The sequence below is a fragment of the Urocitellus parryii genome, chromosome 7, assembly GCF_045843805.1.
Source record: "Urocitellus parryii isolate mUroPar1 chromosome 7, mUroPar1.hap1, whole genome shotgun sequence".
Classification (NCBI taxonomy): Eukaryota; Metazoa; Chordata; class Mammalia; order Rodentia; family Sciuridae; genus Urocitellus; species Urocitellus parryii.
The window spans coordinates 117,052,615-117,124,703 of NC_135537.1; the positions used below are offsets into that span (position 1 = coordinate 117,052,615).

The window sequence follows — 72,089 nt, forward strand, 5'->3', positions numbered from 1 at the left end:
CAAATGCCTTTTTTTTTCAGCCAGGTGTACAGATGTATTTCTCACATCATCTCTCCAGTTTGTGGACTTATAGAGATCACTTTGAACATCATTTAATTAATAGGTAATATATGTATTGTTTTAAATTGTCATTCTTACTGGAAATTATTCTCTACTCTTAGAAAGATCCTGGTGGGTGAACCTAGCACCTTAGTCTTGTCAAAGTGGGTACTTGACACTGAGATGTCACCCCTTCCCCAGGGTACATTCTAAAGAGAAAGCTGCAAATATCCTCAAAAGAAGAATTCATCCCAATACATGCAAAACCTCAGCCTTAATAACACAGACAATGTAAAAAAAGAAAAAAACGGAGCAAGAAACACCTCAAATACTTTAATTCTCCAATAACATCATTCAAAGATATTTTTTCTATCATTCAATAAAGAGGTTGGATAAAAATGTTTACTCATATTGTCTGATTTACAATAAGAAAAGAAAAAATACTTTAAAGGAGAACTAATAACAATACTCTTAAATCTATTTCAGGAAATAGAAAAAGAGGGAGTACTTCCAAATTCATTCTATGAGGCCAATATCACCCTGATTGCAAAACCAGAAAAAGATGCTTCAAAGAAAGAAAATTTCAGATCAATATCTCTAATTAATATAGATGCAAAAATCCTCAATACAATTCTGGCAAATTGGATACTAAAACATCAAAAAGATCATGCTCCATGATCAAGAGGGTTTCATCCCTGGGATGCAAGTCTGGTTCAACATACAGAAATCAATACATGTAATTCACCACATCAATAGACTTAAAGATAAGAACCATTGAACATCTTGGTAGACACAGAAAAAGCATTTGAGAAAATACAGCATCCCTTTATGTTTAAAACACTAGAAAAACTAGGGATAACCAGAACTTACCTCAACATTGTAAAGCTATCTATGCTAAGCCTCAGGACAGTGTAGATTCTAAATGGAGAAAAATTGAAGGCATTCCCTCTAAAATCTGGAACAAGACAGGGATGCCCTCTCTTAACACTTCTATTCAACATAGTTCTTGAAACACTAGCCAGAGCAATTAGACAGATAAAAGAAATTAAAGACATAAATATAGGAAAAGAAGAACTTAAACTAGCACATTTGCTGATGATATGATCCTATACCAAGCAGACCCAAAAAGTTCTACAAAGAAACTTCTAGAACTAGTAAATTAATTCAGCAAAGTGGCCGGATATAAAATCAACACCCATAAATCAAAGGCATTCTTGTATATCAGTAAAAAATTCTCTGAAATGGAAATGAGAAAAATTACTCCATTCACACTATCCTCAAAAAAAAATACTTGGGTACCAACTCAACAAAAGAGGTGAAAGATCTATACAATGAAAACTATAGAACCCTAAAGAGAGAAATAGGAGAAGACCTTAGAAGATGGAAAGATACAACTTGCTCATGAATAGGCAGAATTAATATTATTAAAATGGCCATATCACCAAAAGAACTCTACAGATTCAATGTGATTCCAATCAAAATCCCAGTGGCATTTCTTCTCAGAAATAGAAAAAGCAATTATGAAATTTATCTGGAAAAACAAGAGACCCAGAATAGCTAAAGCAATTCTAAGCAGGAAGAGTGAAACAGGTGGTATAGCTATACCAGATCTTAAACTATACTACAGATCTATAGTAACAAAAACAGTATGGTACTTGTACCAAAACAGGCTGGTAGACCAATACTAAAGAATAAAGGACACAGAGACCAACCCACAAAATTACAACTACCTTATATTAGACAAAGATGCTAAAAGCATGCAATGGAGAAAAGATAGCATCTTCAACAAATGGTGCTTGGAGAACTGGAAATCCATATGCAACAAAATGAAATTGAATCCCTATCTCTCACCATGCACAAAAGTTAACTCAATATGAATGAAGGATCTAGGAATCAAACCAAAGACTCTGCAACTAATAGAAGAAAAAGTAGGCCCTACTCTCCATCACATGGGGTTAGGCTCCAAGTTCCTTAATAAGACACCTATAGCACAAGAATTAAAACTAAGGATCAACAAATGGGATGAATTCAAACTAAAACGTTTTTTTTTCAGCAGGAGAAATAATATGTGAAGTGAATAGGGAGCCTACATTCTGGGAACAAATTTTGACCCCTAACACATCAGATAGAGCTCTAATCTCTAGGATATACAAAGAACACAAAAAGTTAAACAACAACAACAACAAAAACAAATAACCCAAACAACAAATACACCAAGGACCTGAACAGACACTTCTCAGAAGAGGATATACAATCAATCAACAAATACAAGAAAAAATGCTTACCATCTCTATCAATCAGAGAAACGTAAATTAAAACAACCCTAAGATACCATCTCACTCTAGTAAGAATGGCAGAAATTATGAAGTCAAACAACAACAAATGCTGGCAAGGATGTGGGTAAAAAGGTACACTCATACATTGCTGATGGGACTGCAAATTGGTGCAGCCAATTTGGAAAGCAGTATAGAGATTCCTTGGAAAACTAGGAATGGAACCACCATTTGACCCAGCTATTACTCTTCTCAAACTATACTCAAAATACCTAAAAATTGAATACTACAGGGACACAGCCACATCAATGTTTGTAGCAGCACAATTCACAATTGCTAGACTGTGGAGCCAACCTAGATGTCCTTCAATGGATGAATGGATTAAAAAAGGTGGCATTTATACACAGCACTAAAAAATAACAAGATCATGGCCTTTGCAGGGAAATGGATGGCATTAGAGCAGATTAAGCTAAGTGACGTTAGTCAATCCCCAAAAAACAACTGCAAAATTTCTTCTCTGATATAAGGGAGCTGACTCAAAATGGGGTAGGGTGGAAGAGCATGAGAAAAAATTACCTTTAGATAGGGAAGAGAGGTGGGAGGGAAAATGAAGGAGAAGGGAGAAGGAAGGAAATCAGTGTATCAGTGGAAAATATGACTCCATTTACAAATAATATATTTGCTTTATACCAGCATTTCAGGAATGTGTTTCATTTGCAAGTAAGCTATCTGCACTCACTTAATGGTACATAAATAGAGAACAAAGCAAAGTGACAGAGAATAATGGAGCAGGAAGAGACTTAGGTAAAACTCATGGAATCCATCATTCTGCATTTCTAAGTTATTACAGACCTGTTCTGAATATTCCCCAGAGAAGGAGCATCCCAGCACAGATTCCTTTGAACTCTGTGTTTGAGCTTCATGATCTTTTTTGTTGAGTTGTTTTCTCCTGCCTTAGATATACATCACCTGTCGCACTTTCGACTTCCTTTCTCCTATTTTGTCCTCTACTGAGATGGATGCTTTAACTGGCCCTGCTACCTACAATAACTCATGCCAGAGTTCCCCAGATGTGATTTGCAGAACTCTGTTCCTACATGGTATTCTCATGAAAAGCCATCCCCAGGCACTGAGCTTCAGAATGTTGCCTCTGGGAGACACACAGCACATGTGCGCCTCAAATTAAAGGCTCTGAGAAGTCTTGCAGCAAGTAAGCCTAGGTCAATTCTTTAACCCAGTAAATATTGTGACTTTTTATGTAACATAAATTAATAGATTGAGAGTTATTATGATGGGTTGTAAAAATTATTATCATAATTATTTTGCCTGTCTCTCTCTCAAGTTACCCTATGGAAAGTTTAATCCAAGAAATACATTTTGAGAAAGTCAAAGAGATCTGAAACTCCTTCCAAGGGATTTGAGTCCATGGAGTTTCTGCCATCAGAGATTTTTCATATGGACCACGTTGTGGCTTCAATCCTCTTAGCGTTCTCCACACCCCTCTTCAGTTGGGCAGAAAGTGTTTGTTTATTCTTGGTTTTTGGTTGCCCTGGGGACTGAACCAAGGGCCTGGTACATGCTGGGCACATGCTGTACCACAGAGCCACGTCTCAGCCCCTAATAGGAAACCCATTGTGAGCCTCCCATTCTTCCGTTTCCACTAGCCATTCTTGTTTACAACCCATCACAATAACTCTCAATCTATTAATTTATGTTACATAAAAAGTCACAATATTTACAATTATTGATAAGGCTCTGGATAATGTGAAAGGAGACACCCTCTCCCTATGGCCGTTTATAGCCTTCTTCAATAGAAAGTCTTCTAAGAAGGTAGATGTGGGAGCTGGTCTTTGTAGATTCCGTTTCTGATCTACTTTGTTAGCAGTTGTCTACAATTTGGATGCTCTTCCGGGTGGATGAGTATGCCTGCATCACTTTGCTGTGGTGTGGTCTTAACTAATCTATGCATGTTCTTAATGAAATCAAAGATTGTCACATGTTTGTTTTCATGAGCACTATTCTAATGAACTAAACCTACTAATGAGAACATAACCTTACTAATGATCATATTACTCATTGTCATATTTACAAAAATCTTTTTTTGTGGGTGAGGTACTGGGGATTGAACTCAGGGCACTCACTCCACCACTGGGCCACTTCCACAGCCCCATTTTGTATTTTATTTAGAGATTGGGTCTCACTGAGTTGCTTAGCACCTCAATTTTTCTGAGGCTAGTTTTGAACTCATGATCCTCCTGCTTCAGCCTCCCGAGCCACTGGGATTGCAGGCATGCACCACAGAGCCCAGTTTATAAAATCTTATTCACAATGTGAGCAAGACACAAATACCATTAGTGAGCTATAAGCAACTGGGTTTTCTCATTCTTTCCTATTTCCTGAAACACTGCTTTCAAGTGTGACACTTGCTCTGTCTCCTGAAGTGTTTCAAGTGTTGAACAATTCCAGGTGGACTGGGTTCTTCCAGGGCAGCTCTTTTCAGCTAGAATTTCTTTGGGCTGCTGGAGGAGCTCAGCCTTGACTCTTCTCTGTTCATCCCAGAGGGCCTGAGGCTCATCACCTGCTCCTACACCGGCTGGCCCAGGACTAAACCCTTTTTTCTGTAGTTTTCCTTCTGTGCTCAGAAGGAAGAAGAAATACTCTCCTTATTATGTCCTAAAATAAATACTTGTTCAAATAAAATCATCGTCCCTGTAATGTACAGGAAAAGAGGTGGGGGTGTTCATTCCTGATTTTGATCCCATTATATTGGGTGTTGGAGGGGACAGGAAATTGAAGTAGATTAGAAGCATAAGGGCCTTAATGCTGGGGACAGGCAAACCATTTCTTGATTATAAAATATTGGTATTAGTGTAACCTCTACTCTGTGTTCACTCCATTTGCATACTAAATTGCACAAGAGTTCAAATTAATCTGGACCTTACTCTTAGGTCAGATTCCATTTAATTCCCCTTATGATCTATGTGGCCCTATTTATTCCTCTAAATTATCTTGTCTGATCTAATCCATCCCCCTTAATCATTGCTGATTCAGCTCCCATTGTAATCCTCAATGAGAAGAATTAGTGTTTGTGAGTTAGGGCTGGGGGTGGAGGGAGCAATTATCAGGAGAAGAAGGAGCAAAGAAAAATAAGGAATGCCATGGGCTCTGCTAGCAGAGCGTGAGTGTAGAGCAATCCATCTGTCAGAGCTTTTTCCTAAGGGTGCTGAGGGCTAATGGACTATATTTCCTTGTGGAGTATTTTTTACGGATGCTAATGGTCTATTTCTTACTGAGTTTTTTTTTTTTTTTCCGATACACTACACTTAGAAGAAAACATTAAGGAGAACGGCTCTCACAACCCACAATTTACATTTCCTTTCTGCATCATTTGTTGCTCTCTGAGACACTCTTTGCAACACACACACACACACACACACACACACACACACACTTGCACTAAACACTTACCACAGACTAGACCCATCTCTAAGCACTAGTAATTACTTATATAGTTTAATTCTAGAAATAATTTTATCTGTATAGCTAGATAGTTGGTAGACAGGCCAGTTGTTCTGTAAAACATTTTGCCTTTTCCCCCAGGACACATGGTTGGACTACATTTCCCAGCTTCCCTTGCATCTAATTGGGTGTGGCCATGCGCCTGAAGTTCTTCCCAAAGTATTATGGGTTACCTTGTGGCTTGACCCTTAAATTACACAAACCTTAATATCCTTTCTCCTTTTGGCTTAAAAGAAGGATTCTGGGGACTACATGATGGGGAGGGACTGAGAGCCACGAGAGAGAGAGAGATGCTGAGTCCCCAAATTACAGATAGATGAAGTCTATGCTTAAGTACCACCAGGCCAGGAACACCCAGGTTAGACTGTTGTGTGAACAAGACATAAGATTTTATTGAATTATACTACTAAATTTTGGGTTACAGCAGTCAGTCTACCTAACTTCTACAACCACTACTCTATAAAATTGAGACTCCAATAATTTATGTGATTCTCCCTAGGTTGGCTGGCTATTAAATGGCAGAGCTGGAATTCATAGCCAGATCTTCTGACTGAAACCACTACTTTTGCCATCATACCATAGCTGCTTCATAATTGCTTCTGTTGCTTTCAAGGGAGCAAAAAATCTGCTGAAACAAGCAATCATTTTGTATGAGTGCATTTACAGTTCATTGATGCTGTCCTAATTAGGACCTTAATAAGATGGCTCTGGGGAAAAGAAACCTAATGCAGGGAGGTAATCAGGGCCAGATCCTGGACATCATATGAGAAGAGATGCTACAAAGTCACCTTTGAGCAGCCTTAGTTAAGACTGAAAGCCCACAGAGGTTGGCAACAGGAGTAGAAAATGGCTACTACTCATTAGAAAAATGTCAATCAAATGTGACCCCTGGAAGAAAGGCAACTGTGAAAACGTAAGGAAGAACCCATATTGTGTCAGCTTTCCTCACTATAACAAATAACTCTAGACAGTCAGCGTATAAAGAGAAAAGTACACTTTGGCTCACAGTTTTAGAAGTGGTAGTCCATAATCATTTGGTCCTGTTGCTTTGGGCCTGTGGTGAGACAGCACCATGGTGGGACCACATGGCAAAGCAGAACTGCACAACTATGTAGGAGCCTGGAAACAAAAGAGAAGAGGAGCTGGGGGTCACACTATCCCCTTCAAGGGCACAACTCCAATGGCCTAAAGAACTCCTACAAGTCCCTATCCCTTAAATGTTCCATCATTTCCAATACCTTCACCCAGGGGAGCAAGCCATTCACACATGATCCTTTAGGGGTCATGTAAGATACAAACTACAGCACTTGGGAAATCATTATGCACAGGCAACATACCAACCCATGGTGACTCACTTTTCTATTTGAAAATTTTCAATTGTTTCCCAATTGCTGAAGCATTTAAAAACAACAATTAAAGACTCCTTAACTTGCACTCAAGCTCCTCCATAATCCCCACTGTTACCTATGCAGTTTCAACTCTCTTCTTTAAGAATGGCACAGAAGCTGGGGGAGAGGCATATTATGCTCCAGTAATCTGGACTATCTTCATTCTCAGGGCACACCAAGCTCCAGCTCTTTGAAAATGCTGTTTCCTCTGCATAGATCCCCATCCATAGTCCCAGCACCATATGGCTCAGGTCTGTTATCATCTCTGTTTCCTGTCTGGATTTGATGCTGTTCTCTAGACTCCACAGTCCCTTCTACACTCCTACATTGCAGTGTTGATCAGAATGCATTGCATGGTTCATTCTTGCCTCCTACCAGTCTATGCAATGTGTGTATCTTACTTCCCAGAACCAATCATAGCACATGGAACACAGTAGCAGTTCAACAACTATTGTCTGGGTGCATGGAGACATGGTAGAATAAGCAGGATCCTAAAGAAAAGTCATTGATATTATGGTAGACAGAATAATAGGCTCTTCAAAAATGTGAACATTTGATTCCTGGAACTATGTTACATGCTGATCAACCGACTTAAGACAGGTGGATGATCCTGGATTATCCAGACAAGCCCAATGTAATCACAAGGTACTAGAAGACGGAAGAGGGAGGCCAACACTCAATGTCAGGATAATGAAATGTGAGAACAATTTGTTGAGCCACTATCTGTATCAAATATGGAAGAGGGTCACACAGCCAGGAAAGCAGGTAGCCTCTAAGAAGGTGTAAAAGGCAAAAAACGAAAACAAAAAAAAAAGATTCTCATGAAGAGCTTCCAGAAGGAAATATTGACTTGCCAATACCTTGATTTTACCCCAGTGAGATCCATTTCAGACTTCTGACCTCCAAAACTGTAAGATGATATATTTAATAAATAAATATAACTGCAAGATGATGGGCTCATTTTAAGCCACTATTCAGGGTCATTTGTAACACATGCAGTCAAACTAATCTTGGCCCTTTTAAAGGTTCCAAAGGAGACAGCTGCTGTTCATTCGTTCACATTAACTGAACGTCTGTGTGCAAAGAGCTGTATAAGGATCTGGATAGATTCAGGGCTGCATCAGAACAAATCCTGACCTTGAGGTCTGTCTTTCCAAGGAATTGGAGTGGAGGAGGTAGAGCAGTGTTGTCTATCATTAAAAGAGAGTAGTAAAAGAAGTAAGGAGCTGCATAGAAAGGAAAGAGAACTTGAACTTGTTGCTGGAAGGTCTCTCTTGACCAACAGAAGCATAGAGAAACAGTTAAGGAGGCTACTTGTCCCTTCAGTATAAGGTGACTTTGAAGGCAGTCCATTGTGGGCTCTGGATCAGGCTGTCTGAGGAGCCCAGAGCATCTTACATATGGAAAAAAAGCTGTCCTACCAGTGACAAATCTGCAGAAGACAAGGAAATCAGGATTATGGAATTGCTAAAGTCAGAGTCACTCTTATCCAATCCCATTATTCTACAGATGAATTATCAAGGCTAAGATAGAGGAATCTCACCCTCATTTCAAAGGCCATGTCCTTGATTCAATCTCTGTGGTGGCAGTCACCACCAGTGTCATACTTAGTGTGTTTGTGGCTGCCTAATCCCATTGGACTGTCCATTTATCAAAGGCAGAGGCTAAATCTGATCCATTCTTTTACTCCCTTTAGCAGTGACAGTAATCAAAACCTGAACATTTGTTGAATGAATGGATGTAAGATCCTAATAGGAAAAATCAGATAGACTTCCCAAATTGAGGAAAGAGAGAGAAATAGCATTTTTTCCTTAGTAAATATTTATCACACAAAAGAAAGTTCAGTTTTAACAAGTTGATTCAAAGGCATGCTTTTTGTTTATTTCAAAAACCATATTTTCCTATTCTGCAACATTCCTGGAATCCCAAGTTGTGGTCCTCATCCAGTCCCTTACCAGTTGTGTGACCTTGTAGTGGTATGCTGATTGTTGAGAGCTTGCTTTCTTCATTGGGAAAGTGTGGATAATAGAACCTATCTTATCAGATTGTTTGGAGGATGGCAAATAATATTTGCACAGTCCCCCAATGCCTAGCACACAGTAGATGCCCAATAAATGATAAACCTTCAGAACATCCTCCTAGGTTGGGGTTCTACCCTTTGCGCTCAGCTGGGAAGTGCTGACTCCATCAATATAGAGCTGCTCTAACCTGCCAGGTTCCCTCTGGTACATGCTGCAAAAGCAGAAATCTCCATCCACCCTCCTTCTGCTTGAAGCTGCAGCCACCTCTGCTGTCCTGACAAGCTGAGGGAGTGCCCTGATCCTCTTGAAGCCTATGCCTGATAAATGATTCACCCACCCATTATCTGCAGAGATAACCTAAAGTGCAGGAAACTCCTGTCTCTCAGCAGATGACTCCCCTGCATCAATATGTAGTTGAGTCACTAGTGAGGTTGGATTTTGACATAAAATGTTAAACTAAAAGGTCAAACCACTTGTTATCCCAGCAGCCAGAAGGCTGAGGCAGGAAGATCACAAGTTCCAAGCAAGCCTTAGCAACTGCGAGGTGCTATGCAACTCAGTGAGATCCTGTTTCTAAATAAAAATACAAAATAGGGCTGGGGATATGGCTCAATGGTTGAGTGCCCCTGAGTTCAATCCCTGGTACAAAAACAAACAACAACAAAAAAAAACAGCTACAACTGTATATAAAGTATGCTTCTAATCTTATAAAAATGTAAATATATCCAGATACACAGGTTCAAAAGAGAAAAACAGGAAAGAAACAAATATGTAATTATTACCTCACTGTGGTAAAAGTATGCATTTTTTGTGTTCTTATAAATCATTTTTTAATTTTTTGGTTTTTTTTTACTTTATTTATTCATTGTTTTATTTATATATTTATTTTATGTGGTGTTGAGAATCAAACCCAGTGCCTTTTATACATGCCAGGCAAGCGCTCTATCACTGAGCCACAAACCCAGCCCTATGCATGGTTTTTACTGGTTGATTTTGTGCTTATGTATTTTGGAAATGTTTAAAATTTGCATTTTGTTAAATTTACAAAGACAAATGTAAGGAGAATTGCTTGTCTGGCTATTCCTCAGAGAGAAGGCACCATGAAAAACAGTTCAGGCGGCTGCTTTGCTTACTTACAGGCCCAACATCAGTCTCTCCTGGGGCTCACCCTGATTTCTTGCTTGGCTTTTTTTCCATCCTGCCAAATTCACTTTGGCTGTCTTTGCTCCAATTCCACATATCTGTTCACTCATAGTCACCCCCTTAGAACAGTCTCAGGGCTCTTGAACAAGAAGCAGCCATTTCTCCTCATTCACTTCCTCTAATCCCCTCTTCCTCAGGGGGCCTCCAAGGCCTGAGGCCTGAAATGGGAATTGTCTTCCACCCCCTTCCAACTCCATCCCTGATTCCCCCTCATCCCACTTTCGTTTGCGTATCATTCAACTGGATTCTGCCAAAAGTGAGATAAGAATAATGAAAATTAGGACGGTAAGTGGGAAGAGTATAAAAAAAAAAGGAGGAGAGGAAACCTGTAACATTCAAAAGAAGCAGGACTAAATTTGCATAACCTTGGTGTATCTAGGCCACTCTTCCAGCAACTCCAAACTCTCCGAAGGCAACACGAAGAAATTCAAGGGGTTCTCTTTTTTTTTGGCCCCTGTAGTTGGAGGCAGAAGAGTGCGCATCTGAGGGTAAACAGAGTCTTCAAAGAAAAACAGTGTATCCTAAGGCAGGTAATGATTCCCCTTTCCTGTCCCCAGAGCCGCACCTGTGGTAAGCGTATTTGCCTTGGCCTTTCACATTCTCTGACTCATGGGTTTAATTAAACTTTCTGTCTATGTGTCTTTTGATACACTCTTTTTATTAATAATACCAGTTGTGGCTTTAGAACTGACTTGCACACCACCCAGACTAGAGGCCTATTTATAATCTGGAACATCAGGGGCATGATGACCGTGTTAAAGGCCTTACTTATTAAAACAACATTATAAGAGAATCCCTAATTCTGTACAAGGTTTTATTTTTCAGACCTGGGATATTTGTCTCTCTTCTCATTGCTATTTCAGGGAAAAGAGCTGCCAAATGGAGTTTTTCCGTATTGGATTTAAAAGGGGGCAGGGGCTGAAGCTGATCCTTATTTTAACATCGGTGCCAACAGCTGGCCTGAAATAAGTGTTCACAGCCAGATTTTTTAATTCCAGTAACCAGGAGCCCATTATGAAGACTCCTACAAATGTCTCTCCCTGAGGCCTCTGGCCAACTACAGTTGAAAGCTTTGAACTTGTCTGGAGCCAAAAAGATCTGAGATGGCATGGAGACAGACAGGGTGCTGTCTAAGAGCTCAGTGGGCTGAGCTGGTCCAAAGCGGGTCTCTCTCCACAGCTGAACTTGCCAGGGTGCTCCAGTCTAGGGCTGGGGCTGCGTTTCAGAACTGTTGCCTGTTGATTGGACCACACTGCATTTAGGGGGAGGTTGGCCAACTGGTCTACTTGCCTGAAGAGGCCCAGTCCAGACAGAGTCGCTCTCCCTTGGCTGCTCTCTTAAGAACCTCCCCTCCTGGACTTTTGGAAGCAACCCTGGAAGTTTTTTTGCTTCACCCCAAACTCCTCTGTGAATAAACAGGATGCTTGGAAAAGCTCAAGATGGCCAGGGTTGGCTACGTTGGCTATTGACTCTCACTTGGAAAACAGCAGTGGTAGGTTCTCTGAAACTGTTTCCAGAGGCTCTGGATATTGCCCAGACATCTCAGATTGCTGGAGTCAATCACTCTTTCTTTGTATCTCTCTCTGTCTCTCTTTCTCTCTCTGAATTTGAACTGGCTACCGAAGTTCATATTGGTAGAGGTGAGACAGACAAGATGCAATTTGCTTTTTTAAAACCGTACTACTTTTATTTCTTTTTAAATTAATTTTTATTATGCATTACGATTATAATAATAGTGGGATGGGATTCAGTGTGATGTGCTAATACGTGCACATAGCATAATTGAGTCTGTTTTGTTCCTTCCTCCCTTCCCTTTGTCTCCTTCCACTCCTCTTCTGGTCTCTCTTCTATTTTCATGTGGATGTTTCTTATAAGATCTTAAGATCCCTATTCCCAAAGGGATCAGAGAGAAAGGTGAGTTCTGTAAGTGGGAACCTTACTCCCTTTACAGATCTCAAGGCTGCAGGAGGACCCCAAAGAAGAATCCCCTGTTCGTGTTCATGACTGAATTTCCACTGGACAATGTGTTCATGTGTTCCCTATTGTTCCTGCTGAAAGATGCAAACAGTGGACTATCCTACTGAGGAGTGCAGCAGTGCTCCCCTGGAGCTCCGTTAATCCTACACACAAAGGCCTTAACATCAGAGGAGGAGTAGGATAAGGGAAAGCTCAGGCACAGGGAGACAGCCACCAGAGCTCTCCCCGCAGGGAGGGGAATAAAGGTAGTGACTGCCCCAGATAGAGGCCTCCTCCCATGGCTCTTCCACAGCTCGCCTGCCTGGCTAATGCCCAGGCTTAGCTCTGGCCATTTTCACACAAACCCATTCTTTGCTGCTGCCAGAGCTCCTTGAGGGTGATCTAGGGCCACAGGATCCATCCCTCCCCTTCTGTCACCCTCAGAATCTGCTACTTGATCTAGGGCTTGCAGGTACTTTTGCTGGCCCTGCTGGTCCCCACACAGCTGCACCTCCAATCACACCCATTCTTCAGTGTCCTACAGCACCCATGCTGGCTTTGCATGGCCCACTCTGTAGTCCCCAAGCCAGTGCTTCTCAGTCCTCTCTGACAACCTCCTCTATAGCCCAAGCCATGCTGTGGAACTCAGGAGTAAAACATTCCAGTTCAGAAGAGCAAAAAAGACCTGGCAGCAACCACTGCTAGGGCAGCAGCACTACCCAGGGCCAGCCACCGCCCCCTTTCTTGTGCACCTGATGCAGTGTAAACAAAAGAGCCCCCATGATAGTGACAGAGTCCAAATTTAGAAAGCAGAGCATCTGTGCCTACAGTGGCTGCACCTTGGAATCAGTGGCATTTGAGGCAGACAGATTCAAACACACATTGATAACATGGCAATTACTATGCCTAAGGATGACCAACTGATGAGCTTATGACTGCTTTTCTCTTTGTATTCCTGTCCTGGTTTCTGAAAATAGTGACCTTAATCTTAAAATGCACCTGTGTCCTAATCTTGTGTTCAATTTGACATCAATGGATCCCTTCAAACTGGTAACATCTCTATGTCACTTGCAAAGCTTTAAATCTCAGAAGATTATAAAGCTTTTTTCTGTTCTCACAAATCTTCAACTGATTTTTCTTGGAATTTGGGATTTGGAAAAAGGAATTTTGTACACATACTGGGAAGGCAATTTTATAGGGAAAGACTAGACAGGATGTGCTATAGGACCATGGCAAGACCCCACGACTCTGGAGGGGAGATAAGGAGATTATAAGGAATAGTGGGACTGGGGGACAAGGCCCCTGTGTGAACAGGACAGTCTCATCTCCTCCACCCAGCTTTGACTAGAAAATGTATTTGAAGCAGAGCCACCAGCTCAGTTCATGAAGAACTTTTAAAGAACAAAAGAAGATCAACAAGTTATTTTTCAAAGGACAAGTCCTGACCTAGCCAGTATAATCTGTTAGAAAAGGAAAACATTAGAGAATATTGGCATAACTGCTTTCACCAATTAAAGTTAAACTATACATATTTCTTGTCATAAATTTGACTCTTCTGCCTGGGATTTTCGTTGTTGTTTTAGGTATTTGTTTTCTACAGAGGACAATAGCTCTATGGTTATATTGAGCAATTTGTTTTTTTTTTTGCTTAAGGATGATAGACTTGCAAATTGCAGTCTTTTGGCGGGGTGGGTGGTAATGGGGATTGAACCCAGAGCCCTCTGCATCCTCTGCCCTTCTTATTTTTAGATAGTCTCACTAAATTGCCAAGGATTGCCTCAAACTTGCATTTCTCCTGTCTCAGCCTCCCAAGCTGCTGGGATTACAGGCGTTTACTAATGTACCTGGCTAGCCTTTTAATCCTGAAATAAATTCACTCCTTGAAATTATATTTGTTAAAATGTTTACAGGAGAAAAAAAACTATGATTTTGAAATTATAACATAGTCATGAATTGATTTTACCCACAAATTCAGGTGATAATTAACTCACTAAGGTATTATCCACCTAACTATTTTAGGTAATCTCTATAAAAGGACTTTACAAATTTTCTTAAATTTAGGAAATTAGCTAAAGCACATTTTCCATTGTGGAAATGTATTATAAGTACAATAAAGGGACTCTGTAAGAGATGAAATCTGCTAGAATCTCCATTTGTTACGATTTGGCCTTCACCCCTTCCTCCTTTAGGTCTCACGTGGATGAGAAGTTGTGCACCCTGAGGTTGGGATACATAAGCCTGATGCAGATGATGCAAAAGATCTGAAGAAGGACAATCAGGCACATGATGGCAGTGACCCAGTCTCTAGGCCCCCTTTGGAAAAGTGACAGAATCCTGGGGTGATAGCTGCTGTAATAAAGAGAATGGCAGATCCAAATTGCTTCCCTGGGGTTCCTGCTTGAAGTTGGGTTGGGAAAGAACAAAAACAGTCGCATTGTCACTTTGGTTTGGGACAGGTGGAATGAAAAAAGGAGCCACGCCTTTCACTTTGGGGTCAAGAAGAGAGAGCCATATTGTAAAGTGAACTGTGGCTCCCCAAGACCTCCAGGCATAGTGTCCCCCTGCGGCCCATGAGGGAAACATGAGGCACAGGCTTCATAAAAGCCAGAGGTAAAGAGGATGGAGAGAAAAATGAGCATTGCAAGACACTCCAGGGATTCCCACTGTCTGGGTCAGAGGGAGGGAATGGGCAGGACCATGGTTCCAGAAATACAACTCCTAGTAACAAACACAGAAGGACTTCTCTGTGGGGATTTGGTGACCTTTGAAGTTCCAGCGTCATCAACAAGTTTAACACCTGTCAATGTTTAGATAGCGCTAACTCATGTAGAGCTCCATCATTCTAAAAAATGAAAGGGGGTGGGGGAGAACAATTAGTGAATCAGTGAATAGGGATGATAGACTTGCAAATTGCAATCTTTTGGTGGTTACCAAGGGAACAGTTTCCTGACTGGGCTAAAGTCCACCACAGAGACAACCCTCACAAGTCCTGACCAATGAGGGCTGGAGGTAGCAGGTGACCAGAGGAACAAGTGATGGTCAGACTTTTGAGTGAAGGAAGCTATCCCACATCCTCCTCCTCATAGCTGGCCTGCTGGACCAGAGCCTCTGGAAAGTGGGGGCCTCAGGTCTGTCTGACCATCTAACTACATATGTGAGAGAATTACAGATTTCCCCTTAAGAACAAAAGACACCAACGTTGGATTAAGCTGCTATTTCTTAGATTTAAGCTGCAGTTAGTGGGAAGGGATATTTAATGTACAGGAGTCCTTCCTGATCCAAGGGGGATACATTCTAAAACTCTCAAGAGATACCTGGAACCGTATTAGACATTTTTTTCCCTATATATTCCTATGGTAAAGGTTCTTTCTTTCAATAGAATGCCAATTTAATAATTGTTAAAGGGATTGTCAAATTAGGAAATCACAACACGGCATGCACACAGTTAAAATTGTTTAAAACTAGTGGGTGATGAGAAATGGGAAAAGACATTTTTTCCCTATATATTCCTATAGTAAAGTTTAATTTTAAAACTAGGCACATGAGAAATTAGCAATAATAACTCATAACAAAATAGAAGAAGTATAACGATACAATGTAATAAAAGTTATTTGAAACTTATGAATTTTTATTTCCAGAATATTCCATTCAATACTTTTGGATCCCCATTGACCTCAGATAATTGAAACTGTAGAAAGCAAAACCGTGGATGGAGTTTTGCTTTCAACAGTTTATCTAGGTAAGCAATTTTTTGTTTGAGTTTGTTTTAAATTTAAATGTGTTCTATTTTAAAATAATGTCAGACTTACAGAAAAGTTGTGAGTACCCAGTACAAAGAATTCCTGCATACCCTCCACTATGTTCAGCCAGTTTCACTTACCTACATTTGTTTTACCATACCCTGCTTGACCTTTCATCCACATATGTAAAATCTGATCATATCCTACCCCCAAATCCATTCAGTGATTGTTTCATAAAATCAAGGACATTTTCTTATATAGCCAGTGTACAATGAAATAACATAGATACAGTACTATTATCTCATCAACCAACCTGATTCCAATTTCAGCAATTATCTTACTGCTGTTCCTTATAACTGAAAGAGGAGAGAAATCCCCTCAGGTCCAGAACCACACATCACATTCAGCTGCTGTGTCTCTTTCATCTCCTTTAGTCTGAAAGCCTCTCAATACTTCTTCATCTTTCATGACTAACATTTTTGAAGCATACAGACTATTTCTTTTGAAGAATGTCTCTTGATTTGGGTTTAATTGAAGTTTCACAAAGATTATAAGTTCAGGCTCTGCATTTTGGGCAGGAATAGCCTAGAAGTGATGCTATGTTCTTGGCACATCATATCAAGAGGTACAAGCTGTCCATTTGTCCAGCTACTGATGTTTATGTTGACTACTCAAGTAACATGGCATATGCCAGGTTTCTCACCCATAAAATTACTATCTTTCCACTGCTGTAATGGATAAATATCTTCTGGGAAGTTACTTTAATTATATATTTTTGTGTACATACATTTGTGGTGTATATTTTTCCCATTTCTCATCACCCACTAGTTTTAACATCCATTGGTGAGTCTTGCCTGAAACAATTGTAACTGTGTGCTTGCCAAGTTGTGATTTCCTAATTTCATAATCCCTTTAACAATTATTAAATTTGCATTTTATTGTAAGGAAGAACTTTCCCTACTCCTCATTCATTCTTTTATTCATTTGAAAGAACTCATGTATTCTTATCTTATTCTTTGGCTATTGTGATCAACATTAATTTTAATGTTCAAATTGTCCCAGATTTAGCCAGTGGAACCCCTTTCAACTTGGTTACTGTGGGTTGTAACATATCCTACCATTCTTTGAGAAGTTCCTTTCTTTAAACACAGGAAGATATTAGAGCCAGAACCTTAAAATTAACTATTTCCCTACGGAGTCCTAATTCTAAATATTTAGAAACAAAGGACTGAATGTCTAATGCTAGGTATGCTCGGTGTATGTGTGTAAGTGCAGAGAAGTGTTCATCTAAAGTAGAGATATATGGCTAGATTCGCTTACTTTTGTTTATAATCCATTTTTGGTTTCTATATTTGATTTTTATGTATTTTTATTTTGAACATATGAAACATGATTCTAAATGTCAAATTCAAAGGGAAAATCATCTACTTATGAGAATGCCACTCCCCTTGCATCTCTTCTATCCTGTTCCCCAGTCCTTGGCACCCTGTTCCCAACCACCACCATCCATTGTAATAATCTCAATAGTTTCTGGTTTATCCTTCTCAGGTTTTATTTTGCAGAAAAGAACAGACACATGTATATTTTCTCCTTATTTTCTACCTAAAAGATACATACTTATAGATGCTAGTTTTCTTTTTTCACTGAGCAAAATATACACGAAATCACTCCATATCAGTTCAGAGAGATGCTCCTGGTCCTTTTTACAGCCACCTAATACCCCACTGTGTGGATTTATTTAGCACCCTCTGAAGTTTGGGTACACAGTTTACCTCCAACATGTTTCACAAACACCCAGTTCTGCAAAGAATTAGATATTGCCAAATACCAACTGAGATTGTGCCATTTTACGTCCTCCCATCAACACGAGACTGCCAGACTCCCATGGAATGTGCTGTTGTGTTTTCTGTTTTGTTTTGTTTTGTTTTTTTTACTTTTGCCAATTTAAATGAAAAATTATCTCAGTTCACTTTTAATATCTTCATTTCTCTGTGAATGAGGTCAAATGTGTTTTTATATATGTAAACCTAGTGTGTCTTTAGCCTGCTTTTCTATTGTGTACATGCTTTTTTTGAGAGAGAGAATTTTTTAATATTTATTTTTTAGTTTTCAGTAGACACAACATCTTCATTTCATTTTTATGTGGTGCTGAGGATCAAACCCAGCACCCCGCACATGCCAGGCGAGCGCACTACCGCTTGAGCCATATCCCCAGCCCGCGTACATGCTTTTTAAAACCTTTGCTCTCAATTTTATTTTCCCTTCAGTTTGCCAGGAAGAAACCAGAAGTAATACATTTGCTTAACATTTAATTTTTAACACAATAGGATCTTATTCACAATAATTCTTACTTGTTGATAGTCATGTGTTTGTTCACTGTGAAGTTTTGATCAAGCTGCATACTTATGATACACTTCTAAAGCTTATTTTTAAAAGTCTTAGCCAATTTAATTCTGTGCCAGATTACCAGTGTCTTTCCTGCCTAATACCTAAAGGAAAACTCATGATTCCCAGGGACCCCTGACATGGGACTAAGGAAAAAGCAGCCTCTTAGGAAGGCAACCCAGGAGCCCATACTTCCTGGGTAAGCCCACAACACAGCACACACCTGGGTCCCCAAGATCTCACCCAAAATTGGTAGCCCTGGATAACTACAGGGAAGGATTTACCCAATGAACAGACATAAGAATACTGGTTTAAAGTTTTTGCCTGCAAATCCCTTCTTTGTGCCCCAATAGGTGATGGCTATCTGTTCTAATCCTCATTTTCTCCATAATTTCCGGGGGGCAACAGAAAGAAATAGGTGAGATCTAATCATCAGACATTATGAACAGATTCACAAGGAATTGGATTTTTCTAGTTCTGTGAACTAGCCCTTGAAAAGCTATGATTGGGTGAGGTTCTTTCCCTCCTCTCCTCAGCCTCTGCAATCTCTTTTTCATGGGAGAGACTGGTAATTCCAATAAAGCTGCCATGGGGTAGGGGGCACACAAATGGAGGAATCTGTTAAAGTGACTGGTCTACTTGTTGTATCTTTCAGAACAGTCCAGAAAGGAGAGGGAGGTCATGCCACCTGGATGGTGATCACACTGCCACTGGCATGAGGAGGAACCAGCCTCTCACGTGGAACAGTCTGGGGAGTCTCTGAGCAACTGAGTCGGGGAGGAGGTGTGGGACAGGTGGCGATAGTAGCTGTTGGAATGAAGGCTAAACAGCGTTGGTGGAAGTCAGAGATAAACTTCCATCTTCCTCCTTCACTTTCCACAGAACAAGCAGATGAGACAGGCTATTTCAAGGAGTTTCCAAGAATGGCATTTGATAGATATCACGATCTTCCAAGGGAAGCTGGGCACAAGGCATCAGTTTCTGCTCCGGTCCTCAGTCATGGTGCCCTGACACATGCACAGGATTCCACGTCCTAGGTCTTGCACGCTGAGATCACAGTAAACACACACACACTTCCTTTCCTTCACCCTCTCCCACATTGCACAGCATTGGGGGTAGATGCCATTCCAGTTGTGAGAATTGGTGTCCCAAATTCAGACTCTGCAGGCTCACTGGACATCGGTCTGATCCCAGTTTCTGAGGACGTACTGAATTTCCCACATTTGCATGGTACACTTCTGCAGCACAAGCATGTAGGCACCAGAAGAGTGCTTCCTGATCTCCAGATACTGTTTGGTTTCCCTGTTTATGATGGCTCTTCCCTGGGTGGGAGGAGGGAGAGTCAAGGTGATAGCAATAGCACAGCATCCCACTGGGCCTGCTCTCTGTGCTGTGGTCTGCCAGGGTCCCTGGATCCTTTGCAAGTTCCCCAGCGAGAATGAGAAGCAATGTGTGGAATTCAACCCCCCAGTGCTTTCTGCACCAGCCCTGCAGCCAGCTAAGCCCACAGTGCTGATTTCATAAGCACCATGGGCCTCCCTGGAGACCGAAGCATCAGGCCAACGCTGACTGGCCTAACACCATGACATCTTGTTTTGAAATTTGTCCCTCTTTTCTGTCTCTCCAGACCTGAGCTCATGGAACCCCTCAGGCTCGCCCTTCCCTTGCCTTCCTCTCCCTCCTCAGCAGGGCTCCGTCAAGGACCTGGGGCAGAAGCCACTTGGGAGGAACTCAATTTACCTTCTCCATCATTCTGGGTGGCAATTTCCTGCCTCCTGTCATGGGGCTTCAACAAAGTTCACTACTGGGAACACCATGGGCATCAGTGCTCAACAGTCAGGATTGATTCCCTCATATACAAACCAGGTGGCCTTGGGCACCTAACCTCCCCAAGTCTCCATTTCCTCATCTGTAAAATAGGTTTTGAGTAAATTTTAAAGTTTAAAATTTGTGTTAATATTAATTGAGCATCTGGTGCTTGACACATGAAAGATGCATGATGAATCTGAGACCATCTTGGCCCTGTCCCTTCTCATAGGGAAAAAGGAAGAAGGGTCCTCCTCCTTGTTCCTATGTTCTCCCTCTGACCCCCACCCCTCGCCCCACCTCTTTCTGAACTCCACATCTCAGCACTTGGCAATCTTGCCATCTGTCCAAGCTGAGCCTGTATCTGCTCCTAACCCTCTCACCCCCATGCCCCTCTCACCCCCACACCCCTCTCACCCCCATGCCCCTCTCCAATCTTTGCTAGAATCACTCCCTAGTCTGTGTTAGTTCCTGGGTCAGGGGCTTCTTCCTTTATTCACAACCTTCTGCTACCATCATCAGAGTTCATGCATTCGATGAGAGGTCCGGTGAGTCACCTGATCTCACTGTCCCTCAGATACACGGTCACCAGGGCTTTTAACAGTAAGGGCTGCAGCTCTAAGATCTCCAAACCTCTGCCTCCATGCTTCTCACCTCTCACAATCACAAACTGCCCCCAACAACCCCTGGTCCCCCAAACCATCTGACCTATACTCCCTGGGTGCCCCACCCCATCCTCCACCCCCCCCATTCTCAGGGCATTCATCCAGTGTTGGCCACGCAGGGTTTCTCTCCAGGTTCTGGAACTTCTCCACCACCCGCCACTCCCTGCTCTCAGCCCCTGACCACAGAGGGCTCCTGGACAGAGTCCACCAACCCGGCTCAACAAGGCATTTACAGCAGCCTGGCCTCAGGCTTGGCTTGCCCCTCTGTGTCACTCTTCTAGGCCTCTACAGCACGTTCTGTCCCTGGATCCCCACCCCAACACTTTCAGCAAATGTCAAGAAGATCACACTCCATTTATATCTTCACCTGAAAACCACCAGTGATCCACAGGATGCTGCCTCATGGATCATCTCAAAGGAGCGGCCTGTCCCTGTCTCGCCAGTCAGTAGCCTGTTTGTGCTCTGAATCAGCTACCCTTGATGCTAGCAAACAATCTTCCAGTCTAACACCCTTATTTTATTTCTCCCTCTCTGCACATTTGTTTTCTACTAGCTTTAAAAATGTCATAATGTTAGAAGAAGGGGAGGACCACAAACCCAAAGCTCTCCTGCTTAACTACTATTTAGTGGTTTTGCCCCTTTAAAAAAATAAAAGTCATCAGACTAGAGTGAGACATGCATACCTATGTTTATAGCAGCACAATTCACAATAGCCAAACTATGGAACCAGCGGAGGTATCTACCAATGGATAAAGAAAATGTGGTATATACACACAATGGAGATTTATTCAGCCATTAAGAAGAATGAAATTCTGTCATTTGCAAGAAAGTGGATAGAACTTGAGAACACCATGTTAAGCTAAATAAATGAAACTCAGAAAGCCAAGAGCCATATATTGTCTCTCATATGTGGAAGCTAGAGAGGAAAAAGGAACAAAAAACATTGGGTGGGGGAATCTCATGAAAAAAGAGAGATCAGGAGTAGAGGAAAGGGACCACAGGGAGGGAAAGGGGAACTTCTAGGGAGTGATATTGGCCAAATTCCATTGTTATATTGTGTGCATGTAGGAATACATAACAACAAGTGTCCCACCATTTCATACAACCATAATGCACCAATAAAAAAACATGAAAAAAGGAGAATCAAATACCTAAGCAACCAGGAAGTAACACACAGTGGTAAGATTCTCTGCTTCAGTGCTGCACAATTACTATGCTGTGTAATCTTGGGGAGACAGTTTGACTTCTCTGGGCCATAGTTTCTTCATGGTTCAGACAGAGCTAACAGTAACACTTCTCTTATAAAAGACCTTTGTCTTACAAGGACTAAATTAGATAATGTTTAACCCAATGCCTGGCTTATAACATACACTCAATAAGTCTTGGCTATTATACTGTGATGTTTTAAATAAACTCAGTGGCCTATTTTCTATTTTCTCTCGACTTCCATGTGACTTGGGCTCTGACAGCACTCCCTACAGCATCTGGCTTCTTTTAATTGTGTTCATCTGGATCTTATGCACTTTTGCTCTTGTGTTTATTTAGGAACAGTGCAGCCAGAATTTTTAACAGATTTCTGTTTTTGTTTCATTTTCACTTTTACAAAAGGAATATATGCTTATTTTAATGTAAAAATGATGATTTTAAAAATTAGAACCACTCATGATGGTATAACACTGTATTTATGGTTTTTATATATGGTTTTTACTTCTTTTAAATTAATATTATGTATATTTTCTCCTTTCATCATTTTTAAATAACTTTTAGAATATCATTTGAGGGCTGGGGATGTGGCTCAAGCGGTAGCGCGCTCGCCTGGCATGCGTGCGGCCCGGGTTCGATCCTCAGCACCACATACCAACAAGGATGTTGTGTCCACCGAGAACTAAAATAAATAAATAAATAAATTCTCTCTCTCTCTCTTTCTCTCTCTCTCTCTTTAAAAAAAAAAGTTTCAATGCACTCAAATGCATTGATCTTTAAAAAAAAAAAAAGAATATCATTTGAATAGCTATATGATATTCACTTAAGCAACGGGCAAAAATCCCACCACTACTGGGTATTTCATTTTTCCTAACATTTTGCTTTGAAAATATCAGGATATGGTCTACATTAATCATGGCCTTCAGTCTATATTATTTCTTAAGATATTATCCTGAAAACTAATCAGTTCCTTTAAAAGGGTCATAGTTAGTTGTTGGTGTCAGAGCTCTTCCTATTGTGTTAGTCAACTTTCCAACACTATTGATAAAATACCCAAGGTAAACAACTCAACAGGAAGAAAGAATTTGGGCTCATGGTTTCAGAGACTTCAGTTTGCGATTGCTTGACTCTGTTGTTTCTGGACCTGGGATGAGGAAGAAGATCACAGCAGGGAGCACATGGTGGAGGAAAGCTGCTCACCTTACAGCGGTCAGAAGGCCAAGAGAGAGGCAAGTCCAGGGATAAGATATAGTCCCCAAGGTCATGCTTCAAGGACCCACTCCTTTCAACTAGGTTCCATCTCCTAAATTTCCATAATCTCCCAATAGTCCATCAAAGTATAACTTCATCAATGGCTTAATCCACTAATATAATCAGAGCCCTTATGATCTAATAACTTCCCAAAAGCCCTACCTCTGAACATTGTTGCATTGAAAACCAAGACTTCGACATAAGCCTGGGGTGGGCTGCCTTTCAGATTCAAATATAACACCTGTGTGCAGGCAAATTGCTATTGGAACCTTTTTGGTTCACTCACCCACCAGCAAGGTGTGAGCACCCACAGGGCTCTCTTTCTTAGTGGTTTCTGGAACCTTTAGGATGGGTGTTCTCCTCCTCCTCACTACCAACTCTAGAAATCCTCTTTGTGTCATGGGCTGTCACTCTGTCTTGACCTTCACCCAAATACCCACTGTTTCAACTGCATCACTACCACCAATGCTAGGCTCCTCCTATCAAAGTCCATGTGGCTGTAAACACCCCATCTCTGAATTAGGTCCCTTCTCAGTCACTCGATTTGGCTCCCTTGTGCTTCACAGAGAGTGTAACCTCCTCTGGTTGATTTAAAACACAGAATCATGACATTGGGAGAAAATAGAGGGATTATCTAGTCTGATCACCCTCTCAATTCCAGAAAATATTTTTAGTGACTTTTTTTTCATGCTCAGGGTTTATTTTCAAGATCCCTACTCATAAACAAGAAATAATACAGAGATTCTGCTTATCCTTTACTTTGGTAACTTTTTAGTAGAATGAATGTGTAAGTTGTGCTACAAAGTAAATAGAGCACAAGAGAGCCCCAACATTCAGCCAAATATTGTTTTCATATCTAAAAGGATTTTGATTCAGATATAAAATGGATAGGAAAGGCTAGATAGGAATTGACTCAAGATGAACCAAAAGTTTGATAATATACCAGGAACCACCTGATCACCTCCCTCTTAACTTTTGAATTTCTTGGCATAATGGTCATAAAAAGGGTCCCAGCCTGGACATCGGAGCATCAGGCAGCCCATCCCTGGATGTGTTATGGAGCAGACCTCAAACTCAGCCCAAATTTCCATTCTATCATTGGCCTCAGTCAGTTGAGAAGGCAACCTTCCAAATTTCTCTTGGGAAGACAACTTTTCAAATATCTGGGATGCATAATTATCTCTTTTGGATAAATAGTGAGGCTGATCTGGCTACGACACATCTGTCACCACAGTGACTCAACTGATCTTGCTGGATAAGCAGATGTCCCCTTCCTCCTCTTTTCCATGCCTAGTGCATTCCTCCTAGAGCTGCATGCTCTGTTGAAGAGGACACCCTTCCCCAATAGAGGAGGACGGCTCTTTGGTCAAGGACTGCACTCCCCTGCTAGAACCTCCAAAAGAACTCTTGGGAATAAATGGTATTTTTAATTCCTAGGATATTTGGGATAAAGTATAGATACTAAGGGAATAAACGGGTAATATTTGCTAAATATTCTATGTGTTTTTGCTATTTTTAAGTATTTGTTATATTTATGGAAAATTAGCATCTTACAAATTAACCTTTGATAGCAATTTTAAAATGTGTAACAAATTAAATTTCTGATTGCATGTTGAGATTTCACTGACTTTATAAGCACTTTGGAAAACATTTAAGAGATTCAGGTTCACTAAATATAAAGTCAGATAATCAAAGTCCTTAAGAAAGTAAATTTAATGTTTTAAATTAATTTTATCAATTTAATGTATTATGTATTTTATGTAATTTAAATTTATAAAATATACTCTACAACAGTTAAATAAATTTATTAAATTGTTTAAAAAAATGCCCTATTAAAATTTTTAAAACTTGCTAGGCTTGAAGTACTAAGATCATTAAAGACATCAAAAATTCACATTTAGCACACTAGGCTCACCAGATACTCAGATGTGCTGTGCTTGGTGACTACAATTGACAGAGAACTCAGCACTGTGTGAGGCAGCTGCTGGGCCATCAAGAAGTCCCCCCTTTGCCATCAAGAAGTCCAGTTTGGGACTATTGGGAGAAGGTAGAATCTTTAAGAGAATGAGTCTAGCAGAAGGTCTTTAGGTGATTGAGGATGTGCCTTCAAGGGGGTCTGCAAGACCCCAGTCTCTTCCTCTTTCTCTTTTGCTTCTTGACTTATGATATAAGTGAGGTCTACTCTACCACATGCTCCCACCCTGATGCACTGCCTCACTACAGACCCAAATCAACTGGACCAATCAATCATGGACTGGAATCTTCAAAACTGTGACTCAGACTCAACCTCTCTTTATATGTTGGTTACCTCAGGTACTTGATGTAAATGACAGAACATTGACTAGCATGCTCCTTTCCCTTAGGAAAACAGCATCCTCTTTTCTCCAAGCTCAGCTCTCCTAAGTGCCAATCTTTCACTTGTTCCACAACCACTTATTGAGTGCCTGAAATGTTCCAGATGTTATAACAGATACTAGAGAGAAAACAACAAGCAAAATCCAGACCCTGCCCTCCAGTTCTCAGATGAGTGGTGAAAAGAAACAGGAGAGCAGGCATGTCGAAGAGATAATGAGATAAGGGGAGCCTGAGAGCACAGAAGAACCCAGCCTATTCCTGCAGGGTCATGGAAGCTTCCCAGAGAGAGGCCCTGTCTGAAGTCAGGGATGCACTTTGAGGTTGTTCTGGTGAAGAGGTTGGAGGAGAGGGAATGACAACTTAAATGGGCCTAAGGTAGGGGGAGCATGCCTCTTGCTGCAGTGCCTGCAGTTCCATGTCATTGTAGCTTAGATGGAGGTGACAGAGACTGGGAAGGCATTACCTCTCCTTCTCCCTCTAATTGATATTGCAGGGAGACTTAAACGAAAAACCTCTATGAAATCATAAGGAAATTTTTGCACATAGGTGCCTATACATTTAAACTGCATAGCTAGCAGCAAATCGTCACAGAGGTTATTGGCCTTACAAAGATAGGACCTGCCGAAATAGATTGTCCATGATTTTTAAAATGTAGCACTTGAAGTTTATGCAGTACCAATCACAAACTATAACCTCCTTCCAACAGGACATCACAGACTAATGAAAGTGGCCAAAGAACACAAAAATTTTTGAAGCAGCCCCAACGTGGGGCAGGTTCACACGTAGACTGTGATCAGCCAAGTCCTTCATGTCATTGACACATGGATTCTGCTAGATTCCCGCTATCCTGTTCTTGGCCATTTAATATTGAAGTGAAAGCTAGGACTTTTGCAGTAGTCCCTGTTGGATTTCAGCCTAGTCCTCTATACTTTGACAATCATTAAAAATAATGTGCCAGGCACCATGCCAAATGCTTCACAATCTTCTCTCATTTAATCCTCCCGATAGGCCCACAAAGTAAATACTATTATCTTGGTTTTATAGATGAGTAAACTGAGCATCAGAGATAGTCAGAAACTTGCTAAAGATGACTAAGCCAGGATTTGAGCCCAAACTCTATGAATCTATGGCAGCTCCAGGACTTCTGCTCCTCATCCACCCCTGCCTTAGTCAAGAGTCTCTGTGGTTCACACCTGATTCCCAGCTTCCAGTCTTTCCCTTACCTGCTGCCACAAAAATTAATCTAAAAATGTTATCAAATCAAGTCAAACCTCTCAAACTATATTAGTAAGTACCTCCCCTTTAAAAGGCATGTGACTCACCTGTTTAAAATCCCAATGTATGTGTAGTCCACTTTGGGCTCTAAAGTAGGATTTTCCCCATGGCCAGGATCTGTGAGGCAGCAGTCATCAGAGTTTGCCTCTGCAATCAGATTTCCCATGTAGAATTCCCCAGTTTGGTGGTAGTAGATGTTCTGGAAGATAGCAAGGGACCTGCCATGGGCACACTCAGCCGTGTAGAGGCCCAAGGATGGCTCTCGTGCCCTGGCTGCTCTGGGATCATGAATTTCCTGGCCACAGTAACTGCACCCTTCCTCCCCTATGACAGTAGATTCCAGGGAGAAGGCCAGGCCTAGGGATGGGCACTTGGCCCACCCTCTTTCCTACAATGTCTCCAAAAGAATCATGGTGTATGTGGATGAGGGAGCTGATCTTTGAAGAAAGCTTCTCCCAAAGCTTCTCAAGCTGAACTTGAGAAGCTGTCACTGTAAATCCCAGTATGAGCCTGTTGTCAAGAAGCCTTTCAAATTTCCCATCTGATAGTGCCTTGCTCAGTGAGCTTGGACAAATAGGATGTTTTCATGCCTCAGGTTTTTCATCTCCTAAGAGGGAATGATATCTACCAGGAATACCTCAAAACCTTCCTGTAATGGCAACATGCAAAGTAAGATGACAGATTTGAATATTTTCCATTTAATAAAAAGTCCTCTGGCTGCACCCTGAACGTAGTGCCAGCCCACTTCTATGCCACAGAGGAACTTCCATTCCACCTCTCTTTTCTTTAGCCCTCTGCTTCCTTCTTTGCAAGAGAAGAACAGGTGGCTTCACCCGTCAAATTTCTGGGATGCACAGGAGAAGGGAAGATGGTGGGACAGTGGGAAGAGAGGAAAAAAGGGATTAGAGGCAATTGCCAATGAAACTCTCCCCTGGAGAATGACCACAACAGAGCAAAGCCTTCTACATGTCCCTGAAACTGAGCTGTCTTGCTGTGACCTTTAGAATGAACCAGAAAGTGCTTACTTAAAGACTAGAGATATAGTTCAGTGGTACAATGATTGCCTAGCATGCAGGAGGCCTTGGGTTCCATCCCCAACAACAACAACAACAAACCCTACTTAAAGTGTAGGTTTGAGTTTCATCCTTACCTGTCACCCAGAATACTCTGCTCTTGCATCCCCATCGTCTAACACCAAGTTTAAATCTGATAGAGGTTACCAGGAGCTGAGCCAAAACAGACTCACCCTGTCAGGCAGGGAAGACCATGGAAGTTACCTGTGGACTGAATTCATGGCAGGGATGCATGATGGGGGTATTGCCTGGCACAGGTCCTTGATCCAGGCAGATACTCTTATCCAATGAGTTTTTCATCTGAAGGGAAAAAAAACATGAATGCAGTTTTGGAAAGACAATCCCAAAGCCTCCCCAGGACCTGCATTTTCCTTAAAACACCAAGAAGCCAACAGCCAAAAGGAGCAGAATCTGGGATCCTGGCAGCCACGTGCTGAGCACTGGGAAACAAACCAGAGCTTAGGTGAGATGCAGCTGTGCTGCCCACGTTTTGGGAACATTGTCCCCTGCAGACCCTCACAGAGAACACCGAAGAACCCATCCTGCTACAGACATGAGTTGGCTAAGGAACCAACAGTGTCAGGCAAGAGCTGCAGTTTTCAAAAGGACTAGAGGCAGCAAAAGGAAAAGAAACAGGGATTGGGGAAAAAAAGGAAAGGAAGTCTCTCAAGAGCAGAGTGCTGAGGAAGGCATGGGGCAGGAAGGGGACACTAGGCAGGAAAACCCTTGGCCAGGTAACCATATGGTTTGGGTTTCACTGTCTTCCACAAACAAGCATTCAAAGTCTAAATCCATTTCACAGCACGTACTCTTCCATAGCCCACAATGTTGAGGGTCGGCTTCAGGAGTGGATAAATATTTTTCAGGTACCAGTCAAAAGTTTTACATTTCAATTTCTTCCGGAGTGCAATTCTGGAAGAAATGTCTCCATAATCAATTCCAGGGTTCTGAAATAAAACACCAAGATTTCTATGCTTTGGTTCATGAGACCTTCCTGACTCCACTAATAAGTATGACCTTGCATGAAGGGACTGAGGATTTTCCTGGCAGCCTAGAGGTAACCTTGATATTTTATTTTCCAGGGAATGTAGAAAAGCAACCTTGGGGACCTCTACTGGGTTTCAAAGACATTTGCAAACTCGGCATGGAGCAGGCAGGGACACCACAGTACATTTCTCATCATAGCAAGCCGAAGCAGACTGCTCCTGTTTGAGATGATATTCACATCAATAAGGTATAAAATATTCCTCACCATGGCAGAAAAGGCTTTTTAAAAGTTCTGACACCGCTGGACGCCGAGCCGTCGGGAACTTACCATGCCGCGTGGAAGCCGGAGCCGCACTTCTCGCCTGGCGCCCCCAGCCAGCCGGGCCCCTCAGATGAGGGCTGCACCCAGGCCAGCACCAGCAGCTCAGCCACCAGCTGCAGCCCCACCATCTGCAGTTGGGTCTCCTGCTGTAGCACCCCGGCAGCCAGGTCTGATGGCCCAGATGGCAACCACTGCAGCTGGTGTGGCAGTGGGCCCTGCTGTTGGGCACACACTGGGCCATGCCATCACTGGAGGCTTCAGTGGAGGAGAGCCCGCAAAGCCTGATATCACTTACCAGGAGCCTCAGGGAACCCAGCCAGCACAACAGCAGCAGCTTAGTGACCCTTGCTTTTATGAGATAAAACAATTTTTGGAGTATGCCCAGAACCAAGCTGATGTTAAGCTCTGTGAGGGTTTCAATGAGGTGTTGAAGCAGTGCAGAATTGCTAATGGATTAGTCTAATCAAGAAGTTCAAATTGAAGAATTGGAAAATCGGCTCTGATGACCAAGTTACTTTAAAATAAAAATGTAATTGATAGTGAAAGTATGAATATAAAACTGCAATGTAAAGCCTCATTTAATAGCTTCAGTTTTTGTGAATGGCAGCAAATGAGTATTCTAACTGTATGGAAGTTCACAGAGTTAGGACTGGCAAATATGTGGCCTCCTGAAGTCAGCTGTTCTGATGTTCTTTGAGTATTAGAATAAAATGATTTTTCTCCTGAAAAAAAAAAAAAGTTCTGACACCAAGATTTGGAGACTTTCTAAAAATGAATACTAACTAGAAAAAAAAAGGCAGAAATGCAGAACCCATATGGGGTATCTGCCTTCTTTCCAGAATGTTCCTATGTGGTTCATTTCAAATCACCTTTGCAGAAGTTCATTTGTTTAGGGACAGTTTTCTTTATAGCTTGGCACAGTCACAATAGAGATAAAAGAGCTAAGGATATCCTGGAGGGTACCTATTTTCCCATCATACCTTGGCATACAGGGGCACCAGAAGAAATTTGTATGAACAATGAGCTAACTGTAGATTACTGGCACCTTGAGTTGTTAAAGGAATGATTTTCATGACTTTGAATCCTAAAGAAGGCTTGGGCTTCTCTGCCCATTTTTACATTCTCCAGAAATAGTGCTCCCATAGTTTAACCTGACCCCCGACTCCATCTTGTCTTCAGACTTTTCCTCCTAGATCTGTTCCACAGTTTCCCAACCATCCTGACCCTCTGATTTCTGGAGGTTACTTTAGGATCCACTGTGATGGAAAGAGAGTCTTCCTCTTCTCTCTGTGCCAAACACAGCTAACCATGCTTAAACTCAAAGCCAGCGCTTAGGGACAGAAGACAGCATATCACACCAACCTCAGGTGGCCAGGGCAAAAGATGCAGGCTCAGCCAAGGTTGTCCTCATGTATGTGCATCTAACAAGATAAAAGGACCTCCTCTCACCACCCCCATGTATCACTTGCTATGTTTATGTCCTCTTAACCAATATATGATATCCAATTTTACTCTGCAAGGACTGCCCCAGTATAGAAGATGGATGTAGAACACAGAATCTAAAAGCCAGATTTTCTTGCTTTGAGTCTTATGTGGTCTAATTACTGTATGTTCCTGTGTTAAACAAGTTTCTTCTAATTCTCTGTGCCTTGGCTTCCTCATCTGTGAAACATATCCCATAGGTGGTTCTGATGGTTAATGGGTCAGTATATAAAACACTATCTAGAACATGATATTGTCACACAAACGTTAAGTGTCACTATTATTATACCTTGGGAACTTACTCTAATTCTTTATGACACAACAGCATATTTTTTCTGTCCCTTCTCATTCTTCACTGCCACCACCACTTCCTGCTGCTAGCTTTCCCCCTGATGCTGTTCAGTCCATGACAAACCTGGAGAGGTATGTTCCAGGCCAGGTAGACCATGTGTTTGTATTCATTCATCCAGATTTCAGCCACTCACAGAGCATTGCGCTTCAAGAAAATGCTTAGATCCCACGCGTAGGGCTTGTGGTATCTCTCTAGATGAGCCACCCGGGAGCAGGGTAAGATCTCAATCTTCCCTCCACACTGCCACACCTGCAAGAGAAGGAACAATCTCCTGCATAGACTGGGCCCTGCGGTCAATGAATTGCATGGCTTGATGACTCACAAGAAGGCCCCATTTGGGGACCATTTTTTAATGACTCTAAGTTTGGTCTTCCTACCCCAGACTTCTTATTCAAATTGTCCATCCTTAGGAGTCTATCAAACTGCTCCCCCTCTGTTGTCAAACAGTCCTGGAACTGAACTCCTACTTCCTTCACAAAGTCCTCCTGAAAGGACAAAAGAGGCTGCCTCTGCTCCCTTATCACCAAAGAAAGTGGTCAAGTCCTGAGAGGTGCCATGCCCTCTCACTAGACTTAACTTCCCATGACCCTTCTCTGTCTCAAGCCAGACAGAGGACAATAGGCAGACAGAAGCTGAGGTGGCTTCTATGATTCTTCCTCTTGGTGCTCACCCTTTACCTAATCCCCTCCCCTTGAGTGTGGCCTCCCTCCTTTTTCTTTCTTTCTTCCTTCCTTTTTTATTTTTTATTTTTATTTATTTATATACTATACCAGGAATTCAATTCAGGGAGCCACATTGAATTCACTGAGCCACATCCCCAACTCTTTTTTTTTTAAATTTTGAGACAGGTTCTCACTAAGTTGCTTAGGGCTTCACTAACTTGCTGAGGCTGGCTTTGAACTTGAGATCCCCCTGCCTCAGCCTCCTGAGCTGCTAGGATTATAAGCATGCACCAACACACCCAGCCTTTTCCTGTCTGATAGAACATGGTAGGGGTTACAGGATGTAATTGATTATGTGTATTTGATTACATGACTTAAGATTGTAGCACCCATCTTGTTAGGATATGCTCTCTTTTTCATTGACTTTGAAGAAGCAAGCTGCCATTTTTTGAGCTATCATGTGGGAAGATACAGTTAACAAGAAACTAAGGGTGGCTTCCAACTGGTAGCCAGTGTGAACTCTGAATGCTTCCTTAGTCTGTAAGACTTTAGGGAACCAGATGGAATCACAATCATGTGAGCTTGAAAGCAGATCCTTCTCTAGCCAAGTTTATATGAGAACCTAATCCTGGTGCACACCTTGAATGCATTCTTGAAGAGGGCCCAGATAAGCTGTACCTACAAACCTGATTCCTAGAAATTGTGAGGTAAAGAATGCATCTTGCTTAAGACCCTAGATTTGGTCAATTCAGGTACTTCTTGACCAAAAGCTACCATGATGTATGCTCCAGTTCTAAATGTTTTTCTTTACTACCCTGATGAGTACAAACATGCTTATCAGAACATGCATTCTAATATTTAACTCAGAAAATATGATTTTCATTCCCATGGATAATAGAACTATCTAGTCATATTGGATTGGTATCAGGTCTCCAGAATCTTCTCTTCGTAGTTGCCTAAGTGATTTGCAGTTTCTGAGAGCTAATTAGCCCATCTGGTAATGGTTAGTAACCTATTGTGGAGAGTGGTTAATGAGAATGGGAGCACAGTGACTGAGATCGGGGGTCTCTCATGACCTCATGGTTGTGGCGGGTCTGGTGCCTGAGAAAGTTTCTGTGCATGGACATAAGATGCCTAGCTGCTATGGTAAAGCCCTGCCTGAGGATGCTCAATGAAGGAGTCTTATGAGCTTCAACCTTGATCTAAGGCACATAACTCTCAGGTATAGAGGAACTCTCATGCTAGACAATCATTTCTCCAGCTCTGCTACTCCTGAGACTTCTTGCTTAACAGTAACTTTAATCAATAGACCTCCTTGAGTGCTACCAAAGTTCCTAACATTGCACATTGCAACTGTGGAAAAGCTGCATAGATGTTTTAGTTCTATAACTTTTCTGAGTACAAAGAATAATGCTTGCATAGTCTTTAACCTGATAATAAAACATATATAAATAAGGATTGCTGGTGTAACTCTTTAGATCTGCTTCTCCATCAGAGAGCAGCACTCCACCTGATCCCAGCTTTATCTTCAAAATCTGTGTGAGTCTTTTATTTTCTAATCCCCCATCGCCCCTCCCAGGAATGTGAGTTTGGCCATGCAGGATGCCATGACCTACCACACTCGTGCCAAAGGAGTCCCAGAGACAAGGCTGGGTACATCGGGCCCTGATGGTTTGATTAACTGACATTTCAAGACTGTCCACCTGAGGAGTCAGTTCCACTTCGAGACCTTCATTTTTTAAAATTCCTTTCTTTACTTCTTACTGCACAGATCCTCTTCCTAGCATCCCACACCCCAGGATAGTAAAGTGAAAAAAAGGTAGGCTTTGATGTCACACTGATTTGTGCTCAAATCCTGATTCCGTCACTGCATGCCTAGCAGCTAGGCACAAAACACCCACCCTCCATGAGCCTTGACTTACTCTTCTGCAAAAAGGGCACACCCACCCTTTGGGTTGTCAGGAGTCATCAACAACATAACAATTACTTCACCTCAGCAGCCTCCAAGTTGCCCTGAAACACATCTTTTCTCTATTATCTTCTTCATCAGTCCCCAAACTAATCATGTAGGGGTTCCATCCAGCTTGTTTTTCTTCCAGCCAAGTATTTAAAAATATAAATACAACTGTATTTCAATTTTCTAGTTGATGGAGGTTTCCAACCCACAGAAATTTAGGGGGAAATCTTAAATTCAAATTAAGGATTTCTATTTATGAAATAATGTTATTGATTACCCTTACCCAACAGTTTTCAAATTTTACCATCCAATTTATTCTTACTCGCCAAACTTCATTCATATCTCTCTCCCTCGCTCGCTCTATCCAACCTCCCCACTCACACACAGACTTGAAGCTTCTGCTTATAATAATAATAGACAGCCTGATGTCTCACACCATCCTAGTACTTTTTGTGAATTTAACTCTCACCATGCAGGTATTACTGTTAGCCTCATGTCAGTAACTTGTCCACACTTGCCAGTTAATATAACAGAACTGGATTCTGAACTCAGGCAATTCCCATGTTAATCTCTGGCAGAGTGCCTACATATAGGTTTTCAACCCATACTAGCTGTCCTTTTTTACCCATCATCTCTGTTTACACACACCCACGAGCACCATCATGGCCATGGCCACTAGAGGTCAGGAAAAAGCACTTCATGAGTTCTAACGTTTTCTAATATCTGTGATTAGAGAAAGAACCTAACAAGTGCTTAGAAGAAAATGCTTAGCATCAATAACCATCAGGGAAATGCAAATCAAAACATAAGGAGACATCACCTCTCCTCACTTAGAATACTTATTATCAAAAAGACAAAGGATTTCTCTGATAAGGATTGAAAGAAGGGAAACTTTAACACACTTGGTAGGATATAAATTAATAAAGTCCTTAAAGTTTCCTCAAAAAGTTAAAATAGAACTACCATGTGATCCAACAATCCCACTACTGGATGTATATCCACAGGAAATAAAATCATGATATCAGAGAGATACCTGTATTTCTGTGTTTATTGTAGCATTGTTCACAATAGTTAAGAAATGGAATTCACCAAGGTGTCTCTCATTGGATGAGTGGATGAAAGAAAATGTGGTACATATACACAATGAAATACTATTCATACATAAAGAAGGACGAAATCCTTTTAATTGTGGTAACATGAATGAACCTGGAGGACATGATTTTAAATAAAACAAGCCAGGCACAGAAGGTCAATAGAAATTGGTGGAGGTGGAGGGGAGATTTATTGTTCACAGAGGAAACACAGCTTACTCATGTGCAATCTTTAAAAAAAAAAGTCGTTATCATAGAACTTCAGAGTATCTTGGTGGTTACCAGAAACTGAGTGGAGTAGGGGAGGAAATAGGGAGATGTTGGTCAATGGGCACACATTACTGCTGCACAGAAGCCTGAGGTCTGGTGTTCTGTGGCACATTAGGATGCACGTGGCTAAGAGTAATGCATTACATAACCCAACAACTAGAAAGAGGATTTTGAATGTCCTCACCATAAATGATAAAAGTTAAAGATGACAGAGACTGGAAGATGGCAGAAGAGAATGAGGCCACACGTCCTCAACAACACAGAAAGGAGGCAGCCAAGGAAAAGCAGAATTGAGAGGTATGACAAAATAAATGCTCTGAGATGCAGTTTTACAAAGTCTGAAACCTGGAGGGACTGGAAGATCCGTCACCAGAGTGCCCTAACCCCAAACCCGAAGCTGGGGGGTGGTCAACAGAGAGAAAGGGGGGGAGCAGAAAAATTCCTCAGCTCAGCCACTTAAAAGCATTTTGAAAGACAGATAAAATTTAAAGAGCCACCATAACAGAAGGATCCTTAAAATAGCATAAAATCAAATTGTGAAAAGCAAACAAGCTGAGGTCCACAGCCATCTTGTGGAATCCTCTACCACAGTTGAGTCACTCCCTTAAATATGCACAGCATCTTCCCATGCCCAGACAGCTGCAAATTAAACCAGGAGGAAGTCTCCTGGATTCTGAACTCAGACAATTCAGAAATAACTTCTAGAAGATCCAGCTAGAAAGAACTCCTAGAAGGATCACTACTGGAGGTAAAACTCTGAAGCCTTCTGTTCCTCCCACTCCCTGTAAACAAGCAGACCGGATTGAGCTCCTGAAGCCCTGTGCCAGGGAAGTGCACCTAACCCTGTGCAGCCCCTGTGACCCAGACAAGGGTGGAAAGCTCTGCCCAGTACCCACTCCATCAACTCAGACAGAGTCAGCTATAAAGTAGCTTTGGTCCTAAGCAGAGGAAAGCCAATTCACCAAGCGCTAACCACTGACACTGTGGGGAGGCACCCTGGGAAGCCTAAAGACAGCCTCTGGGATTGCAGGGCCCCACCAGAGGGAAGCTGCCTGAATATCAGTGACACTGCGATCAGCAGAGTCTACACAGTAGAAAGGGGCGAATCCCAACATTACCCAGTACACAGCCTGACCTGTTATCACAACTGGCAAGTGACAGGGTGCTGTCTCCATACTTGTGGGACCTTGCATCAGGCTTAGAAACATCATTCACAACCTGAGACAGTGGGAACTAGAATACAAGTGAATCATCTGAGGCTCTTCACTACAGTACCTCAGAGAGTGGCTTCAGCCAGGGAATACATCACACCATAGGACACCACCAAAAATGTACAACCAGAGTTCCTGTGCTCACAGGCAGCCACCATGGTTTTCACTACTTTAAGAGTATCCCTGTTGAGATAAAATCACAGGGACAATCCAAAGCCTGTATCCTTGAGTCCTGCACACAATAGAAAAAAAAAAGCCACAACACTGTACCCCCTGAATGGTCAGCTAGAGGCCCTTGAGCTGACAAACTAGAAGCTCCAGGCAGAAGGTACATAGCAACTAGTGAATTGTCTCCTGTACCTCTGCAACTTAGGAGAGATCCACAGCCAAAGATTGATGAACATCTGCTAAACTTCCAAACCCCAATGAAATACAAACCAAGATTCAACAAGAATGTTCTTCACCTTGACATGGTATACTACAAACAATTCTAATGTCAACTTGGCAAACCAAATACAAAAACACATTAAAATGATAGGGCACCATGATCAAGTGGGTTTCATCCCAAGCATGTAAGGTTGGTTCAACATATAGAAATAATAAATGTAGTTCACCACATAAAGAGAATTAAGTACAAGAATCATATGATTATCTCAATAGATGCATACAAAACATTTGACAAAGTACAGCACTCATTTATGTTTAAAAATACTAGAAAAACTAGGGATTGAAGGAACTTACCTCAACATTATAAAGGCTATATATTAAAATTCAAGGCCAACATTATCCTAAATGGACAAAAACTAAAGTATTTCCTCTAAAAAATAGGAACAAGACAAGGATTTCCACTTTTCACCAATACTATTCAACATAGTCCTTGAAACTCTAGCCAGAATAATCAGGCAAGAGAAGGAAATTTAAAGGATATGAATAGGAGAAGAAGAGTTCAAATTATCTCTTTGCTGATGACATGATCCTATATTTAGAAGATCCAAAAAACTCCACCAGGAGATTTCTAGAACTCATAAATGAATTCAGCAAAGTTGCAGGATATAAGGTCAACAACCATAAATCAATCATTTTCTTATACTCCAATAATGGATTTGCTGAAAAAGAAATTAGAAAAACTATCTCACAATATCCTCAAAAACTAAAACACTTGAGAATCAAGCTAACAAAGGAGTTGAAGGATCTGTACAATGAAAACTACAGAAGAAGAAGGAAATTGAAGTACTTAGAAGATGGAAACATCTCCCATGTTCTTGGATAGGCAGAATTAATATTATCAAAATGGCCATACTATCAAAAGCACTATACAGACTCAGTTCCATTCCCCTCAAAATTTCAATGACACTCATAACAGAACCAGGAAAAAGCAGTTATGAAATTCATTTGGAAAAATAAGAGACCCATAATAGCTAAAGCAATCCTCAGCCAGAAAAGTGAAACAGGAAGCATCAACATACCATACAGAGATTAGTAACAAAAACAACACGGTACTGGCACCAAAACCAGCATGAAGACCAATGGAACAGAATGGAAGACACAGAAACAAACTCACACACAGTTATCTCATACTATACAAAGGTTTCAAAAACTTATGTTGGAGAAAAGATAGCCTTTTTTAACAAATGGGTGCTGTGAAAACTAGAAATCCATATGTAGCAGAATGAAATTTAAACCCTCTCTCTCACCCTTCACAAAACTTAACTCAAAGCGGATCAAAAGAATTAGACCTAGGAATTAGACCAGAAACCCTGCAACTGCTAGGAGAAAATGTAGGCCCAACACTCCAACATATCAGCACAGGAACCAAATTTCTCAGCAAGATTCCTAAAGTGCAAGAAGCAAAATTTAAAAAAAAAAAACAATAAGTGGAATGGCATCAAATTAAAAAGCTTCTGCACAGCAAAGGGAATAATCAAGAGCATGAAGAGAGAACCAACTGAATGGGAGAAAATCTTTGCCACCTGCTCCTCAGATAGGGTATTAATATCTAGGATACACAAAGAACTCAAAAACCTTTAACACCAAAAAATAAATAACCCAATAAATAAATGGGCAAAGGAAATAAACATATATTTCTCCAAAAGATAAATTCATATGATAAACAAATGTATGAAAAAAATAGTCAACATCTCTAGCAAGTAGGGAAATTTAAATTAATGCTACACGGAGATTTCATCTAACTCCAGTCAAAATGGCAATTATTAAGAATACAAGCAATAATAAGTGTGAGGAGAGAGGTACAATCATACATGATTGGTGGGATAATAATGGGACTGCAAGTTAGTACAACCACTCTGGAAAGCAGTATGCAGATTCCTCAAAAAACTAGAGATGGAACCACAATATGCCCCAGATATGCTGCTCCTTAGTACATATCCAAAAGATTTAAAATCAGCATTCTACAGTGATGAAGCCACATCAATGTTTATAGCAATACAATTCACAATAGCCAAGCTATGGAGCCAACACAGGTGCCCTTCAACAGATAGAAAAATGGATAAAGAAAATATAGTATATAGACCATGGAGTATTTTCATACATAAAGAAGAAAGGACTTTATGGCATTTTCAAGTAAAAAGAGGGAGCTGGAGACTATCATGCTAAGTGAACTAAGCCAGTGCCAAAAAGCCAAAGTTCAGATGTTTTCTCTGACATGCAGAAGTCAATCCAAAATGGGGAGAGGTGGGGAGGCGTAAAAAAAAAAAAATCAGTGGATTAGACAAAGGGGAATGAAGGGAAGGGAGGAGGGATGGAATAAAGATAGTGGAATGAGTGTGAACTAACTTTCCTATGTACAATATATATATATATATATATATATATATATATATATATATATATGACACCACAGTGAATCAATCTCACCATCATGTACATCCACAAGACACTAATTTAAAAATTTCTATAAGTAAATAACAGAAAAATCAGTAGAGATAAGGGAACATGGGGAGGGAGAAGAGGAGGGAAGGGGGAAACTAGGGACTGAATTAGAGTAAATTATATTCCATGCTTTTATAATTGTGTCAACATGAATCCTATCACTATGTATAACTTAAAAGAATCAATAAAAAAATTAAAAATCTTAAATAAAAATATGTACAATAAAAAATATAATGGATATGCCAACTACCCTGATGTGATCATTACATAATTTATATCTGAATTAAAACATCATATTGGACTCCATGAATATGTATAATTATTATGTATTCATTAACAAAGTAAAAAATAAAGACAAAAAATGAGTTAAACATGGAAACAAAACAAAAATTAACCACACGATAGGCAAATAAGCTTGATGCAGTGGCGCATGCCTGTAATCCTAGTGACTCTGGAGGCTGAGACAGGAGGATCACAAGTTGGAAGTCAGCCTCAATAATGTAGCAAGACCCTGTTGAAACCAGAGTTTGAGACACAGCTCAATTCTCTGCTTCAGTTGAGAGGTAGGACCAGTGTAAGTTGCAGGCCAACTGCAGCCTAGAAAGCCCGTTTTAGTGTTAGCAGCCTAATGGCAGCCCCCCTCTTGGGGTTGCAGCCAACAAAGCTGAATTCTTCTCCACTACTATCAAGTGGTGTGTTGCAGCTCTACATGGTGGATTATCCTCTCCAGTGTTGCAACAGAACTCAGCAGCTCATCCCCACACTTTCCCAGATTCTTATCTCACAAATCCGAAGAATAAAATTTACAGAACAACAGAAAGCAAGAGTGAAAGGAGTAGGATTTATTCAAGTGTGAAGACAACTCTCACAGGGACAAGAGAGACCCCAATAGGGGGTGTCTCCTGAATGTGCTAGTCAAGGGGTTTGTACAGCACTTAGTACTTGGGTCAATGCTGATGGTCTAAACTTAGCTAATTAGGGTTTGGAAAAGTACCAACACGTTTGGTCAAGATTTATGTTAACCAGAATTTGGAAAAATACCAACACTATTGGTGAGCCCTGCAATCCCATTCAGGTCTGCCCCACTTCCATTTTCCCACTAGGAGATTGAGTTGTTGGATGGTGAATGCTGGGGGGTCCCAGCTGTGGTGTTGTGTGTAGTTGGCATCTTCATAGGGCTGGGGTGACGGGTGGGTTCATCCTGGCTCCCCTTAGCCCTGGCCACACCACAGGCCCAAGCCGGCCTGTGGACTCCATGTGGTTGCAGCCTTTGCTTGCTGCCCACTCTCCAGCCTGCCCAGGCAGCCACTTCATGACTTGGGGACAAGAACTTGGCTTCACTTATCAAACATAAAAATAAAAAAAAATACTAGAAATGTAGTCTAGTGATAAAGCATCCTTAAGTTCAATTCCCAGTACCTAAATAAATAAATAAGTACATAGACAAATAGTCACACACATAGAAACCAAGGAACCCAGATATAAGTGGAATTGTTTTATCCAATAAAAGGAAAGAGTGATCCTTCTCTTGATAATATCTATGTTTTCATCAAAATTTATTTTTAAAAGCCAAGTGTTAAAAGAAATAGGATTTCTTATGGAAACTGAAATGTCAGAGTTCTACATGTGGGGGTGGGAGAATGGAAACAGAGCCAGTATTACAAAGAGAAATAATGAATGTTTCCAGTCTCCAGCCAAATTCATCCATCCAAAGCTTTGGTAGGTAGGAAATACCTGGTCACGATGGAATTGGGATCATCTTTAGGGCTTTGCTAATTATGTTTGCAAAAATTATTTTTCATTTGTATTTTTTTGCATTACATTTTAATTGTTGAGATCTATTCCTATATCTATAGCTATAGAGAGAATAACTAGGCATGTGACCAACTAGCTGGTCCACATTTCCCAGACTCCTTTGCACGCATGACTAGGTAGCAGCCAATGGAATGAGAGGAAGCAATATATCCAATGTTCAGACACCACCCTCAAAAGAAAGAGCATTCTCTCTCTTTATGTCCTTTCCCTATTGTGCAGAATACAGAGGTGGTGTTGAGTGTGTCAAAATAGAAGGCTCTTGTCCCTGGAGCTGCCACATCAGTCCTAAATTGCTTATGTTCAAAGAGTTACGAGAAAGAAAATTGATTTCTGTCTTATTTAAGTCTTTGTCATTTTGGCCTCCATCACAGAAGCTGAATGACATTCTAGTTAATATCTTTGCAAAACCATTGTAAACTCATTATTACATTTTAATTGCACCATCATTCTTAGGAGGTATATTTTACAAGAATGCTTCTCTTCATTTCATAAATGGGAAAACTGATCAAGACCCCCAAACAAAAATATTAACTTTTTATGCCAAAGCAATTGTGGATTAAGGTAAGACCCAGACTAGATTCAAAGTTCATTTGCTAACATAAATATGGGATCCTGAGTCAGTCCTAGTTGGGTCTAACATCTGTCTGTGGTTATCCATTTCAATTAGAAAGAAATTAAAGCAGGTGAAACTGAATAAATTGTAAACAGGAAATTATCTTGTTCCTCCAAATACAGCAATGGACCAGAGACCATTTGGTCTAAGGTACAGAATTTCAGTGGGGAGGAGAGAAAAAAAAAGTCATCTTCTAGAAGTTCAGTCCATAATGATATGGCAGAGCCAGGATTAGAAGCTAATCCAGCATTTTTTTTACAATGCTACCCCAACATTCTTCTTCTTATTATTTTTATCACCAACCATTTGTTGAGTTTATAGTATGTGTCACTCCCCACTTTAGGTATTTGACAGAGCAGGTATGACATAGAGACCTTCATGTTGTTCAACAAATCCAAGGTCAGGACCTTCTAACAAGGCCCTGTAGACTATACAGAAGAGGTAAAAAGGATACTGTGGTGGGACTATACTTATGCACAAAACCTGCTCTAAATAAATTGTGATGTGCTGAATTTATTGGCTTCAACCCTTCGTGCTACTTTGAGCTTGGCCCTGTGACTTACTTGGAAAGAGCCACATGGTTCCACCTGCCCGCTAGTGTGCCATGAGGACAGCTTTCTTTCCCCACATAGCTGCTATTCCATCAGCTGAGCTACAGAATAAGCCTCTGTGGAACACAGTCAGTTCCACCCAAGCCCAGCAGAACAGGCAGATCTGTGAGAATCAATAATTATTGCTTTAAATCACCAAGTTTGGGATAGTTTGTTATACAGCATTTTTGGCAATAGCTAACGGATACACTGATGTAATATGAACCTGCATTTGGAATTCCTCTGGTTGTTTTGGTTTGCACCTTGAATTCCTTTATAGATCCCCAAATTCAGGTTGTATATCTAACCTAAATAAGTAGGGAAAGTTTTCAGGAGCTGGCAGGAGGAAACACTGCTGAGGGGTGAAGCTAGGATCACTGCAGACACAGAGAAACTGGGAAGAACTCGTGCTGAACTGAGAATGCCAATGCTGTACCCATTCCTGGATATTTCTCCTAGATTATACAACACCTCAGCACAGGCACAGGTCATAATGTCCACTGTTCCACTTGTCCATGCAGAAGCAGGCAGGCTGCCCACTCAACCACTTTCCCTAGTCCCTCTACCCACTCCAGTTTTCTCGGTCTTTAGACTCCTCAAAGTTATTTTATCCAGGAGATGCTTGTAAATACCTAGAGTCCTCAGGGAAAAAAAGGAACAACATCTGCTTAACCTTAGCTCTACCCCTTCCAACTATACCTCCCAGATTATATAGGCCAATACCAGAAAGCTGCACTATGCCTAGATTCTTGCCTGGCTCTCTAAGGCCTGGTGACCTGGAAACATAAGAATGTGTCTACCTCTTAAGCCCATAACATTCAGCCTTGCCTAGGATTCCAGAGATCTTGCTACCTTCCTATTGTTTCCATATTATGGTTTGGATTTTTTATTAATTCATTACAATTATACATAATAATGGGTTTCATTGTGACATATTCATATATACATCTAACATAATTTGCTCTATTTCATTACCCATTTCCCTCTCCTCTGCCCTCCCCCAATCATAAGTGTCCCCCCAAAATCATTTTGTGGCTCTTCAGAGAGGTGATAGAACTGTTAAAAGGTGGAGTTGAGTGGGAGGAAATTAGGTCTTTGTGAGTGTGCCCTTGAAAGGGATGGTGGGACCCTGCCACTTTCTCTGTCTTTGCTTCCAGGGTTCCATGAGGTGAGAGGTTTTCTCCACCATGTGCTCCATACCATGACCTGATGTTCTACTGCCTTGCCCTAGGCCCAAAGGCAACAGGGTCAAGCAACCATGGACTGAAACTGTAAGCCAAAATAAACATGTCCTCTTTTCAAGTTGTTTACCTCAACTATTTTGTCACAGCAATGGAAAGCTGACTAACACATTACTCTTTGGCATTGTCCCATAAAGAGAAGGGAAATGTATGCACCCTCAGGCGAAGTTCCACGTTCTCTCCTCCATAGACCAGCATCCCACTATCCAGAGCCCCAATCTCTCCCAAGAACAGTCTGTTGGCAGCCAGGATGCCCATGATGGAAGGACTCCTGTAGAACACACAGCAAGAGAATCACTAATCCCTCTACAAGGAATAAGTCAGGATGTAGGTAAGAGGTAGGAAGCCCAATGATGGTTTTGTCTTCAGAACTCTACCTAAGCCTCCCCTTATCCTGAAGCCTGCCTGAAATCCTCAGACTAGACTAAGTGCATGGAAGTTTCCCCCAGCCACTGTGCTATCAAAACACTTCTCAAATTACATTAAAATTACAGCTTTTTCATCTTGATATTCCTACCTCATAGTTGATAATGCTTGAAGTAGACCAAGTGTTTTCTAAAACATTAATTGGCTTGATTCTTATGTGAAATCCCTAAATAGCCAAAAATGTCTATGCATTCTCACCTGGAGTCAGCTCATCATGTTTTTCTCCCTCTCTCTTTTATCCCTTATCCTTCACCCCAGACCCTCCACTCTTCCATTCCACTTCCATTACTAGCACCAAAACAAAAAAACAAAAAAACACCATTCACTACTGCCTTCCCATGTTCTCATCAAATCCCCTGAGCCTACTCAGACTTACTTCACTGGAGCAGTGACATCATTCAGATCAATCCAGGTTTGTGGCAGTGCATCATACCTGCACCATAGTTCCCAGTTAAACCCATGCACTGCCACTCCATACTTTTCCAGTTGTAAAGTATCAAAACAAATTTTGTCAAATACAGGAGACACAATCACGGTCTTCCTGAATCCTAGCCAAGATGGGCTCTGCCCTAGAAGAAGAATTTATAATCAGCCAGCCTGGATGTGAGGGCAAGCAGCAAGAGTGAGCTGACAAACCTGCTCACACATTGCCCTGACACTGTCTTCTCATTTAGACTGAGCTGGCTGACAGTAGGACTCTCTTGAGTCCTGAGAATTTCTGCAGATTTCAAGGTATCCAGGCCTACTAACTGCTGACCCATGTCAAGAGAAGATTTGAAATTGGTACCTCAATATCACCCCCAGGTCATTGTGAACCCGGACTATCAGTATTCTGCCAGAATTTACATGATCTCATAGGTCTCACTGTGTCCAAAATGCTATTTCCTGTGTGACTGTGATTCTCCATGTAATCTTTTTTTGGTGGGGGGAGGTAACCAGGGATCGAACTCAAGAATGCATAACCACTGAGCACATCCCCAGCCCTTTTTATTTATTTATTTTTTTTGAGACGGGGTCTTGCTAAGTTGCTTAGGATCTTGCTAAGTTATGGCTGGCTTTAAACTCATGATCCTCCTGCCTCCAGAGGCATGAGTCCCGGTTGACCTTTATGTATTTCAAAAACAAACACCAAATTTCAGGGAAGCTTCAAAAAATGCCATGAAAACTGGAGGGTGAGCCAAAGGCTTCACAATCCACCCAGGGAGACACTCATACTCCAATGGCCACAGTTACCTACAAAGAGAGAATTCAGCTCTGCTGCCTCATGTTCGTATTGGAAAATATGAAACCATGTCCTCCTGTTCACATAGACTGAGACCAAGATTTGTTGGTCTCACTGCAAAGGAAGCTAAAGCACAAAGCTCTATTTCTAGTGCACAAATGTCAGAGGCAGAGAGTCAAGAAGTCATTAGGCCAGCAAAGTTCCATGTTTGTGGAATGTTTACCCTGTCCCCTACTTTTGGGATCTCTTCTGCCACACCCAAGTTTGTGAGCTCCTCAGAATTTCCAATTCCAGATATGTATTCACAGATTTTTTTCCTCTTCTCCTCTCATTGTGTCTTATTTGGGGTGATAGTAATGTCAAGGCATTGTGGTGGATGACAGTGGAAGATTGAATTGTGGAACGTGTTCACATATATATTAGACTCATTTTCCGTTTTGCCATTTGAAATATTGAATCTCGGACACTAACCCATAACCTACTAGACTCTGACTAATCATAACATCGATAAAAATAATCTAAAGGAATAGAAGTAGAGGCACTTGATAGGAGGCATGGTGTATACTTGGACTTGCCTTTTGCTTCATCAGAGATACATATTATGAAACCTGTCACTCATTTTTCTCCTTTTATTTCTCCATGAATTTTCAAAATGAACAAATATGTAACTTCCTGACTCCCTGTCTCTGCGGCCTGGGTCACGATGTGTACTTTTATATACACATATATAATCCTACTGCCATCACAGGTATATACTTGAGAGTACTCTGATTTTGGAAAATACAAATTTCATGAAGAGATCACTGCCCGCCAGTACACTGAGGTCACGGAAAATTCAAGCTGTGGTGAGCTTATACTTCAACAAGTTGATCCATGAAACAATGTAGAGGAAAATGAATACTTTGGGTACATGTGTGAAGGATATATATCCCCTTATGAGTTTCGATTGGCATAGGTACTATTACATTTTAATATATTAAATATATAGTATGGATTTGCAAACATGAAATATATGTGTCATATACTTATACTACCTTGATTCTTTCATGTCCATCTGGGTGGATTTATAATCAACTATTCAGAAGATATTTCTCAGAAATATTCATTTTATTGACATACATATTCGTTTCTGAATACTCAAAATGAACTTCAGTGAATGTTGAGTACTAACCCTCATATTTCTACAGTAAGTTACCCAGTTTAACATCCATGAAAGTATATACATATGGGACATGATGTGTATTTTGAAGTAAATTTTCATTCAAAATTGTTAAATTCCTATTTCTTCAGAAATGATACATCCAGGATGTATCATTTCATCCAATATTCACAAATTGATATGCACATGATTCACTTACATTTACTCCCTGTATCAGATCCCATGTATTTCTCCATGTTGCTTTACTTGCTCTTTCATGAGATTTCTTTATAACACATTACTTTTGAACTCCATCATCATTTTTGAAGCAACACTCACAGTTTGGTATAATCAGTAACCCTAATATTACCACTAGATGTATAACTACTTGGATTGGATGTTTGTATTGAATACCAGATTTCATGTATTTTTAAAAATATCAATTCAATCCATTTTTTAAAATATTATCCTGTTATATATTTTATTCACCTTATGGTGTCTTCATGCATCATCTCTATATACGTAGACCCAGGGTACACCTATTTTTATCCCCAAACTCTAAATGATAGGGTTTCAAAACATGCTCCCAGAAATGGTGGAAGAAATACATATGTCACCTGCTCCATGTATTCCTTTCATCACATCATCTTCTGGACACAAAATGCAAAACTCACACTTATCTTATGATTTTTCTGAAGCCTAATTTTAATGTGAGCATGGATTACTAAAATCATCTACTTCTGCGTTGCCTATTGTTTTCAAATTTCAATCCTATGGTGAGGATACACTTGTTTCTTCCTAGGATAGTGTATTCAACCATCCCCCTGTTGAAAATATCCCTGATCTTATCACTCATTTTGTACTTTGCCCCATCTCCTAACATCCCTATTGATATCTATTTACCCAAGTGCCTTGTTGTGACTGACTCTTCATGTGTGCTGACATTCCCATTTACACTCTAATAGAAATTCATTCGATTGCAAAAAGGGCCTTTTGCCCAAATCTTAAACTCACTCTTCTTTCTTCCCCTACACTGGGATCCTGCCTACTATCTCAATTTCACTGGAAGTTCTCTTTTTAGTTCAGTAGACCCAGGTACAAGATCTTATGCCATTATATATAGATTCAGAGGATTCACCTCTTCAGAACATAATTCAAAACTATATATCCAAATGAAGGGCACAACACCCTTGTGTGCTTCAGATGTTACCTAGTTTTCTATTTTCATACTTACATTTCACCTTACATTCTTAAAATATCCCAGTTGCCCAATACCCGTATTCATTCAGCAGAATGACTCCTAACCCAAATCAAACCTGATATGACCCTGAACCAGACTCTGTTCCCTCAATCTATTTTCACATAACAGCAGGTCCTGAGTTGATCTTGCCATACAGGTATGTAGGGAATCCTCCATCTGCTGAGAAGCTCAAAGGTAGATACAGAAATGATCCCTGGAGCAAATGTAGGCAGCTAGGTAGGACCTGTGAGGTCTAAAGTCATCTTCCTTGGCCAACAACCCAGTCAGGATGAAGGGCTGTGGCTGAATCAGCCTCTCTCTTCTCAATGCAGGGAAGATGGACACAATCAGGCCTGGGTGGGTTGCTGATCCTATAGACCATTATGACTTGTGAAAATGTCACAGGAAGGTGGGGCAGCCTCCATCTCATGGGACCCTTGGAAACAACTGTTAGGACAAAGTGGTTGCCAAGGCAGTGACCTCATTCACTTCCCTGAAGGAAGTGACCTCACCTCACTTCCTTGGTGATGGAACTCTCTGAACTTGGGTTCCAGGACTCGACGTACCCAGAGGCAGTTCCAGTCCCAGTGGGCTCACTTGTTTTTCTGTACCAAGGCCAGAGTCATTCTTTCTTGGCACCTGGTGATGTGTTGATAGCCAAATGCCTTGAATGGTCTGAACAGGGGCGTTTCCTGAGAAAGAAGTGTTGGCTCATTGCTGGCTCCTGACAACTACACAGATATGGCCAAGGAGACCAGAGTTGAGAGAGGACAGGCCACTGCTGTGGAACATATTTTCACCCACCAGTCAGAGGACAGAGTGGATAGATGCAGACCAAATACAGGGGTGGTTTGTATGTCTTAGTGGGTGTGTGTTTCAATTTGGCGTTTTGTCTCATGTTCTGAGAACATGAAGGAAAAACGTTTTGTTGTTGTTGTTGTTGTTGTTGTTGTTTGTTGGTTTGAAATGGACTGTTAACTAGTGAGTCTTTCTATGTCAGTGGATCCCACTGGGTTTGTGGTTAAAGAGAGTAGAGAGAAGAATGCAGCCGTGAATGTGTCCTGTCTAGTGGAAATCTTTGCAGGACTCCTCATGGCCAATTGATGAATGGACTGCTGCTTGCCTTGCAGATGGGCAACACCTACCAAGATCCTAAGTTCCTGTATTCTTCCTGAATTTTGGCCACTGTCTGAAGGGGTTCATGTTTTTGTGTCCAAGATGGGTACCACCTTCAAGCTCTGTGACATGGCCATGGACTGGATTGCTGATGGGAATGCCAAGCATCTCAGAAAAGTCAAAAATTAGCATGACTGGTAAGGATCTCTCTCTAGAGAATCCCTGCTTGCATAGATAGCCTCCCAAGTTGCATGATTATGAGCTGTCAGTGCCACAGTGTTCAATTCAAGAAAAGTTTTTCTCCAGGCTTCTTTCCTCCCTATTGTTCTGTTCCCTTGAATGTCAGGGAGGTGTTTGCCTTAGGGCACTCCTCTGGGAATCCTCAAGAAAACAGTTTCAAATGGAAATGAAGAGGCCCCATCTGTGCCTTTTAGGCAAAGTGCTTTGTAAAAGCTGTGTCTGAATCAGACTCTTGGCCCTGTGTGTGGCTGTGAATTACATTCTCAGCACCCCAGGAAACTCAAGAAAAATCCCATGTGTCCATGCAAATTGAAAAGGATGAAAAAGAAGTGTAATATTGGATGAAGTCTCTTGCCTTCCTCTGGTGAGGCTCCTAACCCTGATGAAGTAAGAACAGGGATCCTCTGGGTCAAATGAGTTGTTGCAAGCCCTCCAGTAACTAGCACACAGGTGTTTGGGTGTTTTCATGAGTCCAGTACACATAAAGAATCTACCCCTGGCAGGCAGGAGGCCTCGAATTTCAGAAGCAGAGCAGTATTAACTACAGGCCCATTTTATCTATCCTGTTTCTCAGGAAGGGTGTCCAGGCCACCATGACCTTTGGCACATGATGGGTATGAGAGCTTACTTTGCACACCATCTTAGACTGCTCCCCCTATGGAAACCCCCAGCCAGAATGTTATGATGAGTGTCTGTATGTTTAAATATTTTAAAAAATATGAAACGAAAATGTAGATGCATATAGATGCTTAATGGAAATGGAGGGTATTTCAAAGTTTTTACCCTGTCCACTATAGTTTAAATTCTTAAGCAAAATCAACAAATGTCATATATGTAATAGCTAATGATTTCCAAACCATGGTCCCTTGCATATTTCCTCTAGTCTTTGTCACCGTGTTGAATAACATCACCATTACATAAAAGGGGAGGCTGAAGCACTGAAAACTTAACTGAATTACTGAAACCATATGAATTCCAAGAACTGGTAAACACATTATAGCTGTCTCAGTCTAAACGTCCATAATTATTTCATGTGCCATGCTAACTTTCATGGCCATATTAATCTATAAAGAGAATAATGTTTTATATTGGCACATTCACTTTTACTATAATTAATTTCATTGTGATAAATGATTTTTCAATGACTGCCTCATTTGGACATCTTAATGAGTGTCACTCCAAAAAAAAATTGCATTTCTAAATAGAAATAAAATGAGTTAAATCCTTCTTTGTGTTGGTAATTTATTGTCAAAAGGAGATGTCATTATACAGTAATAAGGTTCTTATATTAATGTACTTTCACAGCATTAGAAATAAGAATATAGCTTGTCTTTGGTGAACAAAAAGTGTCACCTAGGAATAGCCTTGATGTGCGTAATTCCTAATAATAGCAACTAAAAGGTAAAACATTGATTTTTTTTGATAAAACTCTCCATTATGTAGTATTATCAACTTACCCTGACTTAAAAATATTATCTTTTTAATTTCTTTCAGTATCTTTTAATAAGAAAATATATTAGTGGTTTTTTTTTTTTTTTGCAATTGATATGTATAGCATGTTCTTGTTAGAATGCACAAACTTAAGCATTCTACTTTTGTATGAGACATATTAAGTATTTTTTTTCATTTTAGGAAATATCAATTTATATCTAATTACATCAAATTTCATAGGTAGTTGTAAGTTTTACTTCTTAAAATATACCAGTTTTAAAATTTTTTTGTTCACCATTGTGTGTGTGTGTGTGTGTGTGTGTGTGTGTGTGTGTGTTGCTGGAGATTGAACTAAGGGTCTCAGACATGCTAGTCAAGCATTTTACCACTGAGCTGCACCCCTAGCCCTAGTTCAGCCATTTTGAGATGAGAACATTTCAAAATGTATGTTTCTTGGCATAAAAAGATAAGGCATATTGTGTCAGAAGAATCATATTAAGGTTTTTTTTTCTATTCGTTTCCCCAAATGCTTGCATAAACTCTGAGAGCATTAATTTCTATATTGAATGATAATATCAATTGATTATGTTTCTACAATAATCAGCTCTTCCATTAGCTAACTCGTAAAATACACTGGCTCAAGTGTGGCCACAAAATCACTGGCTATGATGCTCAGCCCCTTGGGAGCTGCCTATCTGCCCTTGGTCCCTGGAAACACCTGAACCTTCCCAAACTTCTTTACTCAGCCCTCTTAGTACTCTTCATAAGACCCATTTCCTCTTTTGTCACAAGTGTGTTGCTAAGAAATATTTTATTATTTTTCATAAATCAATAGAATGTAATATAAATAAATAAATGAATAAATGCATGATTAAAAACACAAAATTATATACATAAAACACAAGGATAATTTTTCAGAAGAAATGTTGATATACTGAGCTTTGTATAACACACTTCAGGAATGAGCATAAAGTCTGGTAGCAATACCAGGAATATTTATTGAAGCATGCATTACATGCAATCAAAGTAGCAATCATAAACACTAAACCTCATCAGCTAATTGCTACTCTCTTACAAAACAGTTAATTTAAATGTGCAAAGAAAATAGTCTGAATATACTCAATGAATTTTTTAACTACCATTTCATAATGACTGCTTATCATATTCTGAACTGATAACTTTTAAAAATTAAATACAATGGAATTAAGTGGATCTAAACAAAGAGTTTTACTGGAGTAAGATCTCCAATAAGATTGGCAGCCATTATGAAGTCAAACAACAAGTGCTGGCAAAGATGTGGGGAAAAGGGTACTCTTGTACATTGCTGGTAGGACTGCAAATTGTTGTAGCCAATTTGGAAAGCAGTATGGAGATCCCTGGGAAAGCTGGGAATGGAACCACCATTTGACCCAGCTATTGCCCTTCTCGGACTATTCCCTGAAGACCTTAAAAGAGCATACTACAGCGATACTGCCACATCGATGTTCATAGCAGCACAATTCACAATAGCTAGACTGTGGAACCAACCCAGATGTCCTTCAATAGATGAATGGATTAAAAAATGTGGCATTTATACACCATGGAGTATTATGCAGCACTAAAAAAATGACAAAATCATGGAATTTGCAGGGAAATGGATGGCACTAGAGCAGATTATGCTTAGTGAAGCTAGCCAATCCCTAAAAAACAAATACCAAATGTCTTCTTTGATATAATGAGAGCAACTAAGAACAGAGCAGGGAGGAAGAGCAGGAAGAAAAGATTAACTTTAAACAGAGACATGAGATGGGAGGGAAAGGGAGAGAAAGGGGAAATTGCATGGAAATGAAGGGAGACCCTCATTGCTATACAAAATTATATATAAGAGGTTGTGAGGGGAATGGGAAAATAAACAAGGAGAGAAATGAATTACAGTAGATGAGGTAGAGAGAGAAGATGGGAGGGGAGGGGAGGGGGGATAGTAGAGGATAGGATAGCAGAATACAACAGTTACTAATAGGGCATTATGTAAAATTGTGGATGTGTAAGTGATGTGATTCTGCAATCTGTATTTGGGGTAAAAATTGGGAGTTCATAACCCACTTGAATCTTATGTATGAAATATGATATGTCAAGAGCTTTGTAATGTTTTGAGCAACCAATTAAAAAATAAAATAAAATAATTAAAATTCAAAAAATAAATAAAAATAAAATAAACAAAGAGTTTTTTTAAAAAAAACCTTCACAGTACTCACTTCAGGGGAGCCTCATCAGATTCTGTCTCTACAGATCAGAAACATAACATGCAAGGCCCTTGGGCTTCTTTAAAATGATAAAGTGAGTGTTTACTTGGTTCTTATAATCTTTACAACTACTGGGAAGTTTAGATGTTAAATTTATATAAAAAAAGATCACCCATGGGCAGCTAGGTAAAAGGTCTTGAGAGAAGGAAAGGAGGAAAAGAGACTGGGAAATCAAGATTCTGATGCCAGCTACTCAGAGCCACAAGAACAGTTTCTTAACAGCCCCTAGACATGACCAATCATAAAAGGTACTAGTCTTGTGCCAACAAACCCTCACCCCCACCCTTGTGCTAACAAAGGCTTAGAAATCACTTATCTCCAGATGTGAAGAATAAGACAAAACAAAGAGAGATGACTGGCCATTTCTGAACTCTATCATTCCACCAATCAACTACAGGGACAGATCAAGCCTGTGAAAACACCTACACAATAGACACCTCTTCATCTTTGGGAGTTCTGATTTGTTTATGTTAGTCTAATAAATCCTGTTTCTTTTCTGTCATGGATTTCATTCTTAAACTTGGCAAGATAAAGAACCCATCTGATATTCATGCTCCCTGTTACAATGCTAAAGTAATCACCAAACCAAAAATGCCAATTTGATAATGTACATGTTAGCTAAAATCTGGCTTCAATAAGAATATATCTTCCCTGGCATGCTAGAAATGATTAAATAATACTTTAAACATAAACCTCAAGACAAAAAATATTACTTTATGGCAAAGAAAGTGTATAATGAAGAGCATGCTTTCTCATCCCTTGTGTCAACCCTTTCCTGGCAATCTATTTCATCACTTACTAAGGACCATGCTTGATTTATAAAGGATAAAATTAAACCCAAGCCTTACTTAAGCCTACATCTTTGGAATACTACGTAAAGGGAGAAAATACTCAACTCCAAGGCTAACATCACCAATATTCACAAAAGCTCAGAAGAGACAGTTATTTTTAAGCTCTACTGCCTGAATGAATTAACTAACCTTTCACAGAAAAATCAGCCAACCTCTTTGGAAGGTTGTAGAGCACTTTATTTTTAACTCTATTCACTGATGTAATACTTTGAACTACTACTCATGCAACAGAAAATGTAATTTACTGAATGACACTGGAGTGTTGTGATGGAAAGAAACAACTCCACAAAGTAAGCCCGCAGCTTTGTTCACACTACCTAGGGAAAGAATTCCTACTGTCAGCACAGCCTTCCCCTGGCCTCCTCCATTGTGATGTACTGGGATGGTGGTCATAGCCCATCTGCAGCCATGGACTCTTCCAATCACACAGACATTGTGTAGTGGCCAGTTGACTAACTCCAGTGGCTCTGACATTGACTCATTTACTTACATATATATGAGTTTTTCATGATCAGCTTACTTGACTAGTAATATTTCCATAGTCTGTTTTAAATGACATAATTGGAAAAAATGTAGAGCCCCTAATAATTCCCTCTGACTTAATTTTTTATGAGAATTTTCTGGCAACCAATAAGAAAGAATTTTTTTCTAAAAATAAAATAAGTAAAATAAATTTATAATAAAAATAAAGCAAACAGAAAATAACATGAAAAATTCAATTTCTTCAAGTTCATTAAAATGCAAATAATTAATTTTTAAGCTATATTAATGAAAAATAACTAAGGATGCAAGCTCTCTCTGAGGAAGGAGCAGAGACAGCAGCTGACTCACCATCTCTCTGATTTAGACTTGAAAACCCAAGGCCATGGCTGCTGGGCAGGCCTGTTGAGCCACTGAGGGACCCCAAGCAAGGCAGAGGCCAACAGAGCATCGTGTTTTCTGCAGAGAAAAGCAACACGTGGAGGTTAGCACACTGGGAGAAGTTCTCCCCTCTCTCTCTCTCCTTTTATTTTTTTAGTTAACAGGCTAGAACTTGCACCAGTCTTGGTCATAAGCACATTATCCTATATGTAACAACAGGCTGATAAGGAAAATCAAAGCCCTGGCTTCCAGCCTCTGTCATTTCCCAGGTATAACTGTTCCCAAAATGGTCAAGTCAAAGCCCTCAGTGTGGTGTTCCTGAACCAGGGCTGGGAAGGCATGCCATGACCCACCACACAGCATTTTCACTATACACACAGAAGACATGTAAACAGCCTGAAGAGCAGGGTTAACAGCAAGACTGTACAAAAAAAGCACTGAGAGGTGAGTTTTGATAATTGATTACCCATGTTTTTTTTTATAAGTACAAATAACATCTTTTATTTTATCCCTCAAAATGAAAACAAGAAACCAAAATGTACACATCTCACCAGAGAGACCAATTATTTCAAACTTCACCTGGCAATGGTATACAATTAATTTGTTCACATAAAGGTACAGAAAAGATAGTTTGGAAATCACTTTTATGAAACAATATTTTCTGACACTTATTTTAATAAAACATTATAAATATTGCTACTATTTATGGTAGCATATGATAATAATAAAAAACAATATATAAAACTAAATTCAATATAGCCTAAATCTAGAAGCTAGTTGTACTTTAGCAGGTATTACAGAGAATAAATACTATGACATACAGGGCACCATATTTTAATTAGATTTGTTATAAGGGAAATTTAAATAAAGGTGTATTTCATTCTATACTAGAATGATCCAAGATTGAGATTTCTTATGCAATGTACAATAGCTGTTTTAGTGAAAGGATAGCCAATCTTTATAATTTAAATTGCATCTTAAATGTTTTAAATTATTTTAAGTTGTCATTGTATAAATGAAAACCTAACAGAAAAACTCATAAATCATGATACTCATATAACATCAAGTCATGCATTTCCTAAGCAATTTTATGCAGCAAAACTCCTTTATTATTTCATATCTGGTTAAAATTCTCAAGAGTCACCTTTTCCCCACCAACATAACAAAAGCAAAATCATCCAAATATAGAAATAATGTGCATTCTACATCACATAAATACTCAAGGGTGTTAAATGCTTTTTGTTTTGTTTTGTTTAGACAGGGTCTTACTACTCTCCCAGGCTGGCCTTGTACTGTTGATCATCCAGACTCAGCCCCCCAGGCAGCTAGGACTTCAGTTATGGGATAATGCACCCAGCTAAGGGGTTGAACTCTTAAAGCAACTCTCATGTATGTGAAGAATCATGAAGAGTTTAGTTATTTTTAATTTTATCATAAAAAAATCTCTCATTCTTTAGAATATATGAAATAAATTCTTAACTATGAGATTAAAGAATACTATTTTAATGTTGTTATTAAATTGCCTCCAATGTTAAGAATAGCTTGTGAACAGTGGCTGCTACCCATTTAAAGATTATATTTTCTCAAATGTAATTTTTAAAACTATAGAATAATTAACCTTCAATTATTTTGAATGATAGTACAAATGAAGACATTCTTTAAATTGTGATTTCAAAACATTATTTTTAACATTATACTTACTTTCTATGCTCATAATCTTAGAAACAAAATATACTACTGAAAGTAAGCACATTTTCTAATAGTTTTAGTCAAATAGTTACATCTACTGAGAACAAGTGATAGAATGATTCAATAACAATATTCACTTGTCTGAAAAAAACAAGTTATATACTTAAATAAATAACTTATAAAAATGAATATGTCTTTTAGTGTTTTTGTTTCAGCTTGATCTCAAACACAAAAGATTTATACAAGATCATCATCATCCTTATTACTACATTAACCATGCTATCTAATTCCCTTTAAGGAAAAATACTTGCCTGATAGCAAAATAATAGCATTTAAAAGTTTTATATACAGATTTAAGAGTTCCATGAATCCAGAACACTCCCTGAAAAATGTATGGAGCTTTTAGAAAGTATTATTTTGTCCTAGCCAGAAATTTAAAATCCTTTTTGCCATAGGATAAAATACAAAGTTTATGTAGAAGCACAGGGTGATCTTCAACTGCTATCTAATGCTGCCTGATGCATTCATCCTTTTGTTGTGATTACTGGCATCAAATTCCCACTAGTATCATTGGTTATGTTAGTGGAGAAGCCATTAAAACAATATAGTCAACTTTGTTCTCCAGCTTGAACAAGCATTGCAAAATATTCAAAAGGACAGCAATTGGTCTTTCAGACGCATATCCTGCCATAGAAGCACCATTCTCAATTTCCAACATGTTCTTACTTTCCTCTGCTAGAGCTTCAATATATATTTTGCTTAAATCTGGTATGTTGACACTATTTTGATGTCTGGGTTGTTGAAAACTATAGTGTAGTTACATCAATCCTCAACTGAGTCCAAGCAAGAGTAAACTCAATTTCTAGGACATATTTTTTTTCTTGATATTGTAAAAAACATTTCTGATGAAGCAAAGAGATTTGATTGAAAAGTGGTAACTAAAGAAAATCTGCCAATCAATACTTTTGAAAGAAAAAAACCTCTTCTAATATTATGTAATATTCATCTTCAGCAAGGTTGCCTCCACTCTTATATTAACTCTGTAAAACAGTAATCCAGGAGATTAATCTTGAAAAGTGAGTTTAAAAAGGGCATTTGACTTTCTCTCCCTCTCTCCCAAAGAAGTACAGAACTGAGTTGGCAAAAGTTCTCCCATTCACTGGTAGATCCAGGAATCCAGTATTTTTCCCCAAAGGTCCAATTTATGTTTTACTTCCAATTTCTTTTAAAACAATTTACACATTGAATTTTTGGAGCATAAGTTCCAATTTGTGAACAGCCTCTTAACTGTAGGGTAAGGAAAGAATATATTGTCAGTTAAGATCATTGTTCTAGGGCTGGGAATGTAGCTCAGTTGGTAGAGTTCCAGCCTTCCATGCACAAGGCTGTGGGTTCAGTCCCTAGCACTGCCAAAAAAAGATCATTGTTCCAATTCGGATTTTTATTATCCTAGTTGAGAATTGTCCAAAAGCAGCAGCTCACAGGTGAGTACTTTAAGACACTTCAAACATTCAAATTCTAGAGTAGCTTTAGCATTAATTAACTAACTCTGCTTAACCTCTCTGGTCCAGTCTTCTCATTTGAAAAAGAAAAATAATAGCAATTCCTTTTATAACCAGAAAGAAATAATTGATAGGTATGAAAATTGTTAAAAGTCTTGGTCCAAGACCAGAAGTTCAATGACAATAAGTAATTGAAGAAAGTGTCCAGATTCTTACCCATATTTTCTTCAGATTTGAGACCTCATCACCCATATAGAAATACAACACCAATACAGTGGAAGATTGTGATACACTAGGCACAATAAAAGCAATGCTAACCTGTCTATGTTCTCAGGCACAGAGCCCCCAAACCTCTGAGTGCTATCTCACATGGCAAAATGATCTGCAGATGTGATTAGATTAAGGCTGTTGGGATGGAGAGGTTTTCCTGGATTATCCACGTGGGTACAATATAATCACAATCCTTATAATAGGGAGGCAAGGGCATCAGTTTAAGAGATGTGATGAGGGGAGCTGATATGGAATGATGTGGTCAAGAGCCCAGGAATGCAGGTGTCCTCTAGAAACTGGAAGAAACAAGGTAAAGATTCTTCCCTCGAGCTTCTAGAAGGAATGCAAACCTGCCAACATCTTGACTTAGCCTCATAAGATTCTTTTTGGGTTCTTGACCACCAGAACTAAAATGTGCTATTTTAAGCAAAAACAAAACAAAACAAACAAACAAACAAAAACAGAACAAGAACTGAGAACATGGCTGCCCATCTCCCCATCCTCACAGCTCTGGTTAGGGGCTCTATCCAGTTAGAAGCCCCTGCTGGGCTCACACAGCCAGAGACACCCTGGATTCTCTGATCACTCAGTTGCAGTAGTAACATCCCAGGGAAAGGGGAAGGGAGGATCTTGGTCAAAGGGAAGAGACAAAGAGCCTCCCTGGCACAGCTGGAATTCCTGGCCCATCCTGAAGCTACTGCAATGGCAGAGGCCCTGGGGTGGTATCCCTGCCTTTGACCCCATCTCTGTTTTTAATATGCTTGGCTTAGTTTCACATTTCTGTAACTTAATTTTAAATAATGCTGTATTTTAACACTGGCTTGCAAAATTCATGAAAATTTAGTGGTTGGCTCCTCTAGCTGCTAAAAATTAATACCAGCACATGACTCAATGGGGACATATTAGAAGGATTTTTTTTTTAAATCAGGAATAAGGCTCACAGGCATCACTGCTTCTGTTAACACTGCACTGTGGGTCCTATAAATTTATAGGAGAAAATTTTTAAATGAAGCACATAGGAACTGGAAAGATCAAAAAGCCACTGTCAGGGGCTGGGAATTTGGCTCAGCTCTAGAGTGCTCACCTAGCACATGGGAGGTTCTGGGTTTGATCCTCAGCACCACATAAAAATAAATGGATAAATAAATAGATAAATAAATAAATAAATAAAAATATTTTTAAAAAAGGCAACTGTCAGCACTGCCTGGTTATGTGGCCATGTAGGTAAAAGATCCAAAACTGGTCGCTTAGCTATTAGCTCAAAAACTAATGCTATATTTAAACACTAGCCATACTTAGAAAATAAGACAGAATACCAAATGGCAACAAAACATATTGGTTTCTAAGAATGTATCCGATAAAATGATGCAAGGTATTTATGGGGATCATTATAAAAACTGTTGAAAAATAGGAAGAAACAACTAAATAAATGCAGTGTACAAGAAACACCAACAGGAAGTCTCCATATTTTCAAGGTATCATTGTACCTAACTTTAGCTAAAAATTCATTAGAAGGCAAAACCAAAGCCCAGGAGATTGTCCATAGTACTTAAAGAAGTACCCTAAGTGGCTCAAGCAGGATTCTTAACACAGGGGACAGATACCACTTAGGGGCTCTGCAAACATGAGTAAAAAAACAATTATATCTTTATTTTCACTCACGTCTAACTAAACTCAACATTTTCTTTAATCATGAAAGAAGACAGGCCACAAAGGTTCAGCATGTCCTGTGCATTGTTATCCACATAAATTGCAGATATTTTTATATCAATCACCATGTGGTTGGAAATATTGTTTGTGTCTCTCATCTCTTCAAAGTAACAGTAGTTATTAAGCTCACCACCAGATTTTATTATTTTGCATGCTAATTAATAACCAAGGATGCCTATTATATTAAAATTTCTAGTACTCTCATTACTGCACTTCAATAATTGCTTTTCTCTATAATGCCAGTTGCAGGTGTTCAGCATATGCAAGCATTAATCTGAGAAGGTGCTCATATGCTTCAGCACACTGCAGAATGTATTTGTTCTTGACCCACAAAAAAAGGGTTAAAAAGCCCCAAGGCATTTGGAATGTTTCTGGGACATTAAGTTACTGGGCATTATGGGCATTTCAATGAATTCTGGAAGCTTATATGCAAGCCATGCTACCTTGAGTGTTACTATGGCAACTTCTCAAGTGCAACAAGTTCAGCAGACCAGCCAGATGTCATTTCTATTGCATGCAAAGTGGTCCCTCTAATGGAAATTACACTGTTGGTCTGGAACAAGTGAGGATTATCCCATAAACTGCTTAATGTGAGAAGCCTGCTCCCTTTCCCAGCCTGTTCCCTAGCAGGCCTTCCTTTATAAATGTCCCCTGATTACCTTGATTACCTTGCCCCAAGTCTCTCCCATATTCCTCTGCTCACACATTTTTTTTCTCACCACTTTGGTTAACTCCCCTCTTCCCACAATCATATTTACCTTGCTAAGGACCAAGCACAGATTCCAGAAGCAGATCACACAGGGTATAAGTAGGGAGCACTTCCAAGTTGATGGATCATGGGATGTCTCTGAGCTTCTCTCAGCCTCAGCTTTCTCATCTGTACAATGGGGAAAATAAGATCACACAACAAACAGGGCTTTGTGAGAATGAAAAGCATTTGCTTTGCTTAGTTTCATTACAGTGAAACAAGTCATCACATATTAAGACTCTACAAATGATTCTGTGAAGACTTTTTTCCCAAGGTAGTGAGTGCTTATCATTTTATGTTGCTTCCACGTCCACTTTTAAGTATAAGTTTAACTTTCATACAAGAAGCAGGGCTTGGTCACCATAACAGTTCCCAGTACTATAAGGCACCCTATGGCTCCATCTGGTGGCCACAGATTACAACTCAGGCTTCCTTCTACTTTCCAGCTGCTTACCTTCAAGGGAAAAATTAGACATGGCCCAGGAGCTTAGGTGAGCCCCTCCCAGTCACATCCTGACTTCCTGAAACTACTGCCTGCTTTCGCCAATCACGAGTCAAAGCTTCCCTGGGGAACCTATCTGGATCACAAGCTCAGCCCAGTAAGTGTGTAGGCCCAGAAGTCCCCCCCTTCCTCTCTATTGTGCTCTCTGACCTAAGTATGGCCTCCATATGTGCTATGCACTCCCCTCAGGGAGTCTATGAGTCCTACAGACGCTTCAGCTTTCACACTGTGATTCTGTCCCTGGAATCTGAATCCTGATGGTGAAGCCTCCAGAAGGGCTCCATGCAGGTGGGTCTTCTCTCTGTAGCTACCAGCTGAGTTGATAGAGATACTGAGAAACTCCAAGACTTTCATACAAAAGGAGAGGAAAATAATTGATTCATTCCCCAAAATAAGGCATAAAAAGCTATTCTAGGGGGAAAAATGACAATAACTTTTGCAGTGTAGTCTTTTCTGGGGAAGAACAATTTGATACATTTTTAAATGATAATATTCTATATAACAGTAACTTTGAGACCTTAGAAACAGCCATTCTGATATGCCCTTGATATTGAGTTTTAAAGTTTTAAACTATCAGGGGAAGGGGGATAGTAGAGGATAGGAAAGGTAGCAGAATACAACAGTCACTAATATGGCAGTATGTAAAAATGTGGATGTGTAACCGATGCGATTCTGCAATCTGTATTTGGGGTAAAAATGGGAGTTCATAACCCACTTGATTCTAATGTATGAAATATGATATGTCAAGAGCTTTGTAATGTTGTGAACAACCAATAAAAAAAATACCTAAAAAAAAGTTTTAAACTATCTGTAGTTCATCAGCTGGAGAATTACCTCAATTGTATACAATTTGATATATACCAATTTCAAAGATCACAATCTATTACTCTAAATGCAAATGTTACTGGGTATTATAAAATCCCCAAATTCCACATTTAAATAGTTAAAAATCAGTTAAGCATAAAATTGAAAAAAAAGGTTTTGTCCATATTCTTGTTCACATGAATTACCAAAATTTTGTAACTGTCAATAATTCTGTTAATTATGTTACAATAGTAGAAACCCAAACACATGTTAAAAGTGCATAATTATATGAGTATATCTGTGTGTGTGTGTGTGTAATGCTAAATTAACTGTTAATTATGTTATTGTAATCATGTTGATTTAATCACTCTATATTATATATTAAATATATTAAATCATATTTTACTCCATAATGTATACTACAATTATTATTTGTCAAATAAAAATAATATTTTTAGTTAGTTATTTTTTGTCACTCTAACCAAAGTACCTAACAACAACTACTTACAGAAGTAAGTATTTATTTTGGCTCATGGTTTCATTTGTTTTGGCTCATGGTTCAGTCCATGATCAGCCAAATCCATAGCTCTGGGCATAAGATGAGGTAGAGCATCACAGTAAAAGGAATTTGAGACTTGACAGCAGGAAGGAGAGGGAGAGAGAGAAAGAGAGAGAAAGTTTCTCTCCCAAGAACAAAATATAAATCCCAAAGGCATGGTCCCAGTAACTTACTTCCTCCAGCCACACCTTAACTGCTACCTACAGCTCCCACCCAGTTAATCCAATCAGTAGATTGATCCACTGATTAGGTTACAACTCTCAAAAAGTAATCATTTCACCTGAGAACATCTTTGCATTGTCTCACATATGCAATTGTGGATTTCACCTCATATTTAACCATAACAAATACTAATTTTAAAAAATTATAGTTTCATTCTATAAATGTTTTGTCTAGATAGCAACATATATTTCTTGTATGACTGTTTTCTAACTTTAGAAAAAAAAAATTACACTGAAACACCTCAATTTTATTGAGTGAAAACTGAGGGGGAAATTATTTAATTCCCTCTCTCTTATATTACTGTAGAAATATTGGAAAATTGCTACACAACATTTTTAAAAACCAGGAAAGACACGGAAGTGCTGAGGTAGTCACTTATTTAGAGGGACATTTTTCTAAATGACAAGATGACTTTAAATACTTAAAAGAATTTAACAACTATACTATTACATTGGTTCATACATTTATAACAATTTTTGAATATTCGGGAGAAGAAAAAGGTTGCATGAGAATTTCTTTTAATTTTTACTATCTTGGAATGAATGTTTGGTAATTGGAGCATTTTTATTGAGGAGAATTAAAGCATCATAAAAACATTTCAAAGCTATACTACCTACTAAGCTAGAGACTCCCTACTTTATTATAAAATAGGAAAACAGAAGAACACTATTGCCAAGAAATGTGTATTTGGTGTTTCAAATAATCATCTAGAAGGTTCTAAAACTGCCCATATAAATTCTCTTGCATTGTTTTGTGATTTTGATGTACTTCTGTCTGTTTTTTCCTTTCTATACTTTTGTCCCTTCTGCCCTTTGAGAAAACCAGTTCCCTGCTAACTGTGGGCGTGTTCCTGGAGAACAGACTCCTTCTTGTCTGAGGAGCTGCGCCTGGGAAGGCTCCTGTTTCTAATGAAGCATCTGATTTTCCTCAGGGTTGTGTCTTTGTAGTCATTGTCTCTTCATGGGAAGAAAAAAAACTGGATTTGGGGCTGTGGTATGGTTTTATGTAAGCTGCTAGAAGCAAGTGCAATCAATCCATTCCTACCTAGCATATTTATAAATGAATCTGCTATAAAACATCATATCTTTTTAACCAAAATGGACAGTAATTTCTTTGAAATATTCAATAAATGTTTAAGGATTATATAAAGAAAAAAAGAAGAATTTGACTTGATTTTACAGAAATTGGTTCCAAATGATACTGAAAATTTTAATGTAACTAATTTATGGGAAATTATTTCTAGTTTAATACACTGGGTTTTTGTTTTATATCTCTCCTATTTAATGCAATGTTTACCTAAAATTATTTAAAGAGTAATTAAAAACTTCAGTGTGTGCCTAAAAACTTCCCATGAAGCACTCACTTCCTTAAGGCAGGTGTGTAATCCTGTAAATGTGTGCATGCCTGTAGTCTTAGGAGCTCAGGAGGCTGAAGGTGGAGGATCACAAGTTCAAAACCAGCCTCAGCAACTAAGCAAGGTTCTAAATAACTTAATGAGATCTTCACTCAATATTTAAATTTTTTTTAAAGGGCTGGGGAATATGACTCATTGGAACAGCACCTCTGGGTTCAATTCCTCAGTACCAAAAATAAAATAATAAAATGAAATATTCTCTCTTTTTTTCCTCTTTTAATTTTTTAGATGTGTAAAGCATTTAATACTCTATATCCAGCACTTATATTTATTTTGGTCTCACCCTGTAGTTTATTTTCACTGATTCTTATTCAGGGTAGTTCATTTCCTCATGTATTTTGATTTTATTGCTGTGAGTTCAGGTTTCCTAAAAATCAGTCTGTCAGTGTTAGGGAACAAACAGATGATGATGGTGGGAAGCTCTCAGCCTGGAGAAAAGAACATAAACTACATCATTCCTTAGAACCAAGTAAAATTTTTGGTTGGCCAGGTGCCTTCAAACTAAAGACTCTTTACAAAACCTAGTTTATGAATTTGGGGTCACACACTGAACATATAGTTGACATTCTTAGAAAGTTGGGTCTCAATTTACTATTCGAAAATTCACTGGAGAGGTTTTTTTTTTATTTTGATTTTGTCCTTGATTCTCAATGGAGGCAAAGGCAAGAACAGAACCAGCCCCACAAATACTCTGTAGGAGAAGTTATTTTTCTACATCACTTTTAGGGATCTTGCCTTTCAGAGGTCCTAGTTTTAAGAAGAGTTCCCAAACTCCTGGTTCAAGCAGGTATTATGAATTAAATTATGAATTAAAACATGGTCCACAAGTCATAGAGGATATATGTTTAACTTAATTTTATATTTTCTTGACAGTAATTATATGTATTTGTGGGATTCAACGTAATGCTTTGATATGTATACATTTGGGATGACTAAATCAAGTTAATTATCATGTTACCTCATATACATTATTTTTCATTTCTGTAGTATAAATCTTTGAAATTGGCTGCCTTAGCAATTCTGAAATAAAAATGCTTCAAATCTTTGAGTGTCTCTTTGGTCAGGAGCTCTGTTAATCTCTGCATCACTTTATTCTGATATTATTTCTCATCATTCAGTTACCATTTAACTGTCCCCACTCTCCATGGGACATACCTTCCTTACACACTTGGTGACTCTCCTTTGTGTGTTCAACCTTAGAACTGTGATTCTTCTTTATACTCATCTACTTGTCTGTCCTTTCACAGAGCTGAGGACAGACTCTTGTACCATCTGGCCAACAGGCAGAGTGGGAGGATTCAGAGTGTTTCATCAACCAGTCATGTGATTCTGTCTCTGATTTTCCCTAGAATCTTCCTGCTCCTGGTATGCAGTACCCCTCCTGATTTTAGACTCTCAGGATTACACTTATCTTTTGGACTCAATTTCTTAGTTGTAGTTTTGAAGATGTAGTTTCATTTCCTGTCATTATATCTTCAGCCATTCTGCATTTTCCACGTGTTCATTTACTCAATTCAACATTTTTTTTAAATTACAGAGCATTCGCTATCTTCTAAGTCAATTTTATAATAAAACGGTATTAAGTGAACCACAGTGGCACTCTTTTCTCACTGTTTCATGCTGTTTGCTCACTTTCTCTCTCAATAGTCTCATATTCATTTTAGGTTTTATTAGAACTTGAATTTTCTCAAAGAATAGACAAACCAGCAGCTTAGGTTTGGGCTCACAGAATTAAAAAAATATGATTTGTGTATGTCAGATGTGACAAGAGAAAAACTGTAAAACCATTCTATCTTAGCAGTGGCTAATGCCTCATTTTCAGAAACAGGCCAGGGGTTACTTTTGTAAATATTTATTAACAATATCAACACAATTTCTAAGTTTTCAATATAAATTTTATAAGATCCTCTAGTCACAAGTATTCTCTGCCACAACTGTGCAGCAGGTCTGTGCAGATAAAAGAGGAAGCATCCTGAGCAAGGTTCCTGCCACAGGGTCCAGGTTTGCACTCTTGGCACACCCCCACCCCACACCCAGTATGGTGCAGAGGTCTCTCTCCCTACACGCACCCCCTCTCCTCTTCTCTGTGATGTGGCATGATGCAGAATGCACCCACCTAAAATATATACACACTCATTGGCCCCTCTGCTCTCCTAGTCCCAGAAACCTGAGGTGCACCCCGGTGTGGCTGCTCTAGGTGGCCCCTATTCCAGAGCTCCCTGCTGCCAGGGGAGCCCCTGGTAGTAAACCAGGGAAGTGCAGGCAGGGACAGTGAATATTTTTTAATTTTTTATTGTTTTTTTTTAAATAAATGACAGTGGAATGCATTAAAATTCTTATTACACATATAGAGCACAATTTTTCATATCTCTGGTTGTATATAATGTATGTTGACACTAATTCGTGTTTTCATACAGGTACTTTGGATACTGATGTCCATCGCATTCCACAATCCTTGGTAACCCCCTACTCCCTCCCTTCCCCTCCCACCCCTCTGTCCTATCTAGTGTTATCTTTTCCTCCCTGCTCAGGGACAGCAAATCTTAAACCTGGCTGGAGGCTGGTGACACAAGGGAGGAGTCTCCTGATGTGCTTTCCTGGCTATTTTGTCTTGTGATTCTCACTCTCAAGAAAAGAGACATTCCAGGGCTGGAGCTGGGGCTCAGTGGTAGAGCACTTGCTTAACACATGGGGTTCAATCCCCAGCATCACATTAAAAAATATATATACTTATACTAAATAAAGGTATTGTGTTCATCAACAACTGTGAAATACATATTAAAAAGAAGAACCATTCCATACATTTCAGTTTAAAGAGGCCAAGTATTGTGAGTGAAGCTTGTTTATTAGCCTGTGTCCCTCATGGTATATTGAGCATGGATGGTAGTAATATTTTTAGTTGAAAAGAAGTTAGGACAGAAATAACTAATGAGGTTTGAAGAACATAATTACATATGATAAAATCTTGTAAAGCATTTTTGTCTTCTCAGTTTATTTAATGATCCAGATTTGGGAGCATGGGACCAGCCCACTTCAGTTGTAGTGTGCACTCCTACTTGAAGACTTGAGAGTGACGGTCAGCAGATGTATTAAAATCATAAACCTGGTATTTGGACATAAGGAATGCCAGTGCAAATACCATCATAGTAGTGACCTTACTAAGTTAGTGGATTGAACTTTCAACTGATAAATGAAAGTTTGTTTTTTTTTTTTTTTGAGATTGTGGTATTACTTCCAAAGTATTACTTCCAAAAGAGGCATGTAAAAAATATGGGATTTGAAGAAAAAGTAACTGAAAAAGAATGGTATGTGATTAAAAAAAAATCCAGAATCTAGTACCCAAATGGCCCACGGAAAGAAAAATCAAGAATTTCAAGATCCATGATGCTTGAAATAAGTTGTCAGTTTACTGGCCTCCTCTAATTCTTGAAGAGGCTATGAGCAGAAGCAAATGAAAGGGTAACAAACTCTATAACCCTGGGATCAATACTTTCCTAAAATTTGGGCCAAAATTAAGACTAATGAGCTCAGCCTATGGGAAAAACATTCTTTTATTGCTGCATTCTACAATGTTAAAGATTTTAACGTGTGTGTGTGTGTGTGTGTGTGTGTGTGTGTGTGTGTGTTGGTGACTGAACTTAGAAGTGCTTTACCACCGAGCTATATCACAAGTCCTTTTTATTTTGAGGTGGCGTGTTGCTATGTTGCTGAGGTTCTCACTGATTTGCTAAGGCTGGCCTGGAACTTCCAATCCTCCTGCCTTAGCCTCCTGAGTCTTTGAAATTACAAGGTGTGTATTTTTGTGCCTAGCTCAGATCTTTAATCTTTATAAGGATCACACTTTCCTGAGATCAAAGCAGAAATTTTTTGAAGTCAAAATAATACCAACAGTAATAACAGGACTAGAGAATTTTCATAGCTTGTTAAAGTCACTGAGTTAATGCTAAAATTGTTGAGCATTTTAGCCAAAACATGAAAGTTTTGACTCATTTTATCTGTTTTCACAAATTCTCAGGGATTCAGGGAATCAGGAAAGCTTCCCACCCAGCAATCAGCAGTGATGGGGAAAACACTGCCAAGAAGCTCACTGGGAAGCACATTTTGTAATTGGAAAAAAGCTACAGAAGGAAGAATGATCTTCATTCATTCATCAGATGTTTATTATGGTGCCTACTGCTTGTCCTGGGACCTCAGTATATTATTTATAACCTTTAAAAATATTTTTATTTGTAGATGGATGCAATACCATTATTTATTTATTCTTATGAGGTGCTGAGGATCAAACCCAATGCCTCATATGTGTGAGGCAAGCTCTCTACTGCTGAGCCATACCTCAAGCCCCTCTAATCTTTTAAAGCAAACAAAAATTAATAATTTACATTAGTTATTAAAGGTTAAAGTTTTAAAAAAAACAACCTATGAACAAAGCATTGTGTGTTTTTATATGTGTGCACACATGCAGCTAGGTATACACCAAATAGAGAAAAGAACTTGAAAATGGCATGAGCTTCCAATGAAATAAGAGACCATTAGCTGATACTCAGAACCCTGTGTCACTCCTAAGGAGAACTGTAAATACAGTCTGCTCAAGTGAAACTGAACACCTGGTGTCTCCTGACCAATGTCTTCATTCATCTTCATCTAGCTGAGCAAGGCCAGAGCACCAGGAGGTCTGAGGACCTGCCTCTGAGAGGAAGAAGGATCAAATTGGCCAGCTGCAGTGAAGCCCTTTCTCAAGTTTCTCCACAGGTTAAATAGGTCTCAATTCATTTCCCTTCTTCATTGGCAATTTTCTTCTACAGATTCTTATTTATGCATGTCTTATTTAAATCTGCCTCTTTCCTCCTACTCCCAGAGAAGTGGAAAAATTCAGTCACCTTTTATGTCTTTTATACACTAGAATCTTTCCCCTGGAATCCCCTGTGGTCATGTCAGCAAGTGACAGTCTTTTTCTGTGGTTGAAGGAGGTTCTCTGTCCCCCTCCTCCCCTGGTGAACCTGCCTGAGCAACCAGCAATGCCAGCAGCTCAAACAGTTGGACATCATCAAGGACCATATAGGGGATATGGAGGGGTTTGAGTGGGGTAGAGTGTTTGCCTGCCAACTCTGAGCTTCATTTTAATCTTAGATGTCTTTGATTTTATTCCTGCAGGATGCCAGGAAACATGCTTGTGTGTATGTCTCCAGTTATAGTCAGATAAAACTTTTCAAAATATTCATGCAGTTTTGTTTTATATGTCGAGTTCTCAGTGGAGATTTATCCTACTTGTCGGAGACACTACTGTTTGTTACAGAAGGTCCTCCTGGGCTGGACTGGCTGAATTGGAAATAAAGATGAAGTTAACTCTTCTCGATTGAGATTTATGTAATCAGTTGCATCATCTATTGGTTGTTAAAGCTCCAGCTTCCAGGACTAATTATAGATAACACAGATCATCAAACAGAACCCAAATAGATTCTGAACTGTGCTATCTATATCACAAAGGTGACATTTATTCTCTTTGATAACTGTTCTCCTGGATTTGTTGTTTGGGTGCTTATGGGAAGAATAACTCTTAATAGAAATAATACTATATTTTATTTGCAGTATTTGCATTTTAATAGATCATTGTGAGAGTAAGCTGAAATGCTATGTATGAAATAAGAGATCATTAGCTATTTTTACTCAATATGAATCCAAAATCCTGAACATAATAGTAGCACACAGAATGTTTCTGGGTCTCACTTTAATTATAAAAACTCTTGTTATTTAATGTTTGTTCTACATAATTAACAAATTGTTTGATAAAGCTTAGCTGTAATTATGAACTTTTTACATCAATAGGCCAAAGGTTCTATAGATATATAATACTAGTTGCCAAAACTTAATAAGGAAACTACTTCCATTGCAAATTATTATTTTAAAATCAGTAATAACTCTACTGCAATGACATATAAGTTAAATTTATATTTAAGTAGTATGAAATCTATCAGAGTTTGTTTTATATTCTGGAAGTTCATTTTAACATTCCAACAAATAAAAATAATGAAATAAATTTTGGAACTGAACAGTAAAAAAAAAAATATTGGCAAATAGAAACAAAGAATAAATAAAAAGGAAATGAGGGGCTTTTAAATGAATTAGGAAAAAGTCACATGATAAATTTTATAAGGTAAAAGCAGCAATATATTAACTATAATATTTTCATGTTATTAATTTGTTTATTCTAACATAGAATTAATATTTTATTATTATTATTATTGTTATTATTATCTATTCTTTTTAGTTATATGTAACAGTAGAATTCATTTTTATATAAAAATACAAGAATGGGCTAAATCTAACTCTATTTAGGAACCTATTCTTATGGATGTACATAATGGTGGAAATCACTATAGTGCATTTTCATATGTACATAGGGAAATTATTTGGAACTCATTTTACTGTCTTTGCTTTTCCTATCTCCCCTCTTTTCCCTTTATTCCCATTTGTCTAGTCCACTGAATTTCTATTCTTACCATCTCCCGACTTTCTGTGCGTTAGCTTCCACATATCAGTAAAACATTCAACCTTTGACTTTGGGAATTGACTTATTTCACTTAGCATGTTATAATTTTAAAGTTATCCTTTCATTTTAATTGGGGTCAATATTTGTACTGAAATTTAGTCTTCTATCCAGTCTGTTCTGAAGGTGATGACTGAAGGATATGAAAAATTACAACCCTTATGACAGTGTGACCCAGGAGTAAGGAGGGAGGAAGAAAGCAAAACATTGATCCTTCCTCCAATAAATCCTTTCCCATTTTTATTATATTCACAATTAAATCACTAAATCAACTCTTGTAGAAATAGGTATTGTTAACAGTTCTTGTTTGTGGCCCACTTAAAGCAAATGATGAGATAATTCCTGGGAAGGAGGCAAACATCAATCCTAATGTGTGAGTCCCTGGGAAGAGGGCAAACACTGACCCTTTTCTAGTAAGTGTTGAACCATGACACAAAGAAAAGGCCACTGACTCCAATTTTAAATTAAATTAAAACAAGATTTTATTTGTGTACACTGGACCTGGCCAGGACTGTATCTCCCAAAAACCTCAGGCTAGAGATCAGACCCCCTACTCTCCAGGAAAAAATATATAGCACAAAATGTTACAAAAGGTGGGTATCTTGGGGACTTACAGCTAATAAGATTTTGACAAGCATAATACAATGGCAGATAGCACGTTAATGATCTACCTGGCTTAACATTTCAAGGTGGAAAATAAATTCAGCTCCCAAAATCAGAATTTATGATTTCCCACTAAAGTTTTAGAAAGGGTTGTTATCTGGTCAGGGTAGGCCAGGCGTGGGTGAGTTCAAGGCAACAGTAGGAATTCCAAGCAAGTTTAAAACATCAAAATATGAACAAGGTCCATCCCCAGTGGGTGGGGGTGTAGGGTTCCAGGAGTCCTGAAGGAGGAGTGGCATCAGTGAAAGAAAAAGAGTAGGATTACAGGTTGCAAGTTATGAGCAGCCTCCAGAAGAAATCTCTGCCCTTGGAGGGACCTTTATTTTTATACCTTTTATACCTGATTTTTCATGTAGTTAATGGATAACTTCAAAAACCAAAACTTTTTTGATTTACATAATATTTAAGAGTTACAATCTTTTCTTACATATATTGATTACCTAAGATATTGAGTACATTGTTCAAAATATTTTTCTGTAACCTTAGTCAATCATGATTAAGCTTTTGTTTTTACCTCAATCACTAGTTGCTAGGTGACACAACTAGACTACATGACTCCTGACCTATTATTCACTTCTAACTTTAAAGCATATCTATAATTATTTCATTAACCTTTAACTTTAATGTATACTGATAATTATTGGTAAGCTTTCTTACTTCTAAACTAAAATCCCAGTAAAACACACTTAAAGTAGTGAAAGTGTATTATTTAAAAGCCTACTACTCTGAAGTACCTCTAAAATATATCTATGTTAGTTTTACATTATTCTATTTTTAATTTACAAGGTAATTTACTTTTTTCATATGACCTATTCAACTGATTTCTTAAAGGAACTTCCTTGATCCTTGGTCAAATCACGCCAATACTTATGTCTTTGTAATCTTTAAAGGGCAGGCTTTACACCTCAACCCATTTGTCATTTATATTAACTATGTGTTTTTCATTTTTATCATAAGTTTCTGTGTAAAGCAATGGAGGGTTTATTGGTTGGGGGAATGTATTTTTTTCTAGCCTCTTTTC

General features: G+C 39.4%; 3 pseudogenes; 1 reads left to right on the forward strand and 2 right to left on the reverse strand.

The window, feature by feature from the left end:
* Positions 1 to 19,693: 19,693 nt before the first annotated feature.
* Positions 19,694 to 44,821, reverse strand: LOC144256126 (putative polypeptide N-acetylgalactosaminyltransferase 8; annotated as a pseudogene).
* Positions 29,447 to 30,188, forward strand: LOC113200383 (coiled-coil-helix-coiled-coil-helix domain-containing protein 2 pseudogene; annotated as a pseudogene).
* An 11,810-nt stretch (positions 44,822 to 56,631) lies between the features above and the next one.
* Positions 56,632 to 67,003, reverse strand: LOC144256127 (coiled-coil domain-containing protein 126 pseudogene; annotated as a pseudogene).
* Between the last annotated feature and the right edge of the window lie 5,086 nt (positions 67,004 to 72,089).